The sequence below is a fragment of the Dreissena polymorpha genome, chromosome 14, assembly GCF_020536995.1.
Source record: "Dreissena polymorpha isolate Duluth1 chromosome 14, UMN_Dpol_1.0, whole genome shotgun sequence".
Classification (NCBI taxonomy): domain Eukaryota; kingdom Metazoa; phylum Mollusca; class Bivalvia; order Myida; family Dreissenidae; genus Dreissena; species Dreissena polymorpha.
This window is the reverse complement of record NC_068368.1, coordinates 48,985,020-49,057,108: the sequence shown is the minus strand read 5'-3', so window position 1 is coordinate 49,057,108 and position 72,089 is coordinate 48,985,020. Positions and strand designations below refer to the sequence as shown.

General features: G+C 36.2%; 2 long non-coding RNA genes across 2 annotated transcripts; one reads left to right on the top strand and one right to left on the bottom strand.

Moving 5' to 3' along the window:
* Window positions 1–9,715: 9,715 nt before the first annotated feature.
* On the bottom strand, window positions 9,716–15,935 carry LOC127857546 (uncharacterized). Its single transcript, XR_008038417.1, has 2 exons — window positions 14,828–15,935; window positions 9,716–12,469 (listed from the first exon to the last, which is right to left on the bottom strand). It is a non-coding gene; the product is annotated as an uncharacterized LOC127857546 (long non-coding RNA).
* Window positions 15,936–33,148: 17,213 nt separating this feature from the next.
* LOC127857549 (uncharacterized) lies at window positions 33,149–38,774 on the top strand. Its single transcript, XR_008038421.1, has 3 exons — window positions 33,149–33,259; window positions 33,864–33,959; window positions 38,646–38,774. It is a non-coding gene; the product is annotated as an uncharacterized LOC127857549 (long non-coding RNA).
* The last annotated feature ends 33,315 nt before the right edge of the window (window positions 38,775–72,089 follow it).

The following is a 72,089-nucleotide window of genomic DNA, read 5'->3' as shown; positions in this document are numbered from 1 at the left end:
TTTTGGGGTGGTGGTAACGTAAGTAAGCGGGTTATTGTCCGTGATAACTTCAAAACTTGCACCATATAGATAATCGTGAAATTTCTCGACCACTGCCCATCTTAGTGCTAAAAATTCGAGTTTGTGCGCTGGATAATGTTTTTCAAATAGTTTAAGAGATGTCCTTACCATCCTGATGCTGGTAAAGAACAGCGCCCAAACCTGACCCTGATGCATCTGTGTGCAAAGTAAATGGCAATTCATAGTTTGCATATGCCTAAATGGATAGATTTATCAACGTCTAAACCAAAGCTTCGAACGATTCCTGTTGTTCAGCTTCCCATTTAAATGATGGTTTCTTTGTATCTTTATTGGTTTTCTTATTTTTCGTGGGCTGACCAACAAGCAAATTGTTCAGTGGTCAAGCAATGTGTGCAAGTCTTTTTGATAAATCGTCTGTAGAACCCAACGAAACCCAGAAACTTTTTCACTTCTTTGGCCGTAGTAGGAACTGGCCAGTTGGCGATGGCTTCGATTTTCTTTTGGTCAGCTTGAATACCATCTTCGGAGACCACGTGACCAAGATCTGTTATCTTAGTCTGAAAGAATTGGCACTTCGAAGGTTTGATTTTCAGGTTGTATGATGCTTATCATACTGGACACTGGTCTAGTCGATTTATATGTGAATTTATGCCAGAAGAGAAAATATTGATGTCATCCAAATAAATTAAGCAATCACGAAGGTTTAAATCACCCATACATCGCTCCATCAGTCGTTGAAAAGTCGCCGGGGCCAAATTTTGCAGAGGCTAAATGGAAGCCTGTTGCATTCTAAAAACCCAAGCCCGCCACACTGGAATGCTGTCTTCTCCTTGTCCGACTCCTCTAGCTCTACTTGCCAGTACCCAGATTTTGAATCTAATTTAGAAAGATATCTCGATCCGGATAAAAGATGTAATGTGTCTTCGACTCTCGGTAAGGCGTAACTATCTTTCTTTGTTCGCTCATTTAGACGCCGGAAGTCTATGCAAAACCGTATGCTTCCAACTTCCTTCCTTACTATCACACAGTTGGAAAACCAAATTGATGTTGACTCACGAATTGCACCAGCTTCCAACATATCTTTGAGATGTTTTCTTACCTCATTATAGAGAGCCGGTGGGATTTTTATGTATATTTGAATTGTTCTTCATTCAGAAGTTGTATCTTATGTTTAACGACTTGCGTATGTCCCTTTTTTAAACTGGATTTCGGAAATATAGCATCCCACTTTTCAAACAATTGTGAATTTTAGTCTTTTGTTCTTCTGTTTATTCGGATTCATCAAGGTCTACGTCATATTTCTGTTTAATATGCTAATGCGTGTTTCTGTTTTCTTTTTCAGATGCTGCGACAGGATTTGCAGTTGCATTCAGGAATTGAAATATTGGTGCTACACGCAAGACTTTAACCTCATTTAGCTGTCATAAAGTCTGTTTTGCTTTAATTTTAATAGGCCTAGTTGTCATGTTACATTTACGTACAGGTATCCTTGCTGTCTTGCCAAGTGTGTCGATACGTACAACTCTAGGGCAAATGATGGCGCTATGGCATTGTATGTCTTCTATTGGCTCGGTTACAGCTTCATTCATAATTCCTTGTTTCCTGTAAAAGCCCGTAACAGTTCTACTTTTACAAGGATGCAATGTTATAGGTTTAGTATCGGTAAATATTTCAATATCTGTATTAACAGACATAAATCCAGCTGCCCATACATCATTGATTGTTGAAATTTTAGCAACATATTTCAATTCTCTTAATACATTCTTTCCGAGCAAATCATGGGCCGTACCATGATATTCTTTCACTGGCTTTATAATCAGAATGGTTTGAATTGGCTTATCAGTAAACTCCGTTTCAATATCTGCAAGTATATATCCAGAGTAGGGAATGGTACTGACGTTTTCGCATGTCAATTCAAGACCAAATTCATCCAAAGTGTACAATTTTGGCTTTGGTGACATGCCTTCGTAATATACTTCAGTGATGGTGCTTACTTGTGATCCGCTATCAATCAGTGCTGTAGTTTGTATTCCGTTTAATTTGATTTCATCTAAATTGGCATCACCAATCATGCGTTGTATTAGGTCTTTGTCCATGTTGCAGGGTTTATATATCTGTTCTGGTTGTCACTCCCATCCAACCCCGAGATAAGAGCGTCATCTAGTTTAAAGTTTTCTTATTTGAGTCACTTTTTAGGTAACCTGTCTCTGTGTTACTACCTCTCTGTTCATTTGTTTGATTCCTATGGGAAAATCTATTATTTCGCGGGCGGTATCCACTTCGGCCCCTTAACACTGAGGTGTTTCTCAATCCTCTGTATCACTGGCGTCTGTTGTAAAACCTATTTCCGGTATCTGCTATATTAGGTGGCCTTTGTCTTTCTTCTGAAAAGGTGTCAAGTTTTTCTTCCATTGTCTTTATTCGTTCTTTAAGTCATCCAGCATTTTAAGATAAGGGTCAAATTGTTGTACATGTATTTGTTTCTTTATTTCTGGTTCTTTGTTCACCTTTATTTCTAATTCTTCTCTTCTAACTGTTCTTTTTAATTTTTCAAACGTGATTTAAAATTCAAAAAACAATCGCGTCGTATTTTTCAGTTCTGAGTTTCTTAGATGTTTCCAGAATATTGTTTTGAACATTGTTTCTTTTCTGCATGCCTGGATCACTCCTCTATTTATGGCTTTCTGGATAATGTTTTTTCAAGGCGTATGCCCCAAGCCGAAATGTCTTCGTCTTTATCTTGCTGTGCATTGTAATACTCTTCCATTTGATTCTCTTCACTTTTAATATCTCCTTAATTGCTTTCTAAAGTTCGTAATATTTCTTCACTTGTTGCTGAGGGTCTTTTTGCTGTTAATACTTTTCTAGGTTTTCCACTTATGGCATTTCTTATCGCTTGTCTTTATATTTCCTTTTATAAATGTTCGACATGAGGATACTTTTCATTTCCACTTTCCATTCATTAAATTGATTTTAGTCAGAAGATTTTGGTACATTCGGTTTGATCATAAACATTTTATGATCATCCTTTGCTTCCTCTTTATTGACGTGATGGTAGTGTTTTCTAGCAGTTTCATTATCCAATCGACTTATTATAGTCTCTTTCTTAAACAAACTTTGTTCTAATTCTGATCTCTGCTTTTTAAGAGTTTCTATCCTTTTTCTTTCTTCTGTCAATCTCTCGTTTTCCCTCATTTCTTTTAATTGTGTCTTCATCTTAATAGTATTGACCATTTCCATCTCTCTCAATTTCATATTTTTAATCTGCTCCTCTAAATTCGCTATATCTTCAAGTTTATCATCACATTTGTCGTTGTCGCGAATACTTTATTCGTCATTTTCTCTTGCGTTCTCTCTCTCCCTTTTAATTTTGTCTCCAGAATTTACCTTTTTCAAACAATTCTCTTGCAACGCCCTGTCTTCCAACCACTGAAGTTCCTTCTCTACAGTATCTTTGCTTGCATTTAACCACATACTAAATCTCTCAAATTGTTTACTAATTTGATCTTCTTTGCCAAATTCATCTACTGTTATAAGTGAGTGTCCTATATCTGCTTTCCGCTTGTATGTGTCAAAGTCTCTCTTGTATGCGATTGTTATATTGTCATTTCTGTATTCGTCATACCCACAAGCTCTCATTTCATCATCATTCTCAAGTTCAATATCAATGACAGTTTCACTTATTCGATGCCTTTGTAATTATTACGCTTTCTTTTGTTCCTGTAGTTGTCTTATTTCATCAACTTCTTCTTTCTGCTTAATTATTTCCTCTTCTTTACGTCTCTTTAACTCGTCTTTGTCATGTCTAGCATTTTTTCGTGCTTCAATGAGTTCTGCTCTCTGTCTCTCTAATTAAATTAATTGTAACTGTTTTATTTCAATATCTCTATCCCTCTGTTTTATCATTTCAAGTTCTTTTTCGTTTGCAATCCTAGCAGCTTCATCTCTGAGCATTCCTCTCCTGTGAATTCTCCTTTCCCTATCTATTTTATCACCTTCCATGTTTGAAGAATGACAATTCACAACTGTTCAACTCTATGATTACACAGTTATTTTCATATATGTATTTCACTTCAAATGAGAGTAACACAACTGCCACATAGCGGTAAATAGACACTATATCACATAAAATATCTCATTGTTCATACTGCATACAACGATAAAAATCATACAACACAAACAATGTTCATGAATGATATCTACTCTTCAACGCTCTTCAATTAAGTATTCAATCAAGTAATCAAAATGTAATGACCATATGCAAAACTGCTGTAATTAAGCGAGTTATTTGATAAAAGTATTACATAATTTAAGTAAATGACTCAATACTGCAATACAAATTTAATTGCCTACTTAAATTGAGTAAGTACTTAATGATTTATTTTATTTTCAACAAAATAAAAAATTTAATATGTTAAAGTTTAATTGTAATGATTGACTATTTAAATACTATAAGTGTAGTTATTGTAACAATAAAACACATACAGAATTGTAAACATATATATATATATATATATATATATATATATATATATATATATATATATATATATATATATATATATATATATATATATATATATATATATATATATATATAAGATAATTAAACACATTCTGATTTGCAGCGTCCTATTTACAGTGCGCAATATATTTCCGGTAAATCGACTTGCGTAACGTCGATATCCGGTTCCGATTTAAAGTTTAACTGCAGCGCTGACGCGATATTAATAATAATTTTCAGTTCTGTGCGTTACGAAGTAAAGCACAGAACGTATGTCTAAACATAACGCACCTCACAAAACAGGTATATGTGCGGTTCGTTCATGCGTGTGGTTGTCACGTGAGTGATGGTCACTCAGGTGGACATAGGCGGGAATTTGCACGGGGTGTTCATTGTTTGGTCAGTTCTACGCTAGACTTCGATCAGTAAACGTTTGTTCGTGTACAAATCCTACATCATGTTGTCGACTTTAGCAGAACACAAAGTGTCCATGCTGCAAGATTTGGAACGCATCATAGAAAAGATAAGTGCTAAAAGAAACGTAAATCTGTTAAATCCGTTATACTGAATCTCGAGCATAGTATCGAGTGTTACGAAGTAGTAACAGAGTTGAAACTATATATATTTTAAGTAACAATTTCAGCACTAGAGAAAACCGATCAATTTACAAATAGAAATATTGATGGCACGTGACCAAAAATTCACAGGTCATTAATGGTAGAACACGACAAAAGCTTTCGAACTTATTGTGGAATAAATTGCTTTTCTTTGTGGTGTTGTATACATTCTATATGTATATGTGTACATGTTTTACGAGTCTGATGACGTAATGTTATTTGCAGAAAAATACAAGGTTGAGGCGATGGCATATAAAAAGGCGGAAACATAACGCCACGCGGCGCTCTTGACGGGTCATATCAGAAGCCGGAAGCTTCATCTAACATCGCAAAACAAGGGGCTGAAACTCAATTACCATTGAGACGCACAGGACAATGTTTCGCATGTGGCGAACCGGGTCATCGGAAAGGAGCAGCTGGATGTTCAGCAAACAGCTCGACCAATAAGTTAAGTTAATTATGTATAGAACCCCGTTATCAGAAAATGGGTAGTTTCGTGTTCGTCGGAAAACGTAACGTACAGAAAGTTCCTAAAGTCGAACGTGATCAAAAGGATCCAAGTATAGTTCGCCGGTAAGTTGAAGGAAGGCCTACGCGGTTAAGTAGCAGAAGACTACTGATAGTAAGTACATTTTCGATGTAGTAAATGGCGGTTATAAGTTTATTTTTTCCGTCGGAAAACGGTAACGTACAAAAAGATCTGTCTCAATGTATCAAAATGATCTTAGTATAAAACTGGATCAAAGGATCATAGTATAGAAATTGATGATAGAAGCTCGCCGGTAAAAAGAACGAAAGCCCATGTAGCCAAGCTGTAGCTGGCTACGGATGGTTGTTACATTTTAGATGTAGTAAATTGCGGTTATATGTTTCCTTTTCCGTCGGAAAACGGTAACGTACAGAAAGAGATAAAAGGAGCAATTGATCAAAAGGATCATAGTATAGAAATTTATCAAAAAGAAAAAATTCATAAAAAAAAATTGTTACCGGAAGTATGTCGGTAAGTAGACTGAAAACCCACGTGACATTTATCATGTTGTTAATACGCCCGTTAATACGTTAAAAGTCGTATAAAATAAGAATGGGAGGCCTCGATATATTTAAAATTATTATTTATTTATTTGTTATACTTTCGATATTAGAGGAGCGTATCATGATATTGATACATTCACGAACGGTGTGGTTTGAGCTATCAATAGAATAGCAGGCAGTGTTAGGTTGTTATAAGCTTATATTTGGCACGATAACGGCAGATCATATATTTATTTATTTGTTCTACTTTCGATATTAGAGGAGCGTATCATGATATTGATACATTCACGAACGGTGTGGTTTGAGCTATCAAGAGAATAGCAGGCAGTGTTAGGTTGTTATAAGCTTATATTTGGCACGATAACGGCCGATCATATATTTACTAAAACTCATTAAAACTTAAATGAGGTGTACAAGCATTCTTACGTCAAATTGACTTAAAATAGTTATTTGCTTTTTTGCTTTTTCTACATCACAGTGTAGAATATAAAGAAAAACATTATATGCTAGTGACTAGACGAGTTTGGATGTTAACTGGCTGAAGAAACAGTATTTTGATTCCTTCTCAGAGAGTAGAATGGCTCGGGCATGTGATCGATATGCATAAAATGCAGTTTTTCATAATTAAAAATTGAGTAGCTAGGCTAGAAAAAAGTATTGATTCGATGATCTATCTAATTTATCAAACGAAAGAAAAAGTAGTACCAAAAGATAAATTAATAGCTAGTCTTGTAGGGCAGATAATTTCCTTTCAGAGTGTGATTGTAAATAAAGTTTGGTGATAACAATGCATATATACAATTGCATAAATACCAGAGCTAGTTGGAAAGCTCCTCTTATTGTAACGTTGCAAGCTATTTCCAAACTTAGATTATGGAAAGAAAGCACTAGGCAGTTAAACAACGATGGAAAAGATTTCAAACACAATCAGTTGTTTTTGTGTAATATATTTGCTGATGCAAGTACCACAAGTTATGGTTTAAGGAGGTTTTATAGAAAGTTGTAGCTTTAATGTAGATATAGGCGAAACGACTGTCAAGCTAACGATTTTCATAAAAATAATAAAGCAAATATATTTTAAATTTGTTTTATTCCATTGACGAAGAGAGTAAAGGTATGAACTCGTGGTCTTTGAGACCCGAAAATGAGAAAATTGGAATGTACATGATCTTAATAAAAAGAGCAACCTGTTCCCGGAAGTGAACAGATTATTGACGAAAAGAGAAAAGTTATTCCTGGAAGTGATAACTATATTACACTGTTAAAATCAAGGAGGTACACTGTCAGTGTTTCTATAAACGAAACAGGCATATTGTGATTTAATATGAAGTTAATACATTAAGCCACCGGAAGTTGGTTTTCAAGATAAACCGGATAAGTATTCCGTCGTTCAACTTGACGTAAGTAAAATTTCTTATGATCAAGAAAATGCCTTGCATACGGCTAGAAAAGGTATGTTATTGCTCCCGGAAGTGATCAGAAAGAGTTTGCTATGGTCCCCGGAAGTGGACATAGAGCCCAGTAGATCTCTCCCGGAAGTGAGCAGAAATTGTAGGCTATGGTCCCCGGAAGTGGACATAGAGCCTAGTAGATTGCTCCCGGAAGTGAGCAGAGATGCTCCATGAAGAGAGCAGAGAGTATGCTATGGTCCCCGGATGTTATGTTATATTAAATGTTTTAAATGCTTTGCAAAATTCGTATACCAAAGTGTATTCAGACAATAAAATGTAAAATCTATATTATTAAATGGTAGTCAAAAGAAATAGCTTTAGATTTAAATATGTTGTGTGGATACTGGATTCAATGAAAAGAGGTAGTGGGTGCCTTAGTTCAATATGGGGAAACAATGTAAACTGGTTAGTTCAGAAACTAGGTTGGTATCAATCTGTATCAATAAGATGATATTGGAGAAAGCAAAATGCATCCTTGTTGTTCCAAAAAGGGGCAGTTCGCCTTATTGGCTAATGTTGATTTGTCATACGGACATTTTAGAGATATTGTGAAATATTGCAAAAAGTTTTGTAGAGACTGTATGATTCCAGGTTGTTTTGGTAACACTAGATTATCATCAAATAAGATAGCGTTAAGATGCATATCACAATACCGTTATTGATGTATAGTACATATGTTTGACAGGAAATGTTTTGAGAGGTACTCTGAAGGAGCGATTAGAGGGCTCGGGCTTGCATGGGCTTCGAAGAGATTAGATGGCGGACAGAATGGCTAAAGTAAATACTTAGAACAATCAAGAGCAGACAATACGGTGTAGAAAAGAATTCTTCCTGTGCACATTTCAAATACTGTGAAGAAAATGTAGTCACCATGCCAGCCTTACATATATCAGTAGTAATGTGCATGGCTCAATTGATGGATCGAGGAAATCTAATAACGTTTTTTACATCTGTGTTTTACAGTATTAAATGGATCCATTCTTTAATAGTGTACATGATCCAAAGATAGATTTAACAAACTATTATAAGAAGCTTCAAAGCGTGTGTGTTTCAAACCATCTCACAAGAAAGATGTATCATGTACATGTGCATTCATTAAAGATGATACAAATATTGTGTTTGATATAAGGAGATTCCACTGTTTTCATTGATTGATCATTTTTGGGTTGTGCATGTACATGTATCATGCATATTAACAAATTAAGTGAGTTTCATTGTAATGACCTACAATTGAAATCTGATCACTTTGTTATTATTGTACGCCATTATAATACTGGCATGTATACGAATGGTTCGGATATTATAATTTCAAAATGTACAACTACAACTTCCCATATGGCGTTTTATTAACAAATATGTAATTAGCAAATTGGTCAGATGAATCAAATGATTTTTTGTTCAAACCAGTTTTTGGTTATATATATATGTAATTATTTAGACTAGCTAACGCCGAGGGCGTGTTTTAGAGACGTTTGAAGCGACATGGTCGATGGAAGTCTGATAGGGCTTAAGCTGGGTACATTGATGATTCTCTAGACAAAAAAAAGCTTTTTATCACTAGACAATTGAAATTATAATTGATTTGCGGTTCGAATTTAAAACCTTACTAACCTTTGTTTTTGTTCTATCGCAAGCCTTGCCCAATGCAAAACGGGTTGTGTTTTGCGCTTAGTTGTGTGACGACTTTTCAGTTCTGTGCGTTACGGAGTATAGCACAGAACGTATGTCTAAACATAACGCACCGCACAAAACAGGTATATGTGCGGTTAGTTCATGCGTGTGGTTGCCACGTGAGTGATGGTCACTCAGGTGGACATAGGCGGGAATTTGCACGGGGTGTTCATTGTTTGGTCAGTTCTACGCTAGACTTCGATCAGTAAACTTTTACTTTTTTAAATTCGAACCGCATTAGTAGTAAATTGGCTCAAATGACATGTTATGTTTGTGTAACATAATGTTTAGTTACATGTTAATATTGGTTATTGTAGAGGCCAAGAACTAAACCCAATCTGCCACCTAGCATTACATGGGCAAGCCTATATGAAAACTCCGATGAATAACCCTTTTCACACAGTAAATATAAACTCAACTAAATTTTTACTTTTTATTAAAGGACCTTATAACATAAAAACATAAAAAATGGTTCTGGCATATAATGTCTCGACTCCAAGCAGCAAGGGCCACCTGCGAACATGGCAAGCCCAAATTAACTGCAAATAACTAACTGCACAAATAAATTGTATATGAGTACTGACTCCGGGTGACGGCCATCAGCACTCCCAACAAAATCATATATATTTTCCCCAAAAAACGTGCCAGGTAAAAAGCGTCCATCCGGCACTGATTGCCAAGGAACTGTTAACTTCAAGCGACTGTCGACGAACCCGAGGTGTCCGAACTGCCCCATCGGAAGTGGAGTCGTGACCGACCTGTATCCGACGTTTGGTACTCTGCGTCTACACGGCAAACTGAAAAACGCAACTCAAACCAGCAGAATATGTAATATACTAAAACCAAATCTAGTACGGAAAACAATCAGTTTCCCCTTATGTTATTAAAATTAATGTGGACAGGCAAATAAAACTTAAAATAAATCTATATTTACCCTAAGCCTGACCAAATTTTTAAATATATAACGGACGCAGTAAAGTGTGACAGAACAAAACTGTGTAAAAACAAACTACATGGGTTGGGTGGGAGGGGAGAAAATGTACAACCTTTTGTTTGTGTAGATAACAATGAGAAAGAAATTTTAAATCTGTAAAATTCGCTACTTCGGTTAAAAAACACCAACAATAAGAAAACTGAAAAACCAGCCCAGCAGTGGCCCAACAATAAACAGGTCTATTATTTAGTTATAGACCATATTATTGTAGAGGCCAAGAACTAAACCCAAACTGCCACCTAGCATTACATGGGCAAGCCTATATGAAAACTCCGATGAGTAACCCTTTTCACACAGTAAATATAAACTCAACTAAATTTTTACTTTTTATTAAAGGACCTTATAAAATAAAAACATAAAAAATGGTTCTGGCATATAATGTCTCGACTCCAAGCAGCAAGGGCCACCTGCGAAAATGGCAATCCCAAACTAACTGCAAATAACTAACTGCACAAATAAATTGTATATGAGTGCTGACTCCGGGTGACGGCCATCAGCACTCCCAACAAAATCATATATATTTTCCCCAAAAAATGTGCCAGGTAAAAAGCGTCCATCCGTCACTGATTGCCATATGGCCACCCAACAACGCTGACCCAGCGGCCCAAATGCCCCAACCTCGAAACCAGCTGGGCCAGAGATGACGGGTGGCCACTGCCAAAGAACTTTGGCTGCAGGGCGGATGGACGCATGCTTGGAGTCGGAAGCAGTAAACTGTAAACACAAGGTAAAGATGTGAATAAAAACTAGCAGCAAAAATGCATAAAACCCAGCAGAAAAAAAAAATGCATAAAAACTAGCAGCAAAAAATTGCATAAAAATTAGCAGCAAAAAACTGTCTTTTTTCTTTTTTCATACATATGAGTAAGAAAAATATGCATACAAACTAACTGCAAATATCTATTTTTGGACTCAATAGCAACACCAACATACATAATGTTTGGGATTTAAAATTGTAAGAACCCCCAAATTTGTGCATCTAGAACTTCAGTAATGGATTGGTGTATTATGCTTTATAAATTTTTCAAGCCCTGCAGACATATTAGAAAGAAAAATATCTGTACCCAGAGTTGACAAGTGGACTCCGTCCTTCTCAAACAAATGTTCCTCAAATTTTCCAAAGTCAGAGTTGGCCAAGTAATGCCCTCCACATGCCAAAGCCCTAGATGAACCATGACTATTAAGGCGCTTTCTTGCTTTGTCCATAGCAACTTTATTATCAGAATATCTCCAATTTGACCTTGGAAGCACTGCAGACCATACAATCTTAACACTTGGAAATATAGACAGTATAGTCCTGAATAGCTCGACAATCAATTTTCGAAGGTCCACCAGTGACCGACGACCAAGATCATTACCACCTAAATGTAACACAATATAGTCTGGAGAATTACCCACATTGGCAAGCGAAAGAAATTTTTTCTTTGATTCTGCAAGTGTTAACCCACTGTACCCTTGCCACCAGATGATGTTGGGATCAAGGCAGAGGTTGGCCCCTTCAGGTCGTAATCTTGCTGCTATGAAGGCTTGCTTGATTATTGATGAACCCAGTATCCAGATGGTTTTCCCTAAATACAACTTGGTTTTTGTTAGTCACATGAATCTAACTATATGAACCATACCTTTTTAATGGGGGTTATTTATTAGGCTGGGCATGACAACAGGAACAGGACGAACATATGTTTGGTAGGCATTGGAAGCCCATCTGCCTGCCTGTTTAATGATCTCCACTGAATAGCCTAGTTGGGAAGCTGCAGTTGCTGCTCCAATTCTGAAGGAGTGGGATTTGTAAGACCCATAATTTAGACCCAAAAGAGAGACCGTTTTCTTAAGAATAGCAGAAAATTGGTAACGAGTAATTGGTTGTTTCTTAAAGTGCAAAAACAAGAGACCAGGCCCTTGAGGACGAACATGAAGATACTGGTTAAGACACACAACTGGGCAAAATTCACTGTTTGACCTAGTAATTTTGAGCGCTACCCCTTTGCCCAACTGATCAGTTTTTGAATGCCGGATTGAAAAGATTACCCCATTGTGATCAAATTGTAAATCTTCTATTGCCAACACCGCTGCCTGTAAAATACTATCACCTTTTTTAGGAACAGCTATTTCGCCAACTCTTAGAAAACCGAAAAACGCTAGCATAAAAGCTGCAGTGAACAGTTTTGCTTCGTAGACACTGGAACACACAATATTAAGTTTGCTTACTATCCATTGCAGTAACGAGAGGGTAATTGGAAGCCTATTATCGTGTGTTTTCTTATCTTTTTGCATTCCTTCCACCATTTTTGAAACAATGAACTTTTTGGTAGGGTCAACAACATCAAGCAGCTTGCAATGAAAAGCTATAGAGCTTAAGTATGATTTTGCTGTTTTGTGGGATAGTTTCTGTAGGGATAGCCATGCTACAAATCGAACCACCTGTTCAACTGTAGGCGGCCAGGCATCTGACAAGCCGTATTGCCTTTTAAACTCAGAGAATCTCTCTAACCCAACGATGTATGCCTTTTTTGTATTAGCAGCAAGGGAATTTTCTAGCAATCTATTAGCCTCTTGTTGCAGATCATCAGTAAAAACTCCGGCGGGACTGATTCTGGACTCGCTTGTGCCTCTGGTGCTAACTGTTGTAACCTGTGAAACTGTTTACGAGAAATTGCATCAGCAATGTAATTGGACTTTGATGAAATATGTACTGCTTTAAACACCACCGAGTATTTCATAACTAACAACACAAATGTTCTAACCAGAAACATCAAACGTTTCGACTTGGAAGACTGTTTGTTGATCACTTCTACCAAACCTAAATTATCAATATGAAACTTAATCTTCCTGTCCCTCAAAAAGACCCCCCAGAGCCATATTGCCAACAAAACAGGGACCATCTCTAAATATGTTATATCTGATAAAATAGGTTGGCCTTGCCATTGAACAGGCCATGGGCAATAGGCCCAATTACCTCCAAAATAACAACCACAGCCAAGAGTAGCACCACCTGCACTATCAGTGTAAAGATGAATGACAGAGTTATCCAACCATACTTTATTTGGAATATGTACAACGCCATTAAAATCTTCAATAAATTGAATGCACATCAGGATGTCTTCTCTCATTTCACCATTAACTCTTATCTTATAATAGGACTTTTTTAAGCCACACATAGCATCATAAAATCGGCGCAAGAATGCCCTACTTGCTCTTACTGCTTGACAACAAAAACTCAACTTCCCAGTCAAAGACTGCGATTCTTTTAACGTAAGTCTCTTTTTTACTAGACAATTTTGCAAAAGCTTCAAAAGTTCTTCCACTTTTTTAGCAGGTACTCTAACAGTCATTTGCACAGTATCTAATTCCAGGCCTAAAAATGTCAGTACTGTTGTTGGGCCGACCGACTTTTCCACCGCAACTGGGACTCCCATTTCGGTGCATACTTCCTCGAAAGTAGAAACTAGCATGTTACAATTATTTGACCCTGCTGCACTTCCAAAAATAAAGTCGTCCAAATAATGATCTAAAGTTTGAATCCCAGTTTTGAAACTTACTAGCCAATGTATAAAAGTGGAGAATGATTCGAATAAAGCCGGAGCAATAGATAAACCCATTGGTAAGCATTTGTCAACATAATACTGGTTGTTGAACTGAAGCCCCATCAAGTGAAAGTCCCCTGGGTAAATAGGCATTAAACGAAAAGCCGATTTAATATCTCTTTTTGCCATCATTGCTGACGTACCTAAACTAAATAACATGTCAGCCACTTTGTCAAATGATGTATATTTAACAGAAATGTCTTCCACACTAAAACCATCATTGACACTTGACCCATTGGGATACGACAGGTGTGTAATTAACCGCCAACCCCCGTCTGGCTTCTCTAAAATGCCTAATGGACTTCCTTTTAAATTGGAAATTGGTGGGACTTTGAAAGGACCTGAAATTCTACCTAAGGAAATCTCTTTGTCAAGTTTCTTTTGGACTTCTGAAAAATGCACTTTTGTTGAAACCAAATTATTCGCTGAAGAACCTAGATGTGAACCCTTATAACCCAGCTTAAAACCTTGCTTGAAGCCATTACTGAGCACAGAAGCTACTTTTTTATTTGGATATAACTGAAGATATTTAGAAATCGTAACAACATTGATTGGCGACTTGCCAAGAGACCAAACTGAGGTATTAGTATCTGCTAAACGGGCCCCGGAGCCCCTGAATTGGGCCTCTAGGTCGGAACGTGTAAGCTCTAGGCCTGTACGAGGTCTGGGTGACAGCCCCCCTGACAGACCCTCCTCCCAAGGAACTGGTGTTGCGAGGCTTGAGATGATGCTTTGTTTCATGTTGGGCTTAACCACTAATTCACCCGAATTATTCAAAACCAAATGTTTTCCTAAATCTTCAGGAACTACCGGGGCCTCCAACAAACATGCCAGATCTACATATTGGCCTGATATTATTTTGTCTTTAATTGACTGAGGAACATGATCACCTAAAACAGACTGAAAACTAGGAATCATGCATGGTAAAAAAATATCCTCACTAAAACCATTACCCGATTGAACAGCCGGATCTGGCTGGCTTACTGCAGGCTGCATCTGGTCGCCCAGTTGTTGACTGAGAGGCAGCTGGTCGGGTTGATGGCCGGACTGTTGGTTTGAAGACCATTGGCCGAGTCGATGGCTGGGGGTGAGAGGCAGCTGGACAGGCTGTTGGTTGGGAGGCAGCTGGACAGGCTGTTGGTTGGGAGGCAGCTGATCGGGCATTTAGTTGGAAGGCAGCTGACGGGGTTGTTGGCTGGTGCCAGGTAGGTTTTGGCTGGGATGCTGGTGTAGTTTGACCGACGGACGGCGCCTTTTCCGGTTTCGCGTTTCCATGTGTGCAATAAAATAAACAATAAAGATAATAAGTAAATACCGAAAAAAGCCATATTTGGCTTATAGCTAACCCACTATAATAATTAACAAAACTTTTAGAGATTTATTGCATATGAACTAAAACGTGACTCAACAAACTGTCTTGGTAATTATAAATAAATGCGCCATAAGACCACCTCTTAACTGCAGTAAGTACCGACTATTGCCGCATTGCCACAATTAAGTTCCTTTTACTATTGCTACATAAAAACCAACATTCATTTAAAGTGTTTATGATAAACCTGAACATAGTGCCCGCCCTAATTGAATCTGAAGCAACCCACTCTCCAGAAATTGAATAATAACGCTAAATATATTTTGACATTTTTGTGCTGACCAAAAGTAATATGTTTTGTTTAACACGCCACGGGAATTCCTTTATTTCGATTGAAATTTACCCTCTTACTGCCAGTGAGATATTAGCCTATTTTCAGAAAATAAGTATAACATGGTTATTTCACTGAATACACGAATGCATATCAACTACGTTTTCTCATAAAGCTTGAAATTGTTTTTGCTCTTACTACAATTGCTTAGATCAGACGCCATGTGACCGATCCACTTTTCCCCACCACTGTACAGAAATCCGTAAACTACAGCCCGTAAACTCAGCATACATCATAAATATCACAAGAATTGCTAAGAAACACCTTTTAACTACCGGCTTCTAACTTTATTTTACATATTTAATAAACGTTTACTAGAATAGATTAGAAATAATTAAAGGAGTAAATTTACAACCTTTTGTTTGTGTAGATAACAATGAGAAAGAAATTTTAAATCTGTAAACTTCGCTACTTCGGTTAAAAAACACCAACAATAAGAAAACTGAAAAACCAGCCCATCAGTGGCCCAACAATAAACAGGTCTATTATTTAGTAATAGACCATATTGTTGTCAGGTACAGTTTTCCAGAGTCATTTTACATTGGGCTTCTGATGAATTTTTATCTCTGGTTTTTACCCTGGCCTTGAAAACACTAATTAAGGACACAATACTAGAAGTGATGTATACACATTATAGTTATATTTTGTTATATAATTTATAGATCGAAAATTGTCCTGTCACTGATCGCAAGCCTTGCCCAATGCAAAACGTGTTGTGTTTTGCGCTTAGTTGTGTGAAGACCTTACAGAACTAGTCAATCATTACCCAATCATGACTTTAACACGCGCGCTTTATGCTTACAGCAACGTGCCGATATCGATACACTCGATAAACTTTTCTGTCCACAATATATGTAAATTTTACATGTTTATGCTGTATTTTTTTTACAATATTTCGAAATAAATAAACACACGACCGCGAACGATTCGAATCACCCTACCTTGCAAGGATTTTCTTTCGTCACATTCTTTATTTTACAATGAAACTGATTTAAAACCAATTTCATTGAAAAATAACTTTCAACAACGCGGTCACCTTTACCCCATTCCAATACAATGTTTAAAAGCACGGGTAAATCGAGTTAACTGTAAATAAATAAGGTTGGGGGGTTAACTAATACTGCTAGTGCCTAAAAGTACCTACTGGGTTTTTAACTAGCTCTTAATATAGTAGTCTGTTTGTATAACTGCTAAATTCACATAGCAATCTATTGTTTAAAGGATCAGTAGTCGATGTGTAGAAGTGTTTTGCTTAAATGTATGGGCGAAGGTTGAAGTTCATGCAACTTAAATGTAAGTTTTGTGATTCCTAAATGTTTTTTTACCAAAAAATATATTTGGAATATAACAATGGTCTTAACAATTATTATTGAAAATACAATAAAAAACAAAACGCTCACCACACCACCGTAGAAATGAATGGTCAACTATGAAACACAATGTTCACATACTGTCACAAATACACTTAATGTCAAAACTCTCGTCTTGTGGTGTAACGGTCGGCATTTTTCCTTATATGGCGTTAGTAAAGCCTTGTTAACACTCTAGAGGCCACATTTATTTTCCGATCTTCATTAAACTTGGTCAGAAGATTCCCTTCCTGAAAAAGTGTGTAAAATGCGCATTTAATGCGCATTAAATGCGCATTTAATGCGCATAAAACGCAGCGGTATTGGCACCGTATTATTCACTTTACCAAGTGCATTTTTCTGTGCAAAAAAGTGTGTTTTTTCTGCATTTTTCTCTCAAAAAATACACTTTTCAAGTGTATTAATGCGCTTAAGTGTATTTTAAAGTGTATTTAAGTGTACTAAAGTGCACTAATACGCTTCAGTTTTATTTGTTCCCCAGAAACTGCACTTCAAGTGTATTTAAGTGCATTTTAACTGCGTTAATTAAGTGCATTAATACACTCAAGTGTATTTTTTTATACTAAAAAAATACGCTCAAGCGTATTTTTGAGTGTATTAGTGCACTTAAAATACACTCAAGTGTATTTTATTTAAAAAAAATACGCTCGAGCGTATTTTTAAGCGTATTAGTGCACTTAAAATACACTCAAGTGTATTTTATAAAAAAAATACGCTCAAGTGTATTTTTAAGCGTATTAATGCACTTAAAATACACTCAAGTGTATTTTATAAAAAAATACGCTCGAGTGTATTTTTAAGCGTATTAGTGCACTAAAAATACACTCAAGTGTATTTTATAAAAAATACGCTCAAGTGTATTTTTAAGCGTATAAGTGCACTTAAAATTCAGTCAAGTGTATCTTTTTAAAACGAGTATTTTTAAGATAGATAAAGATACACTTAAGTGTATCTTTGAATAATGAGTATTTTAAAGATACATTCATTTGAATATGAAAGTGACCAGTTTAAATATGAACTGAAACAAGTACAGCAAATAAACTTTGTAAATAAACATATTTATTAACATTAAATAACATATCTACATTCAACGAAATCACAGCATACAATCAGGCATTTTTAACAGCATGTTTCCCTGTCCCCATACTTTCTTCGTTAATTTCTTCAATATTGCAAAAGTTATGACCAATGCTTAAGTTTTCAGACGGATAGACAGACAGACGGACAGTTCCTCTGCTATATGAGACCCTACCGGGAGCACAAAAATAAGTTAATTTTGTTGCAACAGGTGCAAATCTATATAACAAAGTGAAAACAATGGTTAAATAATCATTTTAACAGCACATTTTATTTACAAAAACTTCAGTCTACTTGTGCATCAGCCGCAGACGCCTTAAACAACCTCTCATCTTTTCTTCAACATCCACTAGAGGCTTGTCAAAGGTTTTGGCTATGACATCTGAAAAAAAATAATTGACTATTCATTTTAAAAACATGCCAAAAAAAACAAAATCTGTTCTTAAATAGAAAATAGAAAAAGAGGTTAAATATTTGCATATTAAGGAAGTCAACACAAATGAGTTTAGAACTGATTGTCCTGGAGACAGTGACTAGAGACACGGACAAAGTTTTTCAATCCTGTCTTCATGAATTAAAAAACAACAACATTGTTAACTGTCACTTGGATAATAAAAACTCCCCCTTTTCACAAATGATGTAATATAATGATCATTTATGCGACTGTAAACAGTAAGTGATCTGAAAAATATTTTAGGTTGTGTATTGAATTTCTATAAGGGTAACTGGTACTTCACATTTTTATGATGAAGAAAAAGTACCAATGATTGCTTTTCTCTCAGCAGCGGGGAGGCTTGGTCTTGGTGACCCCGTTGTAGTTGTTGCTCCCTTCATGGAGCAAGTCACAAGCTGGTGGGGAGTGAATAGTCGGCACATGGCCTGTGCGATGGCCTTCACCTCCCTGGTTTAATGCTGGATTTCAGCTTTAATGATACTCTGGAACCAAAAAAACAAAAGGAGTTTTGACAAAATATTTACAATTGGTAATTTTCCAAAGCTTGTAATTTACTTACATCACATTTCAAACTTTAAAAATATTTGTCACATTGGTCAGAATTGTGACGCTTTTAAAATGCAATAACCTGTATAGTTTTACCTCTCAACAAATCCAGCTTTCTTGTTCAAGGACAGGGCCAGGTTTGCCCACTTCAGTTCCCTTCAAGTTGGCCAGCTCGAGCAGGGTAAAAGCCTGGTTTAAAAGTCCATACATCAGGTAGTATGATAACCCCTTTTGCTCTTGGGGCAAGAGTTTAACCTTCAATATTAAAATAGGAGGGAAAGAAATATGTTCAGTAGTAACCAGAAATATCTATAAATAACAATAAAGATGACAAGAATCATAAAACACAACCACAACAATTCACTGTACACAACATTTACACTTTGTCATGTGTATGTTTATCTATATTTGCTTCAAATTGTGTTGTTTTTCCTTTAAATTGCAATACATTAACTTATCAATTTACATTTCCCAGTGACAATACATAAATATAATAATGATCATAATTAATTCAATAAACTAAATAAAAAAAGGATGAAGAAATGACAATACAAACCTGTTAAAACTGTTCTTCAGTATTCCAAAAAAAAACAGTTGAACCTCTTTTCCAACAAACTTATTGTTGATTTCCATCTTGTAGTAAAAAACACATTGTTTTCATCACACAAAACTTCATGCTGACAGTATTAAATACCTTTTACAGAACAATTATAAGTCTCAATGTTAATTTAATTAAGCTCAATATTCAATTGCTGAAACCAGCTTGTTTTTCAAAAGTTGTTGTTTTCAAATAATTTCCTGTGCAAAAATTTGAACCAATCAAAAGTCTTATACCTCAATCCAGCCTTATGTCTGGGCAACCCCTATCAGTAGTAGCCTTATCTGCCCCTAGATAATCAGTACCCTGTTTAACTCTGAATGCCTGACAGATTGTTATCTGTTTATTGTTAGTGGTGAGAAAAGTGGTGTTTTTAGGTATAGTCTTGTTATTTTGTTGACTGTTTATGTAACACAGGTCATGTTTGGCATCTTATTATTTTATTGCAAATTAAGAAAATGGATATGTTGGTATCATATGAAACTGAATGTGAATGGCAACAGTTGAAAATATTGCTTTTAAACATATTTGTATTTGACAGAACATTTACACTTATTTTAATTTATTGGAAAGTGTTATTTATTGACTTAATTCATAATTGTTATTTAACCAGAATTTTTTTAATATTGATTAGAATAGACAGACAGATACAAAATAGATAGATAGGTAATTATTACATTTTTATTTTAATGATTTCTCACATCATAGTGATATATTGCGTATAACATGTTTTGAATAAACTTAATAAAAACACTTACGGGGTTGTTTAATTTTATGAGCAGACAATTTCAACAATAAGACCATTAATATAATGTGAAGATAAGAAAGAATTCAGTACAAGCCTGCTATTAAAGACATTGCTGTCCTTTAACTTCAGTTATTTCCTATAGTGTTCTGATTAAGTCAAAGGATTAAAAATACCCAGAATATTAGAGTTATACTTATTTTTAAGAAGATACACTTGTACAGAAAGCGTATTTTTTGACAAATAAGAAGATACACTCAAATGCAAAAAAATGCACTTCTTGCATAAAAAGATACGCTTTGTCTAAAAAAGATACACTTGTTTTAAAAAAGATACACTTCTTAGATAAAAAAGTACAGAAAAATACGCTTGAAGAAAATGAAGATACAGAAAAAATGCACTTTAGTGCACTTACTAATGAAAAAGGTGCAGAATTAATACACTTTTAGTAAAAAGCGCAGAAAAAATACACTTTTTTAAGCGTATTTTGGTAAAAAGCGTATTTTATTTTGGGAAGGGTTTGTCCCAATGACATCTTGAATGAGTTTCAAAATGGTTTTGGTTGCTTTACAAACATGGCCACCAGAGGGCAGGGCATTTTTCCTTTCATGGCTATACATGGCTTTAGTGAAACATTATTAATACTCTAGAGGCCACATTTATTGTCCGATCTTCAATAAACTTGGTCAGAAGACTCATCCTAACAATACCTTGGACGATTTAAAAAATGATGCCGGTTGGTTGAAAAACATGGGCGCGAGGGGGCTGGGCATTTTTCCTTATATGGCTATAGTTAAACCTTGTTAACACTCTAGAAGTCACATTTATGGTCCAATCTTCATTTAAATTGGTAAGAACATTTGTTCTTATGATAGCTCGTCTGAGTTTGAAAATGATCCCGGTCCTAAAACAAATATGGCACCAAGGGGGCAGGGCTGTTTTCATTATATGGCTTCAAAAAAAAACTTGTTAATACCCTAGAAGTAACATGTATGGTCCAATCTTCATGTTAATTGGTCTGAACAATTGTTCCTATGATAGCCCGGCTGAGTTCGAAAGTCGTTCCAGTCCTTTAAAAAAAACATGGCTTCCAGGGTCGGGGGAATTTTCCTTATATGACTATTTTAAAACCTTGTTAACACTCTGGGAGTAATATATATAGTCCAATCTTCATAGAACTTTGTCAGAATATTTTCCCCAATGATATATGAGCTGAGTTCGAAAATGGATGCGGTCCGTTGAAAAACATGCCTTCCAGGGGAGCGGGTAAGTTTTCCTTTTATGTCAATAGTAGGGATGGCATCGAATACCTATAACGGTATTCAAATATTCGCATATCCATTCAATCGAATATTCGCATATAACGGTTTGAAAGTTTAAATGTCTATGCTATGTATGTTATAACCGTTTGCTTATTACTCGGTTACAAGGCTGTTTTGTTTGTTAATGTTGCTATCGAATAATCATATAGATGTCGGCTAGTACTATGGCCGATCCTCTAATCGGGCACAAATACAAACAATCATGTAATAGAATTTTATTTTATTTTGAAATTTTATAATGACGATAACATTTTAAAAAATTTATAAAAAGGAACATTTGAATAAGTCATGGAAAATACATCACAAAGCCTTTCAGTGATTCTCAGAATTTAAATTTAATCATTTATCACAGCGTTAAACAATCGCTCCATATTTTTAGCTCACCTCAGCACTATGTGCTCATGTCGAGCTTTTGTGATCATCTTTTGTCCGTTGTGTGAAGTGCGTCGTGCGTCGTCAAAATTTGCCTTATTAACACTCTAGAGGCCACATTTATTGTCCAATCTTCATGAAATTTGGTACGAAGCTTAGTCTAAATAATATCTTGGATGACTTTTTAAATGGTTGATTTTATTTTATTTGGTAAACATATGAACATTACATAGTTACTACATAATGCAGACAATATAAAATATATTATCACAGCAATATACATAGCAAACCATGGAATGCACACACAATACCAAGGATAACACAAAAAAGAGAAAAATGATTTTCACTTATTTCCATTGTGGTCCTTGTTATTGGTGGCAGTAACCATGAAACAGTCATGTATTAGATTTTAATAATGTATATGTATCAAATATGTACTGTTTAATAAAGTATATTACTGATTAAGAATGAATAAATATAATCACATGTTCATTATTATCACAGAAGTTGCATAAGAAAGTTACACACTGCATAGGTAGTTAATAAACACACTTTGTAGCATACTATAAGCTAAAGAATAATTATGAGATCCTTGCATCTTATTGATCATAAGACTTAAAAATGTATCACAGTATTTTAACAGAACATAAAATTCATAATAAAAATTATACTATAAAAAGCTATAAAGACTCTAAAAACTGTTTCTTGATGGCACCCTTGAAATTGTTAGGTTTAGGTACATCCCTGATGTTTTGAGTAAGATTGTTCCATAAACAGATACCATTATATGTAAATGTTTTAGAACCAAAACTTCCTTCTCTTGGTTTGGAAAAACGACCAGAGTCTTCAAATGTAATATTTTCAGCAAAATGATCAGATTCTGGCTGAGCTACCATATTAGACCTAGTACAACGATTATGTACGCCAGACACTGGCTTAAAATTCTCACCCATATACTCTGGTGCAAGGCCATTTTTAATCTTATGTACATGACAAAGTATGATCTGTTCTACTCTTTTTGAAACAGGCAGCCAATCGTAATGTGAAAACTGTTCTTGACCAACATGTGATCTGTTATCCATATTCAGAACAAACCTAATCATCTTGTTTTGTGCAGTTTGAAGCCTATTTTTAAGTGACTGAATAAGACCAGGGTACCAAAAAGAGCAGGCATAGTCAAAGTGGCACTGTATAAGAGACATGACAAGGAGTTTTCTGGTGTGCAATGTTAAGAACTTACTATTTCTGTATAAGAACTTTAACCTTGAGTTTGCCTTTGTAATAATTGATCTAGCAATGGTTTTACCAGACAGGAACTGGTCCAATACAGCACCTAGGTACTTAACAGAACTTGATGGAGTAATTGACACATCATTGCAAGAGACATTTTACTGAGAATTTGACCTTAGTTTGGGCTTTGAGCCAAACAATATTTTGTTGGTTGCGTTTGCTTGAAAAACATGGCTGCCAAGGGGCGGGGCATTTTTCTTTATATAGGTATATATGGCTATAGTTAAATCTTGTTAACACTATAGAGGCCACATTTATTGCCTTATCTTCATGAAACCTGGTAAGAAGATTCATTCCAATAATATCTTGGACAAGTTTAAAAATGATGCCGGTTGGTTGAAAAACATGGCCGCCAGGGGGCGGGGCATTTCCCTTATATGGCTATAGTAAAACCTTGTTAACACTCTAGCGGCCACATTTATTTTTCGATCTTCTTACAACTTGGTCTGAAGATTTTTCCCAATGATATCTTGGATGAGTGATGAGTATGAAAATGGTTTCGGTTGCTTCAAAAACATACCCACCAGGGGGCGGGGTATTTTTCCTTAAATGGCTATACATGACTTGAGTAAAACATTGTTAACAAACTAGAGGACACATTTATTGTCCAATCTTTATGAAATTTTATCAGAAGATTGGTCTTAATGATATCTCGGATGAGTTTAAAAATGGTTGTGTTTGCTTGAAAAACATGGCTGCCAAGGGGCGGGGCATTTTCCTTATATGGCTATATATGGCTATAGTAAACACCTGTTAACATTATAGGAGCTACATTTATTTCCGATCTTCATTAAACTTTGCCAGAATATTCATTCTAACAATATCTTGGAAGAGTTCAAAAATGATGCCGGTTGGTTGAAAAACATGGCCGCAAGGGGGCGGGGCATTTTTCGTAATGTGGCGTTAGTAAAACCTTTTTAACACTCTAGAGGCCACATTTATTTTCCGATGTTCATGCAACTTGGTCAGAAGATTTGTCCCAATGAAAACACAATGATTTTGGTTGCTTTAAAAACATGGCCACCAGGGGTGGGGCATTTTTCTTTATATGGCTATATATGGCTTTAGTAAAACATTATTAATACTCTAGAGGCCACATTTATTGTCCAATCTTCATGAAATTTGGTCAGAAGATTTGTCTCAATGATGATGGCGGGGCATTTTTCCGTATATGGCTATATATGGCTATAGTAAAATCTTGTTAATACTCTAGAGGCCACATTTGTTGTCCGATCTTCATAAAACTTAATCAGAAGATTCATCCCAATAATATCTTGGACGAGTTAAAAAAATGATGCCGGTTGGTTGAAAAACATGGCCGCCAGGGAACGGGGCATTTTTCCTTATATTGCTTCAGTAAAACATTGTTTACACTCTAGAGGCCACCAGGGGCGGGGGATTTTTCCTAATATGGCTATACATTGCTTGACTAAAACCTTATTAACACTCTAGAGGCCATATTCATTGTCCGATCGTCATGAAACTTGGTCAGACGATTTGTCCTAATGATATCTTGAATTAGTTCGAAAATGGTTCCGATTGGTGGAAAAAAATTGGCCACCAGGGTCGTGGCATTTTTCTTATATGGCTTCATGAATCTTCATGAATTTTGTCAGAATTTATGTTTAAATGATATCTTGGATGTGTATGAAAATGGTTTTGGTCTGTAGAAAACGTGGCTGCCAGGGTGTTCACTAGTCATGAAAGTTGGTAAGAACATTTTGTTCTTATGACATCTTGGGCTGCACAGAACAGGTCAGTTCCTTCAAAGCTCAGCTGCACGATTTTGGGGGCCTTTCAGGCCTTCTTTTTTTAATTATTGTTTTTCTTTTGATTAACCATTTTTTGTTCAATCGCACATTTATATCATTTGTAAAATTTGAGTAATTCACACATTGTAATGGCTGTTTAAACTGTGATCACAGAAGATTATTTGCCAGTCATTTGAAAAACAGAACAGCTGCCTTAATTTAAGGTAATTATTGGCACCTAATTGAAAAACATTAGTTGATTTTTGAGCGTGTATATATCAATTGCGCAATCGATGATGATAAGGTCCACGTTATCAGTTTCACACGAAGATCATCACATCAAACATATTAATTCCGATTGATTTCGGAAGGCAATACATTAGCGGCTCGCAGGTAATTAAATAATAGGAAAAATGCGTTTGAAACAGTAAACTTGCGAATATTCGAATGCCAATTCTATTATTCGAATACTGACCGTTCAATCGAATATTCGTATATTCGAATAATTTTGCCATACCTTGTCTATAGTGAAACATTGTTTACACTGTAGAAGTAAGATTTATTGTACAATCTTCATGAAACTTGGTCAGAATATTTGTATCTATTATATCTCAGCTGAGTTCGAAAATGGTTCCGGTCCGTTAAAAAATGTGTATGCCAGGGGGCGGGACAGTTTTCCTTATATGGCTATATTGTGAAACCTTGTGAAACACTCTAGAAGTCACATTTTAAGTCCAATCTTCATGAAACATGGTCAGATTATTTGCCCCAATAATATCTCAGCTGAGTTCTAAAATGGGTCTGGTCTGTTGAAAAACATGGCCGCCAGGGGGCGCGGCAGTTTTCCTTATATGGTTTTGTAAAATCTTGTTAACATTCTAGAAGTCACATTTATATTCCAATCTACATGAAACTTGGTAAGAACATTTGCTCTAATAATTGCTCAGCTCAGTTTGAACATAGTTGCAGTCTGTTGATTAATATGGCCGCCTGGGGGTTGGGCAGTTTTCCTTTTTTGGCTATAGCAAAAACCTTGTTAACACTCTAGAATTCATATTTATAGTCCAATGTTCATGAAAGATTTTCAGAACATTTGTTCTTATGATATCTCGGCCGATTTCCAAAATGGTTCCGGTTTGTTGGAAGACATTGACCGTCAGGGGGCTGGGCAGTTTTCATTGTATTTAATTTAATAATTATATATATCACATATACAATTAATTCCAGCTACAAACCAGGACCTAAAGAAAAAACGTTTATTTCCTATCAAAATATTTGGATTATAAAAAGGTGGATAGTACATTGAATCTTCTGTGTTTATTTCTAATTTACCACAATAAAGTGAGAAGCTTTTTAAAACATCGGATTAGAAATTCTGTTAGCTATATTTAAAGCATAATGATAACTGCAACTGCAATGAAAGAGTTTATATGTATCAAAATAGAGTTTTGAGATTTCTATCCAATTTCCTCAAAGGGATTGAATTTTGTGAAACTTAGTTAGTTTCAATGCTGGAATAAAAGCATCCAAATTGATCATTTTTAATCCTCCTTCACTATACTCCTTTACTATTGTTGAAAACTTTATTTTACTATGCCCTTTCCAAATGAAGCTCATAATAGAAGATTTTATTAAATTTTAAATGGTATCATGTGGGTTAGGCAATGATATGAACAAGTAATTGAATAATGAAACAATAAGTGTTTTTAGAATTGCAATCTTTTCAATTGGTGTTTAAATTCTTCTTCCAGTTTTTCAGAATATTTTCCTTTTTGACAATGTTGTCATCATAATTGATTTTTACCATTTTTGACAGGTCAACGTGGAAATTTATTACTAACATTCTAAAGCTGTGTTGCATCCGATTTAGTTTCCATTTAGTTTTTTTATGGTGTAACAACTATTTTTGTTTTTTCCAACCCATACGACATTTGTTTAATCAAAATTTACCTTAAGACCTGAGATATTTGAAAAGCCTGTATTACAGTAAGAGTTTCATTTAAGGATTGTTTTCATTTAAGGATTGTTTTCATTTAAGTAATAAATACTGCCTCTGGTATTGTAACCAGGTTTTTCTAAGATTTGACTTGTGACCTAGTTTTTTTCATGCACGCGATACAGATTCAAAATCTGCTTAGATATTTTAAGATCAACATTCTGACCAAGTTTCATGAAAAAATGTGGCCCCCAGAAAGGTTTTGTGGTAATAATTATTGTTGCACAACAAAGATGCTGGGCATAAAGACTGGTAACAAACAGGTGAGCTATAAATAAAACATACAATTCCCTATTTAAATTGAATTCTTCTCATATGCTTAATAAAAAGTCTTTGTCAAGAAACCAAATTATCAAATGGTATTTCTATCTATTAAACACATTTGTTCAGAATGTTTATATTGACAATATTAAGGGCATTTTTAAATCTTGGACAAGTGGGATCAAAAGCTATGTCATTCGGTCTTTTACCCTTGAACTAAGCAGAACGCTTTGGGGCCATCATAGCCCTCTTGTTTATTGTTGACAGAGCATTCCAATGCACACACTGAACAAGCTGGCAGATACAGGTGCAGTTCGAGGCCCTCTGAAGCCCACAGAAACTCACAAAGTGATGTTCCGAACACCAGTAAGTGAACTCGATTGGTCATTTTCGGCTCGGGTACTTCTTACATGTACCCCGGTTACTCTTAAGTATACTAACATATACCCCGGGTACGGTAAATATACTTTAACGTACCGGGAATTTCAACGCTAAATCGGTCGTTGTCGGCTATTTTTTTTAATTTATTATCGTCACATTTATGTCAAATTTTATGTTAAATGGCCTCTATATTATCGAAACTCATACTCAAAAGCATGTTGATGCATTTTCTTTAAAGAGAAGTTTGTTTCAGGTAAACAATATTGTTTAAGGTAATCGGTAGCGCTTTTAATGACATCGGATTTTGGGCGGGAATAAAACTCGGGTACCGTCTAATATCGACAGGGTACGTTTAAGTATATTTACCGTACCCGGGGTACATGTAAGTATACTTAAGAGTACCCGGGGTACATGTAAGTAGTACCCGAGCCGACAATGACCAGTCGAGCGGAAGTGGATTAAACCCACACATGTTGTTGTAACAAAGATGATGTTCCAAACATGTATACACAGTGTATGGGTCCCAACCTTAGGATGGTGCTAAAATTCAACGAAATGATAGTAAAACACTTGAAAATTGCTTAAAATCACATAATAAACACAAATATAATGCTTGAATTCACCAAATGCATTTCTTGACAGCCATATGTTGCTTCAATCCACAATTTTATGTGCACAACACTGATTTGCTTTTATCTCACAAAGTGATGTTCCAAAAAACTAAAAGTTGCTTATTTTTCGAAATAGGATTTTCACACAATTGGTGGGTATTAAATGAATAAAGTTATTTAAAAACATCCTTAATTGCCGGAATTTATAAAATCATTGTCCACACGGCCCTAGATTTATGTCCGTGGGAACAGCCTTTTACAGTATAAAGGTACATTTATTTTGGTGAACCAATTGTTAATTGTGACTGTGTAACTTAAGAAGTTTCTTTATGCAATCAACTGCACATTATTGGTATTTGCTTTTGGAAACGGGAATGGCTTCACTTTTAATAAATTAATACAATCCTTTCAACTCTAATGCCATGACACTGCACATAATTCAGTAGTTTTTTTCTCTTTTGGTTATAATTAGGAATTGGAATCGTATCAAAAACGGTATTTGGATAAACGCATCCAGTATCCGAATATATTCGGATATCCGTATACTTTTATTGGTAAACTACAAAAGACTGCCGTCAACATCACTAACAACATCACAACACTTTGAATACGATATTAAGCACGTTTAACACACAACTGAACAAAACAATGCCTTAATATGATGAATTTATTAAAATCATTTTAAGTTTACAAAAAATATCAAAGTCGTAAAAGATATTTGTTAAAATACTCGTAAAACTGATACAAACTCAAGCAAGCTAGATATTTTACATTATATATACCTTTTGCACAGGTTAAGAAATTCGCACAGATAGCAAGCAGAACTCAATTCAATTGATTGTTTATGCAACAGTGAAGAAAGACACATCTTTATTGATATTGTGTTTTATTACAGAAAGAGATTGGTATTGACCACTTGAAAAACAAATTAATGTACAGAGCACATGTCTGATAACTGTTGCACCTGTTAAATGAAGCCCAGTAGCTATTTGTCGTCAGTTGTCGGTCAAATTAAATGGACCATAAAACAAAACACGAACGTGCAAGTGAACAATTAGCCAACAAGGATATTATCGCCATAATGATGAGGGTACTGTCATGGGAACCTGTTGAGTAGCTACCAATTTACGGATGTATGATAGTCTGTCAACGATGTCTGGTGAACAGATTAAGGTCGAAATATACGTTAAGCAAGATAACGTGCATAAGATAATGTTTAATATCGTTTATTTATAGCATTCGGGTCCCCTTTTTCTATCCGGATACTTGACCAGTATTTGGATATCTAGTTATCCGGATATTCGTCACCATCCCTAGTTGTTACTTATTATTGAAGTGTATTTTAGATTGTTTGCAATCAACTGTACCTCATTGCTGTTCCATGTTTCTACATGAGCCTCGTTATGGAAAAACCTGGCTTTATGCAGTCCGCAGAGCTAATCAAGGACAACAATTTTAGCTTTTATACAATTTCATTAAAGAGAAGGTCTCTTTTTTTATGAAAATCAAGTGTAGGCAGAAAGTTTCATCTCTGATTAGCATGTGCAGACTGGACATGCTAATCTGAGACGACACTTTACGCACATGCATTAAACCCAGTTTTTCCAAGCAACAAGGCTCATATTGTTTTTAGTTTACCTATGACCCGAACAGCACTTATCCACCCAAGGTCTGGCCGAACTTCCTGGATAAGTGGGACAAACATCATGTGAGGATGCCCTGTTCCAACATGAATGAATATCTTGTCAATAACAAGGTCAGCTGCAGAATTAGAATCATTTACACTGCATTTTACATTTATATTGGTTGGCATACAATATCACGGTTAAAAACAATGGTTCTTTAGGGTACAGAATTTTTCGATTCCTCTTTTTAAATTTGAAAACATTAGTTATTTAATCGGTGAGTTGCGATGTGTTTGTAACATCTGTCTGGGTCAATCTGGTGGAGGACGCAACTACTTGAGGTGGGCTCAGTTTAACGCATGTTAATTAATTAGTCCAGCTTTTTGACAAAAACAAACTGTACAAATTAATACAGTCAAAACCCGATGGCTCAAACTCGCTTTTCTCGAATTTTTAGTTGGATCGAACTATCATCGAAGCACCGAATTTTTATCGCTATATATACATATAAATTTCTGTCGGATGTCTCGAACAAAAAATATATCCTAAAGATATCTCAGCCGAGTTAAAATAAATGTCTGGGTAAAAAGCAAGGTAAGAAGCCACATGTATTATAAAATCATCAAACAAGCTGCCTTGGACCGTGTATTTGTTTTCATGAGATATGACATATAATGGTGTTTTCATGTTTCATTTATAATTGCATATGTATTGCATTGATTTAGAACATTAATTAGTCCCCTACCGGAGAGGGACGTATGGTTTGCGCTCTGTGTGTCTGTCAGTCTGTCTGCATCCTGCGATAACTTTAACAGTTCTACATATTTTTTCATGAAACTCGACAAATAGACAGACTGCAATATGGAGATTCTGCACATCATTTCATTTTGTTCCTACGTCAATAATTCTGTTTGCTATGCCAACAAATAAACTAGAAATATTGCTGAAAAATGGTGGATCCTGCGTAGGTAGGGGGCTTTTATTGCTTGGCTTGGCAATAGTCTTGTTGTTTTTTAGCTCTACTGGCCATAGGCCAGAAGAGCTTATGGGATGGCATGGTGTCTGTTTGTGGTTGTGTGTGTGTGTGTGTGTGTGTGTGTGTGTGTGTGTGTGTGTGTGTGTGTGTGTGTGTGTGTGTGTGTGTGTGTGTGTGTGTGTTTGCGTGCGTGCGTGCGTGCGTGCGTGCGTGCGAGCGTGCGAGCGTGCGTGCGTGCGTGCGTGCGTGCGTGCGTGCGTGCGTGTGTGTGTGTGTGTGTGTTGTGTGTGTTGTGTGTGTGTGTGTGTGTGTGTGTGTGTGTGTGTGCGTGCGTGCGTGCGTGCGTGCGTGCGTGCGTGCGTGCTCGCGTGCGTGCGTGCATGCGTGTGTGTTAGACTTTCTCTTGTTTATCCGATAAAGTCCACAGTTTTCATCTGATTCTTTTTAAACTTTCTCAGTGTCTTTATATTAATGAGGACTCAAACCCTATTGAAAATGGGTTACATCAGAGTAAAAACTCCAGAATTATCTCCCCTTGAATTTGAGAAAATTGTGAAATAAGGCTTGTTTATCCGATAAAGTCCACATTTTTCATCCGATTCTTTTCAAACTTGCTCAGTGTCTTTATATTAATGAGGACTCGAACCCTTTTAAAATGGGTTACATCAGAGTAAAAGTCCAGATTTCAGAATTATCTCCCCTTGAATTTGAGAAAATTGTGAAATTAGGCTTGTTTATCCGATAAAGTCCACAGTTTTCATCCGATTATTTTTAAACTTGCGCAGTGTCTTTATATTAATGAGGACTCGAACCCTATTGAAAATGGGTTACATCAGATTAAAAAGTTCAGAATTATCTCTCCTTGAATTTGAGAAAATTGTGAAATAAGGCTTGTTTACGCAATAAAGTCCTCAGTTTCATCCAATCATTTCCCAACTTGCACAGTGTCTTTATCTGAATGATGAGTCAAACCCTATTGAAAATGAGCAATATTGAAGTATTAAGTCCAGAATTATCTACCCTTGTATTTGAGAAAAAAATTGAAAATATTTAACATTTTGCCATAACTTTTGCAATATTGAAGATAGCAACTTCATATTTGGCATGCATGTGTATCTCATGGAGCTTCACATTTTGAGTGGTGAAAGGTCAAGGTCATCCTTCAAGGTCAAAGATTTAAAAAAAGCCGTGCAGAAGGGGACATAGTGTTCCCGACAAACACATTGCTTGTTTGTTTACATATAAAGTTCTATCCTTTCGAAACTTCACCGGATGTTTTATATCATCAAAGGCCAGAACCCCATTGAGAGTGAAGACAATTTGTCCAACTTATTGTTGAAAAGGAGCCATTTGAAGTTTCAAATTTTACGTTTCTTCTTGTTTATGCGATAAATTAACCATTTTGGGTCTGTTTTTTTAAAACTTACTCAGATTGTTCATACTATCAAGGGCTTGAGCCCTATTGATTCCAGCCAGTAGAGCGATTCAGGCCCTCATGGGCCTCTTGTTTTAATTTATCTAAAGGCATGTCTCTTATTTGCATATTTGCAGTTTAATGTACTAACTGGATTTTTGTAATAAAGTATTTTTTTTATTATATGCTTTCCTTTGTTTCATTGAGAAATATGTGCGATCTTTGACTCATTATTCACAGTTAAATTGTTAAAGGAGGGCATTAATTTTGACAATGTAACACAATAACTCGATAAAATTATCCAGTTTATCCCTTTTATAGTGTAAACAAAGGGTTTAAATCTTTAAATAAAAAGAAAATTAATAGATTTTGGTGAATTGTTGATTTTAATCAGCTCGTAAAAATATAAATTTCTCTGATCACTGGTGAATTAGAATCAATAATCTACCAAAACCACCCAATATCCTCTCTTTAAATATTGTTTGCGTTTCTAGATAGTAAAACGCTGGAATTTAGTTCAAAGAGTGCTCATTGATGAAATTAAAAGTCCACAGGATTTTGCTGTAAGTAAACTCTTATTCAGTTTTAATTAATAAATTAGTAGTTTCGTTAAATTCTCTTTATAATGCTTTTATTTAGAATGTAATTATATTTAGAACTAACTTAGTGAAAGATTGAAAGAAGCATGTCCATTTCAAAATAAATAGTTTTACTAACTTACTCAAGATTATTTACATTCTTATGAGTAGCAAAATGAGGACTGTAGGTTATTCATGGAGTATATGTAAGTAAACAATGATTGTTTTGTTGTTGTTTTACAGGAAAAGGTCTTGGAATATAATGACCAGTATTATGAAAAGTGGGATTTCAAAACATTCATTTCGTTTTTTGATGTGGTAAGTTTAAATGTTGATCCTGACAGTGGGTTGTGAGTTTCATGTGTTCATGTTTGTACATAAAATATTTAGTGGTAGTTAAGTTTTGAAGTATAATTTATACATGCTATTTTGTTAAAGTGGCATGTTTCTGTGTTGTATTCAATTTTAGTGATTAGTTGATTAGTTAAACAAATTTATTATGTCAGTAGTTTTATGCCAACTGTCTAATTTTTTTTTAAACGCTAAACATGAAGTTTTTCCGAACTTCATAAATTCATTCCAAGTCTATACTTATTCTCCAACCTGATCATGTACTCTAATTGGCATCATAAACATCCAGATAAATGCGGTGTTCACATTTTTCTTTTGTTATAAAATGAGCCTTCCTCTGGTAAACAAGGGCTTAATGCATGTTCGAAAAGTGTTTCCCCAGATAAGCCTGTGCAGGTCGCAGAATTATGGAAGACTCTTCTTAACAAAAATCCAGTCTAGGTGGAAAGTGTCATCCCTGCTTAGCCTGTGTCAACTGCGCAGGCTTATCTGGGATAACACTTAACGCACATGCATTAAGCCCCGTTTTCCCAGAAAGAGGCTCGAATGTTTAAATTTCTGTTAACCCCAGGCTTCAAAGGAGGAAAAGCAGCATTTCTTCTCAAGTGAGGGAGCACTTAGAAAGATGGCCAATCTGGCTCTGATGCTGCCACATTTGTGCCCAACAGTATGTATGACATATATTATCTCATAATAACAGGGCTATATTTGTCTGAACAATGCTGACACATGTTGTCACACAGTATAATAAGTAGATCTGAAACTTAAAATTTTGTGTCCGAATTAAGTATCCCTGTTTTAAATACAATCACTGTTTAATGTTCTAAGAAATAAGCCAACATAGATATAAAAACTGTGATTACAATTCAGTTTAACCATTAGGTAGCTGAAACATGTGAAAACACCTTTAAAGACATGTTGGTTCATACCATAAAAACCTTTATTTCATTTTAATTTCATTAATTGACATTGGATCAAATCCATTTGACTTTATTAGGCAATGCACTTTTTCATACATGCTTGCGCCTTGCTCTGAAAAAAATGTGGCTTAATGCACATGCCTAAAGTTCCAGATTAGCCTATGTAATCCTCACAGGCTAATAAGGAACAACATTTACCGCTTTTATTGTTTTTCTTTGGATTAAACGAATTATGTTCTTAGTGAAAATTAGTTTATGCGGAGAGTGTCATCCCTGATTAAGTGATAAGCTTCTGCAAACTGCTAAGGGTGATCTTGGACAACACGTTACGCACATGCATTAAATCCTGTTTTCCCAGAGTGTGGCTCATACAAACCCAGCCTTGTACTAAGAACACCTCTTTAATAGCTTGATGGAAGATTAAAAAAAAATATTTCTGAATAACCTTAATTAAAATATTATAGAAAATAAAGGAAATTTGTCTGCCATAAGTTTTGGTAGAATTTTGCCATTGTCTTTTTTTTTATGCCCCAACATAGTGTCCGTCCATACATACGTCTGTACGAACCAAGTCCCAAAGCTTGTGTTTTAAACTAATCAATAACTTATTGGTGGATAGTGCGAAAGCTTTCGCAGTGTAACCACCTTTATGTTTAGATGATCGTAAAGAGCAGAATTATGGCTCTTTGTGTGTTTGTGTGTTTTCTTAGCTCACCTGAGCACAATGTGCTCATGGTGAGCTTTTGTGATCGCGTTTTCTCCGTCGTCCGTTGTGCGTCGTGCGTCATCCGTCGTGCGTTTTGCGGCGTCAACATTTGCCTTGTTATTATTATTATTATTATTATTATTTTTTTTTTTTTTATTATTATTATTATTATTATTATTATTATTATTATACCGGATTTATATAGCGCCCTTTTCATGCAAGAGTGCACGTCCAAAGGCGCTTTACATAAGAACATTTGACGATTCGCAGTTACGAATACATTTTGCAACACTGTTTCAAAAGAAATCGATCAAAACTACTCAATTATACTATAAAACTACTCTTTTATACTATAAGTTTTACGTAAAAACATGCACAGTAACCCTAGATTAGAAAGATCAACAAGACACTATAAAACTACCCTATGTGTATAGCTATAAGACAATTAATGAAGCAATAAAATCTAAAACTTAAACAATAAGTACTCCGTAAAACAAAAAACAAAAAAACATGCACAGTAACCATAGATTAGAAAGATCGGCAAGACAAACCAGAGACAAAACAGAGACAGAAACGAAGGTAGATCACGAGTCCACAAACCCCAAAGGAATAATTATGCTTCCTTTAAAAGGGTAAAATCAAGTTCATGTTGATTGAGACAAGGGTTACGTCAGGATACCAGTGCCACGAGTCCACAAACCCTCAAAGGAATAATTATGCTTCCTTTGAAAGGGTTAATTCAAGTTCATGATGATTGAGATTTTATATAATGACTTTAATAAACCACTGCTTATATTGCATTAGATTGGAGGAAGTTTTCAGTGCCTTTTTGAATGAATTCAGTGTTAAAGAACCTCGAATGTTTGATGGAAGTGAGTTCCAGAGTTTGGGAGCAGCGTACATGAAACTTCGCTCCCCGTATGATACGGATTTAATCTTCGATGGAATCACTAATGAAGTCGCTTCGTTCTTTGATCTCAAGTTTCGCCTTGGTTCGTAGACTTCAAGTAGGTTTTTCAGATATACAGGCGATTTCCATTTAAGGCTTTGAACGCATTGGTTAGTATTTTGAAGTGGATTCTTTTTTCTACTGGGAGCCAGTGTATTTCTTTTAGGATCGGTGTTACTATAGCGGGATGTTCTTGTGATAACACGCGCCGCAGTGTTTTGAACATTTTGTAGTTTCTTGATAGCTGATGTTTGTGTTCCATACAGCAGTACATTGCAATAGTCTAGCCGAGACGTGACAAGTAAATTGACCAAGGATTTTGTGGCATTTCGTGTAAGATATTTCCTGATGTGACCTAACATCACATGTGTTAACACTCTAGAAGCCCCATTTATTGTCCAATCTTTATAAAATTTTATCAGAATATTGGTTTCAATAATATCTTGGATGAGTTCGAAAATGGTTACGTTTGCTTGAAAAACATGGCTGCCAAGGGGCGGGGCATTTTTCCTTATATGGCTATATATGGCTATAGTAAAATCTTGTTAACGCTCTAGAGGTCACATTTATTGTCCGCTCTTCATGAAACCTGGTCAGAAGATTCATCCTAAAAATATGTTGGACGAGTTCAAAAATGATGCCGGTTGGTTGAAAAACATGGCCGCCAGAGGGCGGGGTATTTTTCCTTATATGGTTATAGTAAAACCTTGTTAACACTCTAGTGGCCACATTTATTTTCCGATCTTCATGAAAATTGGTAAGAAGATTGGTTCTTATGATATCTTGGACGAGTTTGAAAATGATTTCTATTGCTTGAAAAACATGGCCCGAAGGCGGGGCATTTTTCCTAATATGGCTATATATTGCTTTTGTAAAACCTTTTTAGCACTCTAGAGGCCACATTTATTGTCCAACCTTATTGAAACTTGGTCAGAATATGTTTCCCAATAATATGCTGGACGAGTTCGAAAATGGTTGCGTTTGCTTGAAAAACATGGCTGCAAAGAGGCGGGGCATTTTCACTTATATGGCTATAGTTAAATCTTGTTAACACTATAGGGGCCACATTTATTATCCGATCTTCAAAATAATTGGTCAGAAGATTCATCCTAACAATATTATGAAAGAGTTCAAAAATGATGCCGGTTGATTGAAAAACATGGCCGCAAGGGGGCGGGGCATTTTGTCTTATATGGCTATAGTAAAACCTTCTTTAACACTTTAGAGGCCACACTTATTTTCCGATCTTCATGACACTTTATCAGAAGATTTGTCCCAATCATATCTTGGATGAGTTCCAAAATAGTTTTGGTTGCGTTAAAAACATGGTCACAAAGGGGCAGGGCATTTTTCCTTATATGGCTATATATGGCTTTAGTAAAACCTTGTTAACACTATAGAGGCCACATTTATTCATGACAGTTGGTCAGAAGATTGGTCTCAATGATATCTTGGATGAGTTTGAAAATGGTTACGTTGGCTTGAAAAACATGGCTGCCAAGGGGCGGGGCATTTTCACTTATATGGCTATATATGGCTACAGTAAAATCTTGTGAACACTCTAGAGGCCACCTTTATTGTCCGATCTTCATGAAACTTGGTCAGAAGATGTATCCCAATAATATCTTGGAGGAGTTGAAAAATGATGCCGATTGGTTAAACATATGGCCGCCAGGGGGCTGGGCATTTTTTCTTATATATCGCTATAGTAAAACCTTGTTAACACTCTAGAGGCCACATTTATTTTCTGATCTTCATGAAACTAGGTCAGAAGGTTTGTGCCAATGATATCTTGGATGAGTTCGAAAATGGTTTCGGTTGTTTTAAAAACCTGGCCACCAGGGAGCAGGGCATTGTTCCTAATATGGCTATACATGTATATTGCTTTTAGTAAAACCTAATTAACACTTTAGAGGCCACATTTATTGTCCGATCATTATGAAACTTGGCCAGACGATTTGTTCCAATGATATATTGGATGAGTTTGAAAATGGTTCTGGTTGGTGGAAAACATGGCCGCCAAGGGGCGTGGCATTTTTCCTTATATAGCTATAGTAAAACATTGTTAACACTCTAGAAGCCATAATTATTGTCCGATTATCATGAAACATTGTCAGAAGATTTGTCCTAATGATATCTTGGACAATTTCGAAAATGGTTCTAGTTTCTTGAACAATATAGCCACCAGGGTGCTGGGCATTTTTCCTTATATGGCTTCATGATTCTTCATGACACTTTGTCAGAATATTTGTTTAAATTATATCTTGGATGTGTATGAAAATGGTTCTCGTCTGTAGAAAAACTGGCTGCGAGGGTGTTCACTGGTCATGAAAGTTGGTAAGAACATTTTGTTCTTATGACATTTTGAGCTGCATAGAACAGGTCAGTTCCTTTGAATCTCAGGTGACTTTGGGCCTTTCAGGCCCTCTTGTCTTCTATATAATATATAACCTGAAGCTTTTGTTTCCAATATTTTTTAATGGGTGAATCTCGCTCAAACATTCACAGTTTGATGACCTTTTTGTGTAAGTATATATACAGAGAGTTTTTTTGTATTGAAGCAACTGACTTGTGGATTTTTCTGTGTCACATCTACTTAAGGTGTTGTGTTTTTACTTGTTCATAATTAACCTTGATGAATTCACATTAATTGCCATATTGTATTATCTCTCTCTTGTAGCAGTGGCAGAACAATCAACAAATAAGGTCGCTAGCAGAATTTTCTCATGTTTACTTGCATGCTGTTTTATTTCTTTACAGCCCATTCCATTGTTAAAGAAAGACACCAACATGAGTGTGACCTTAAGTCAGCAGCAGATTGGTTGCCTCCTGGCCAATGCGTTCTTCTGCACGTTTCCACGCCGCAACTTCAGCAAAAGATCGTCAGAGTTAACCATCCAACCATCAACTTTAACACGTATGGATTCACTGACAAGAAGTTAAATAAAATCCTTATTTGAGAAAAGGACATGTTTGCAGTAAATATTGTTGTTTTGTTAAGAAGTTGTTATGTTTACTACTTTGCAACTATATTGTAAAAATAAAACATACATATGTGTTCATGAAATACCTTTTGTACCATTTATGGATCAATAAGGAATTAAATTTGGTTGTGAGTAAAATAATATTTTGGTCATTGTATTTCTTGCAAGTATGTTGATTGTTTCAGACTGTTATGTGGCCTACCATCAGCTGTGAGTTGAGATGCATTCTTCATTATTTCTACCGATGTTTTAAAAGAAGTAAGTGTAAGATCCTTTTTTCTCAATCACTTGTTGAATTACCATAAACAATCGCTTTGCACTTAAACAAGTTAACTGTGATAAGTTATATAAGGAATGTATTAGTTACCACCTGGCCAACTTTCTTAAAATCAGCTTTACTTAATATAAATAAGTAAATTGCTGGATGTAACAAGTGGTGACATGGTTGCTATTTGCATGCTTTGACATTAGATGATAAACGAATTGCATTACATTTTATGGAATAAGAACTAATAGTACTGTAAATTATTTAATTGTGCTACACATGGACACGTTTGGTATCAAATTATCAAAGCAAAGAGATCAGAAAAATTTTAATAAGATATTTTTCAATATTATTTATTGTGATCACCAAGATAATGTGTTTTCCAAAGAAAATCTTTCTGATGTAGTAAATTTGGGTTTAGATGAGTCGTTTTGTCTGTTAAATATGTATGTTCATATAACTGTTGTTACTAGACTTTACAAAGACCATCTCTGCCTTTCACCTGAAAGATTCCATTAATCTATGATGTCCAAAAAATTATATTGCTTAAATAACTGTCAACACAATTTCAATAAGCTGACATCGTAATACTCTATGACCTTTCAGTGCCACTGGGAACGGTGACTTTCACCAGACAATGTGTCAAGGACCTGCCGAAATGGGGAGAGGAGAAAACAACCCTGCGAGGGCGTCACGTCTCCTCTAAGGATACCACTGAGGATGATGGGAAGGGATTGCTGCAGGTGAGGGGCAGAACTAGGTTTGGTAAAATCTGAACATCTGGAGTTCTTTCATATCTGTGTACAGAATAATTATATTTGCTTGACCATTGAATAAAGTTCAAGTTAGTTCTCTGTTGCGATGTAATAGGTGAAATTAAATTATTCGTTGTTCATAAGTTATCTTTTTTATAAAGTATGTTGTTAACACAATATTATAAATTAGACACAACAGTTACCTGCCTTAAAGTCAATCAGCTTCATTCAAAATTATTTCATATTCTTCCCCTTTACAAATTGTAATGCTAGGCCTTTAACACTATTATTTACAAATCATATTACAATGTATAAGAAATACTAGAATATGTATTGCATTTTTTTTACAAAATAAGTTTGGAAAAAAAGTGTATACATATATGGAAGAGATAAGTTCATTTTAATAGCATAAATACGTTACCTGTCATTTAATAGCTACTACCTTTCCAAGGTGGGTTTATTTAAAGTTATGCCTAAAGGCTGAGTGCATTCAAGCGTGCACGTGACATTCTCTTTAACAATAATACACTGCGAGAACGTTAATCATTTGCATTATGTGCAAATAATGAAATTAATGTGCCGTGTATATGTTTAGACACGTTTGAGTATTTGTCTAACAACTTATTATCGGTGTTTTTCCGTTTATGGTATTAAACTTTTGTTTAAATTATAACACATACGCGTAACATGTGTTCATGTAGGAAATGGTGTATTCAAGCGTGCACGTAACGTTCTCTTTTAGAATAATATACTGAGAGAATGTCAATCATTTGCATTATGTGCAATAATGATTTTAATGTGCCGTATAGCAATCTGGTAGATGACCAGTTAATTGTTTCATATGTATTATTCTTGTCTTTTATGTACTGGCTACACGAAGGTCGCAGATAAAAAGAAAATAGGACCTTCCACAGCCGGAAGAATTGAGACGATCCTGTTCCTGTGTGGCTTCGCCACCCTGCACCGTGCAAGATGTTGACCACGTGGCTTTGGCCATGCGTCGGTCGACGTCAGACCATTTTGCTTCCGCCATACTTCGGTCTTTGCACGGTACCAGGCAAGACAACGTGGCTTTTGCCATACGTCGGTCGTCGTCAGACTATATGGCTCCCGCTATACGTCGGTCTTTGCCCGTTGACGTCGACCACATGGCTTCGGCCATGCGTCGTTCGACGTCAGACCATATGGATCCCGCCATACTTCGGTCTTTGTACGATACCGGGTAAGACGACGACCATGTGGCTCTTGCCATACGTCGGTCGACGTCAGACTATGTGGCTCCCGCCATACGTCGGTCATTGCCCGGAGATGTCGACCACATGGCTTCGACCATGAGTCGGTCGACGTAGGACCATATGGCTCCCGCCATGCTTCGGTCTTTGCCTGGTAATAAGCATGACGACGACCACGTGGCCTAGGCGATTTGTCGGTCGACTGAAGACCATATGGCTCGTGCCATACGTAGGTCTATGCTCAGTGACGTCGATCACGTGGCTTCGGCCGGTTCCATTTGTACCGGGCAAGACGTCGATCACATGGCTTCGGCTATGCGTCGGTCGACTGAAGACTGTATGGCTCCCGTCATACTTCGGTCTTTACCTGGTAACGGGTAAGACGTCGACCGCGTTGGCTTCGGCCATACGTCGTTCAACTTAAGACCATATGGCTCCCACAACTCGTCGGTCTTTGCCAGGTGACGTCGACCACGCGACTTCGGCCATGCTTCGGTCGACGTCAGTCCATAGAAGAACGGGTACCGGGCAAAACGTCGACCACATGGTTTAGGCAATGCGTCGTTTGACTGAAGACCATATGGCTCCCACCATACTTCGGTCTTTGTCCGGTACCGGGAAAGACGTCGACCACCTGGCTTCGGCCATAAGTCGGTCGACTGAAGACCTTATGGCTCCCTCCATACGTCGGTCTTTGCCCGGTGAAGTCGACGAAGCAACTTCGGCCATGCGTCGGTCGACGTCAGACAATATGGATTCCGCCATACTTCGGTCTTTACCCGGTAACGTCACCAGTTATAGTATGACCGGTCCGGTCATTGGTCATTGACCGGTCCAGACCGGCACCAGTCACTGGGGCCCGGTCCGGTGCCCGGTACCGGCCACTGGGTGTTGCCTGGTGACGTCACCGGTCATATTATGACCGGTCCGGTCACCAATCATTACCGGTCCGGTCCGAGTACCGGTCATTGACCGGTCCGGTCCGAGTACCGGTCATTGACCGGTCCAGTTCGGTCATCAGTCACCGGGTGTAACCCGGTGACGTCACTGGTCATTTTATGACCGGTCCGGTCACCGGTCATTGACCGGTCCGGTCCGGGAACCGGGCAGGACATCAACCATGTGGCTTCAGCCATGTGTCGGTCGAATTCAGACCATATGGCTCCCGCCATACTTCGGTCTTTTCCCGGTACCGGGCAAGTCGTCGACCACGTGGCTCCAACCATACGTAGGTCGATATCAGACCATGTGGCTCCCGCCTTGCATAGATCTTTGCCTGGTGACGTCGACCGCGTTGTTTTGACCATGCGTCGTTCGACGTCAGACCATATGGCTCCCACCATACTTCGGTCTTCACCCGGTTAAGTCACCGGTCGTATTATGACCGGTCCGTCCACCGGACACCGGTCATTGAACGGTTCGGGCACCGGTTACCGGTCATCGAATCCAAATACTATATGGATTCGGCAGGCTCCAAGTCACTTTGTTCCTTTTATATACTGATACTCTACCGGAGAACGCCGGTTTCCAAAGTCAACTCCGCTGACTTGGTCTCTGGTCGACCTTCCTCCATAGCTATTCTGGTGCTGGATAATGAACCACTGATGCAAGAAGCTTATGAAATACCTCCGTCTGGTATTCCGTTTTCTGACTCAGCCGGCTACATGCAGATCACTGGTTTTGCAGATGGTTCGGCTGAAGCGGGCTCGGAGTCTAACTTTGAAGCCGAACATTACTATTTGGCCTCTATTAATCAGGTCTATAAATTATGTTCGAGACCCTAGGTGATGACTTTTTACCCCGCCCTTCCCTGTCGGCAACAGGCTCTGCAGTGACCGTCACATGTCGTCTTTCTATCGGAATTGGAATCTTGAAAGGATTTTTAAATAAAGGGCAAACCCAAACCGATCAGAAATCTTTGAAGCCTTCAAACGGCAAAGACGGACTTCCCTAAGGTCACCCCTAGGGATTTCATCTTTCTACTACCACACCTCCGATGCCGAGGTACCAGGTGCAGCCATACGTCTGCACTTCGCAAATCGATGGCTTATAAAAACAGGCGGTAGAAAGAGTTCACGACCCTTTTTCTCCAGGATTTAACAGTCACCTTTTCATGGTCCAAGATAAGCGGCTACTGTAGACCGGTCATAGTCTTAAAATGTTCACAACTTGTCTAGTCTATCGACTTTCTAGTCTGGTCGGAATGGGGAAAATTCGGCTTTATCGTGATTTTTTTTCCCCATCCATCCTCGACCATGAGGCTTCGGACACCGGTCGGTCTTTTACCGATCCAGTCACCGGTCTTTCTGCTGGGACGTCTTTTCATACGTCCTCTTCAACACTATCTCTCAGCTTGTTGGAATTTATCTCAGGGCAATCCGCTTACACAGATTCTCATCCTTCCGTCCTTAGTTCTCCACATTGAGTGGTGACTAGACTAGGAGACTATCTTTGCAGGAGTACCGCTTCTTCCACCGCAACCTTCCTTACATCTCATACTGATGCGAGCAGGGAAGGATGGGGGCGCTCACCTGGAACCACTCAGCATGATAATCTCAGGTATGTGGTCTTCTCAGGAGTATCACCTGTACATCAAATATCTCGAAAAGCTAGCAGTCCTTCTAGCTGTTTCTCTTTTCCAATACATCTTTGCGACTCCTATGGGATGGTGTCAACTGACAACACATCAGTCGTGGTTTACATCCAGACACAAGGGTGAACACATTATCACTCCCTGTATCTGGAAACCAAGAACATACTCGTGCTTTGCAAGAACCTCAACATTTCTCTCTCGTCCAAACACATACCAGGTCGTCTAAACGCCCTGTCGGACGGTTTTTCTTGCAAACACCAGTTCCTTCTGCCAGATTGGACATTTCATCATAAAGTGGCCAACCAGATTTTGCTCACGTTCGGTCATGCACTGGTCGACCTGTTTGCGACCAGAGACAACCACAGATTTCCTCTGTGAGTCCAGTTCTCACGTTCTGTTATCCACTGGTCGACCTGTCTGTGACCAGAGATAACCACAGACTTCCTCTGTACGTGAGTCCAGTTTTCGATCCAGCAGCGTTGGCGATTGTCGCGCTTTCGTCCGCTTGAGACAAACTGGACGCTTACGCCTATATCTCACCCAATCTTTTCCTCTATCTTGAAATATCAAGGTGAGCTCTTTCCAGATCCTCCAGGTCGCCCCTTGGTGGCCCATGATATTCTGGTTCAACAACCTTCTCCGTCTCCTGTACGATTTTTTTAGGAAACTTGCTCACAGGTCAGATTTCCTATTTCAGAGAGACATATTTCATAAGCTCTAGACATGTTCCACTACACGTCTAGCCATTATTTGGTAATCCCTACAGAAGAATGTTTTTCTGTTAGGGCTTCAACCCTCGTTGCCTCTCTAGGAGAAAGTCCACCAGAACAGTCTACGATACTCTCTGATAGCTTTTCTCTGACTGGTGTATTCGTGGGCATATTGATCCCCTCAATCACTCTGCATGACGCATAAAGGATTTTCTCATCTATCTCTTTGATGGTGAGAAACTTTCTCTTTCCTCCATCAAAGGATACAGACTATGTTTTCGCATACCTTGGCTTTTCGTAAGTCATCACAAGCCATGGAACTTCAACGCTTTGTTTCTCGTTCTTTTACCCCTTAATGGGATTTGGTTTGCGTTCTTTTCTCGCTTACTAGGCTCCCTATGAACCCCTTCATCAGGCCTCATAACAGTTCCTTAAAACTGGAAGACCGTTTTTCTTCTTACTATGACTTCAGCCTAACGGAGAAGTGAAATGTATCCCATTTCTTTCCAAAGTACTCGAGAAGGTAGCATTGTCACAAATAACCAATCATGTCGAGATCCACAGTCTTCTACCCCAGTATCTAAGTGCTTACAGGAGATATCACGGAGTTGAAACGGCGATGCTAAAGATGTACGGTGATATTCTTGAATCAGTGGATCTGAATCTCGTGACACTTGTAGTGATGATTGCTCTTAGCGCTGCATTTGACACGATAGACATTCCTTCAGCTCTTCAGCTGATGCAAGATGACTTCGGCATTACCAACACTGCACTCAGGTGCATTGAATCCTACCTTACTGACAGAACCATAAGGGTCAAGATTGGCAATGCTTCGTCTGACACCATGCCACTACACTGTGGCGTCCCACGGGGCTCTTGCGCCGGCCCGGTTATCTTCACAATGCATATCGCTGGACTAAACAGGTTTGTTCAAAACTATTCAGCTGTCCTTTACGGTTATGCTGATGACCATAAAGTTGCCTTTAAAATCAAAGCTGGAAATCAACAAAGTGAATTTAACATCATTAATCAACTGAATGTCTGTCTTGAAAATATCATTAACTGGATGACTAAATACAAGCTCAAAATGAACAATGCAAAAACTGAAATTATAGCTTATGGGACAAAACAACAATTAGAAAAAGTTGAACATTACTAGTGTTATTGTTGGTGGTTGTGAGGTGAAGTGTGTGGACAATGTTCGCGACCTTGGGGTGCATATGTCAAGAACCTTAAATTTTGATCTGCACATTCGAAAGAAATGCCAAGTGGCCTATAGCCAGTAAAAAAAACTTGCAGTGTATCCGGAAACATTTGACACAAAAATCCACTGAAATTCTTATTCATTCCCATCTTGATTTCTGTAATGGACTCTTTGCTGACCTTCCGGCATATCAGCTTAACAAATTACAAAGAATTCAAAACAATGCTGCCAGGTTAGTAACCTGTGCAAAATATGAAGTACGTAGTTCCGACTTGATAAAACGATTACATTGGCTGCCCGTGCAGGCAAGAATAATGTTCAAGGTGCTTGTCATTGTTTTCCGGGTCGTTAAGAGCACTGCGCCAATTTACCTCCGATCGATGTTCACACATGCACTAGGAAGCTACCGCTTGCGATAATCAGTAGGCATCCAGTTCCATGTACCAAGGCATAGAACAAAGATAGCCGACAGGTCACTTGCAGTGGTAGGACCGAAATGGTGGAATGTACTTCCCGGACATTTGAAATCGGCTGACTCGGAAACAACATTTAAGAGCAAGCTAAAAACTTACCTATTTGAGCGATTCCACAATACTTAGATACATTCATGTAACCTGCAAGCTCACTAGATGATATCTCAATTTGTGTATATAGGACGTTTTGTGAAGCGCAATAGAATATTTATAGTTTTTGCGCTATACAAGTGTATTTGTATTTGTATTAAATGTATGCTCTTTCTGTCGAAGACTACCATCTTCATTTTGATCCAATGGCTTCGTCACTTTGTTGTGTCAGCCAGGATTCCTTGCTTAATATCAACTCCCCTATATGGCTTCTAAACACTTCAAGGTCCCAAGTAATTCTAGAACTTGTGGACATGAAGATGAAGATAGACTTCTTTGTCCAGTCAGGGCTTTGAAGTTCTACCTCTGCAGAGTAAGTCCTTTCGAGGTTCTCGCAAGAGACTCTTCATTCCTTAAAAGGGGGGGGCGATGTGTCTGCGGCTTCTATTTCTCGTTGGGTAGCCTTGCCTAAGAAAGGCTTACTCTTCTCTCTCATTTAGGAATTCATCCCTATTTAAGAGCAGACCGCATGAATAACGAGTTATGTCAGCTTCGTGGATGTATATTTATCACACCCCACTCTCTGGCGTGCTCTGAGATTACTTCTGAAAGGATCCGACCACCTTCTCCACCTTTTAGCTTCTTTCTTTGGAGTGCCAACAAGACCACTTGTATTTGTTCCCCTTGTGGTTTCACAAACGGTAGTATCTTCTATTACATGGACATTCGTACTCTTATTTGAGAAGTAAGGTCAATACCGTACTAACGAAGATTAGGTGATAACCCTATGGGTTTTGCTGTCTTTAGCTGAAACCCTGGATATGGGTTCTGCTGTGAAGGGATTGGGGAGCTATACGCGAACCTTCCCGCCGCAGCTGCAAATTCAGCTATTAGATAGCAGGTAACGTATTTATCCCATTAAAACATTTTTTTCAAGAACATTCATTTTAATTATTAAATTCTTACCTGCTATCGATGAGTCCCACCGACCACCCCGCTCTTAGACTTATATTTTGGATATGTATTGGAACAAGATTGATATGGTGACGCCGTTTCCGCTTTATCTAGGTTGCGTTACACTATGTTCTGACCTAGTCTAATTTCGGTATAAAGGTGGCCGGCTCCCAGCTCCAGATTTTCCGGATGAATAAACCCACCTTTGAAAGGTAGTAGCTATTAGATAAAAGGTAAGTATTTAATTATTTGAATGAATTTAACTTCAAACATTTCTTTTAAATTAATAATACGCTGTTATATTTTGCATAATAATATTAGTTCACTAAGGATTATTAATGTAAATATGTTGCAATATATTTGGGTACTTGTAAAAGAAATAAGGAAAGTGTTCAATGACAAATTTAATCATAAAAAAACTTACTATGTTCATGCCTGGTACAATAAGAGTAAAGTTAACTAGCAAGCTGTGAGTATTAAACCGGTTTATCTGCATATGAATTTGTCCCTTGGAAAACAGGGCTTAATATAGGTTCCGTAAGTGTAATCTAAGAATAGCCTATGAAGTCAGCACAGCATAATAAGGAACTTGTATTGCATATTTCAGGTTGATTTTGCGAATATGTTTTTGGGAGGAGGGGGGCTCGGAAATGGGTGTGTACAGGAGGAGATACGCTTTCTCATCTGCCCTGAGATGATCGTGTCCATACTGTTCACTGAGTGCCTTGACAAGAACGAGTGTCTCATCATGACAGGTAGCCTATTTTAACTCTTACCAGATTTTATATCATAGCCAGGGATATGATTTCTCCTCCTTTCAGCTTATTTCTTTAACTTTCAATGTCAAATTAATATTCCAATATAGTTATTATGCATCCATGTAGAAATTAAGAGTTTAATTGATCAATGAAAATGAGTAAAAGTCTTTTAATCCACTGAAAGTTGTTTTTTTTTAAGAATCCGGATAGTGCCATCTATAATCTCGCTCTTCTTTCATCAAGGGCGACACACAACACATGAAGCGATACACGATATTTTGCGCGACAGTCACGGCGACGAACAATATTTTGCGCGACAGTCGCGCGACGCACGATATTTTGCGCGATACACGAAGCGACGTGCGAGAATGAACCACGAAATATCGCCCTTCTGTAGGTAGCCCAAAAAAAGATATATCGTGTTTAATATATCGTGCGTCGCCGCGACTTTCGCGCAAAATATCGTGCGTAACCGCGACTCTCGAGCAAAATATCATGTATTACTTCGTGTGTCGTGACTCGCGTTCAAATGCCGACGCACAAAACACGAAGCGACGCACGATATTTTATTATTCAAATATCGCCCATATGATCCGAATCTCGTGTATCGCGGTCTTATTTAAGACCGCGACACACGACGCACGAAGCGATACTCGATATTTTGCGCGACTTTTGGGGCGACACGCGATATTTGTACTGTTCAAATATCGCTGTAATAATATCGCCTGTCGACTGTCGCGTTTTCAAAAAATCAGGGGAGACAAAAATTTGATATTTTTACGTCATCAAGAATGTGCATCATGTCGTATATATATATTTTTTTGTATATAATATTATTTTATAATAATATTTATGTCTGATCAGCAAATAAAATGTATATTATTGATATAGCAAGCTACGCTTCTTATACTTCAATCTGGCCATAAATAAATATTTAATATTACATAAATATTTTATATATGCGTATATTTGATGATAGAAAAATATCTTGGAATAACGATTTTGAATATCACACTGAGTTCCCTAGGTTGAGTTATAAGTTGTTCGATTCTACGGTTCAACGTGCATGACGTACTTTATGTTTAAAACATATTAGACATGCACAAAAGTAACAGTGTGGACTTTATCTGAATATAATTATATAATAGTAATTTATATTATAACTGGAACCCTGTTCAGCAATATGAAACAAACGTTTTGCGCCCTTCAAAAGCGTTTTTGTTAGCCAATATAACTATTATAAAATTGTTGTTTGCACTGTATGCAGTTTTATTTATGCCGGTAATTTATTTGATAAAGCATTATAAAAGGTATTTAAAAGATAAAACAATACCAGCAACAAAAATACCGTCTAATTAATGTATAAATAGACTGGACATTAATGTTGCTCGTCAAAAATCTGGATAACCTATAAATGATGATTACACATGCACTGAAAAGAACTCTTCTGGTTCATATTGATGTCTTACTTGAAGTTAAACATTATCTACATTCTGCGATCCTATTGGATGTGATACAGATTTAAATGATACATTATCTTAAAATTGATAGAAATTTAACTCCATTGTTCAAATTTCTGAATAGTTTTAAACATATATACTTGTCAATATATATCACAATAATTATGAAAATTAATTGATTTGTACTTGTTTAACTAATGCTAGAACACTCTTTTATAAGTGTGTCGAGGGCAGCACTATTGATAATAAATTGTTAAAATTTACTGTAACACCGTTTAAAAAACGCGAGAGTCGACAGACGATATTATCTCAGCGATATTTGAACAGTAAAAATATCGCGTGACGCCCAAAATGTCGCGCAAAATATCGAGTATCGCTTCGTGGGTCGTGTGTCGCGGTCTGCAATTAGACCGCGATACACGAGATTCTGATAATACGGGTGATATTTGAATGATAAAATATCGTGCGTCGCCGCGACTATCGCGCAAAATATCGTGCAGCTCTTCGTGTTTCGTGCGTCGCACTCTGAACGCGAGACACGACACACAAAGCAATACACGATATTATGCGCACGATATTTTGCGCGACAGTCGCGGCGACGCACGATATTTTCGCGACAATCGCGGCAACGCACGATATTTTGCGCGACAATCCCGGCGACGCACGATATTTTGCGCGATAGTCGCGGCGACGCATACTATTGTGCGCAACAATCGCGGCGACGCACGATATTTTTCGCGACAGTCGCGGCGACGCACGATATATTTAACACGATATATCGCCTTTAGGGCTTCCTACACAAGGGCGATATTTCGTGGTTCATTCTCGCGCGTCGTTTCTTGTATCGATGTCGCGAAAAATATCGTGCGCCTCCGCGACTGCCGCGCAAATTATCGTGTATCGCTTCGTGTGTCGTGTGTCGCTCTTGATGAAAGAAATGCGAGATAATAGATGGATATATCCGGATTCCGTAGTTTTTAAATCCAACCCCTGCTAGTGTTTCATACATTTTCTGTAATTTGTCAGCAACATTTAGCTTTCATTACTCTTTAGAATCCACACTTTTGCTCAAACTATATGAAGCTTGGTAATAATTGATAATGCTGTGTTAGTATAAAAGAAGATGGCGGGACTGTGTTCTTGATTATGATTATATGTTGTTATAATTGATGATGATGATGATGATGATGATGATGATGATGATGATGATGATTTTTGGACAGTATTGATTATTCTACAGACTTCGGCCCTGTTTTAGCTTATCTCGTGTCACTTTCATGGATTTGTACAACCGGATTAAGGTAATAAAACCTGAGGGCAATAGACCATTACATTGGCGTAATTGGGTAAATAACCATGTATACTGGTAACAAAAATGGATTCAACCAACAGTATTTAAAACAGCGTCGTCCTATACAGGAAGAAGAATGTTTTTTGTTTTTACTTTTTTGTTCTATATCATTTCAGGCAAGAGCTTGCAAAGCTGTGAAGTTGTATTTATTTTTTTAAGCAGAAAAAGAAGAGCTTATCACAAAAAAAGTATTCTACATTGATTTTTTGCTATTATTGTAAAATAAATCAAATTTACAATCTCCTTCATTGTTGTCTCTAAATTCTCGGACACCTGTTATTTTTGAATATTTTTTATATCTTAATTTTCTGACAAGAAAAACACATACATTATTTGTAAATGTCGGAAAATTTAGATTAAGTATGGTATATTTTGTTGTTATTGATGATGGTGATGGTGATGATTATATAATGTTGTTAATGATGATGGTTTTGGTGATGATTATATGTTGATGTTAATGGTGATGGTGATAGTTATATGTTGATGGTGATAGTAATATGTTGTTGTTTTCGATCATGTTAATGGTGATGGTAAGATGTTGTTGTTATTGGTGATGGTGATGATTATGTATTGTTGTTATTGATGGTGATGGAGGTGATGATGATGATGATGATGATGATGATGATGATGATGATGATGATGATGATGATGATGATGATGATGATGATGATGATGATGATGATGATGATGATGATGATGATGATGATGATGATGATGATGATGATGATGATGATGATGATGATGATGATGATGATGATTATGATTATGATGATGATTATGATGATAATCATGATGATGATGATCTGATGATGATGATGCTGGTGGTTATGGTGATGATTAAAGTTGTTGATATTGATGATGATGATGGTGATCGTCATGATTATATGTTGTTTTTATTGATGACGATGAGGATGCTACCGCCACTGTACTTTGACTTCGATTATGATTATCGTGACGATAATCGTGATCATGATGATTAAAAAAACACCTTTCTGATGCTGCTGCTGCTATTGATAATGTCTTTTCTATTTCAGGCTGTGAGAGGTTCAGTGACTATACAGGCTACTCCGACTAGTTTGAATGGAAGGAAGACTTTACAGATGTTACACCAAGGTATCTTGCAAATTAGCTGCACTCGGGGAAAATGGAGCTGTATGCATGTGAAGCTGCACATGCTTTTCAGGAATGACAATTTGCTTTGATTATATTTAACTTTTAATGGAAGTTTCTTCTTAGCGAAAATCAAGTTTAGGCAGAATGTGTTGTCCCTGATTAGTCGTTGCAGACTGCACATGCTAATCTAGGAAGACACTTCACGTACATGCATTAAGCCCTGTTTTCCAAGATAGACTCAAATCTATTATTTTTTTGCTTCATTTACTTCTTTGAATTTATTTGGCAGGAAATATATACTGGTACACGGTCATGTTTACTAAATTCCTCATTACTTTGGTTGTTTAGCTTTGAATTTTCTGCAGCATATCCGTATGATATTTAGATATGTTTTTGCTAGCCAAAGATTTATTTTTCAAGAGTGTTTACAATTTTTGGACATATTCACTTCACTCTGACAATTCCTTTACTGTTTCACAGTCACGTCTGTGTGCATGTTTGTTCCCTTCAGAGATACCTGGGGAAGGAAACAATGTGAGGTGGTTTACATGACCACAAGTCACACTTCAAAATGGGGTCGGTCATTCGGGAACCTAACAAGGTTAGTTATCTAATTTGTTTGTGGTAAAGATTGTAATTATACCATTGAATATAGTATATAATTTGTTGAGTTCCATGTACTTAAATGAAAAAACCTATCATGCAGCTGTTTTACTTCAACATTCATTTCTCCAATTTTAAAAGTAGGGATGCAACAGGTTACAAAAACATTAAACGGTAAACATATTGTTGAAACGAGTTATTAACCGCATCTGTATAAAATCCTGTATACAATGAACTTTAATAATTTTGTTTATGAATGTGTTTTTTTTTGCTCACCTGACCTCAACATGCTCATGGTGAGCTTTTGTGATCACCATGTGTCCGTCGTGCGTCGTCCGTCGTCAACATTTTGCCTTGTTAACACTATAGAGGCCACATTTATTGTCTGATCTTCATGAAACTTGGACAGATGATTCGTCCCAATGCTATCCTGGTGGAGTTTGAAACTGGGTCGAGTGAAGTTAAAATCTACTCACTAGGTCAAATTAATGATAAATCTTGTTAACACTCTAGAAGTCACATTTATTGTCCTTCATGTAACTTTGTCAGAACATTTTTCCCAATAATATCTCAGCTGAGTTCGAAAATGGTTCCGGTCAATTGAAAAACATGGCAGCCAGGGGGCGGGGCAGTTTTTTTTATATAGCTATAGTAAAACCTTGTTAACACTGTAGAAGTCTTATTTTAGTCCAATCTTCATGAAACTTGCTCAGAATATTTGTTCTCATGATATCTCGGTTGTGTTCTAAAATAGTTCGTTGAAAAACATGACAGCCAGGGGATGGAACAGTTTTCTTTATATGGCTATAGTAAAACCTTGTAAACACTTTAGGAGTCACATTTATAGTCCAAAACATGGCCGCCAGACGAGTGGAAATTTTGTCTCAATTATAGCTCGGTTGACTTTAAAAATGGTTCCGGTATGTTGAAAAACATGGCCACCCGGGGGCGGGGAAGTTTTCCTGATATGGCTATTGCAAAAGCTTGTTGACACTCTAGAAGTCACAATTAAAGTCCAATTTTCATGGAACATTTGTTCTTATGATAGCTTAGCTGAGTTCGAAAATGGTGTCGGTCCGTTAAAAATCATGGCCACCTGGGGCGGGGTAGTTTTCCTTATAGGCTAAACTAAAACCGTGTTAACTTTCTAGTAGTCTCATTTATAGTCCAATCTTCATGCAACTTGGCCAAAACATTTGATTTTCATAGCTCGGTTGAGTTTTAAAATGGTTCAGGTCCGTTGAAATACATGGCCACCAGGGGGCGGAGCAGTTTCCCCTATATGGCTATAGTAAAACCTTGTTAACACTCTAGAAGTTGCATTTATAGTCCAATTCATGATAATGATGATGGTGATGATGATGATGATGATGATAATGATGAAAAACCAATAAAACAACAAGATTTGGTACATATGAATCTTATTTGACCTTTCATTCACTTATCATACTCTCTATATAAAGCTCGTTAATACCTTGCCTGGATTGTTGCAGGACAATAGTGTTGATTAATGCCTTCTTTAGTAGCCTTGTGGTTATTGTATAACACTCCCTGAAAATTTGCCCCCCCCCCCAATTAACTGGGCACTTCCATCATAGACATTTGTCTTTATGTCAGATGAACACCAGTTATAAGATAGATTACAACTTAAAACGTTTTAGGCCTACAGTTTGCAGTCAGTCAGTAGTTTATGTGTAATTATCAAAGATTTGTGATTTTAACAGTTGTTATTGTTGTTTCAATTGGAAATATCATTGCACGGTGAGTCTGAAAATTGTTCCAGTTGTTAATAAACACTAATGTAAAAAATGTGAACAATTTGGTAGTAATAAACAACAATTAATCACATCTTTTAAGAGCAACAAAAAACTGTTTGGTTAAAAAGATAAGTTGTTTTGGCAGTTGTTCTTGCAAAAACAATGTATTTATGCTACAGATGTTTTGTACATTTAAATAGCAAATAATTTTACATTTGCTTTGATATGATCATTTTTTCAATGTCTTGTGTGTGTTTGCTTCTATATTTGCACACATTTGTAACTATGAGACAGATCAAGCGATGTTTGTACATTTAAAGAAGATCAATTTTGAATTTCTAGTACATATATTCTCATACTCATTTACTTCTTTATAATTGACTTTGATATATGATAACAATTCAACCTATTGTATTTAATTATGCAAAAACTATTTCATAAACACTCAATGTATTAAAAAAATGCAGTTGTTTTCGGTATCTAAAGCTGTTCTTGCAAAAACAGGTTGTAACTAGTCATCCCCAATAACATCAAAAGAAGTTGAGATGCTTATCTCATTATCTCAAAGCTGGACAACAATTTGTGGAAAAATGTAATTCCATTTTCTTTTGCTAATGCTCGTTATTAAATTACAGTCCTATTATTACTTTTATCCAAAATATGGCTTTGTCACATCGGGGATCACATGTCTACTTAAAAAAACATAAACACACACACACACTAAACTACTCATCATGCATATATGTTAATATCTGCGAAAACAACAAACCTTTTCTTTTCAAAAAACAAGATGAACAACCCTTTCTAAACATTAATACTACTCATGTGGATGACCCGGGCCATCTCTTGTAATTCGAAATGTTATTGCAAGGTGAGTCTGAAAATAGTTCCAGTTTGTTTAAAAGCAAGGTCCTGAGGTGGGTGGCAGATTTCTTTTTATTACTATACTGAAACATTGTGAACTCTCTATAAGTCACATTTTAGTTCAATCTTAATGAAACATGCTGAGAACATATGTTCCTATAATATCTGGATTTAGTTTGAAAATGGTTCCGGTGCTTTGAAGAGCAAGGGTGTCAGGGGCGAGCAAATATTTTCTTGTGAACCTTATGATAATATTTATATTTCATGAAGAACTTTTACTATTTTGAACTCCACTTTCCCAGAATAGTTTAGTTCCTTCAGGTCTCAGGTGAGCGCCTTAAGGCACATGGCCCTCTTGTTTCTACAAATTTTCTGGCACCTTAATTTTTGGTCTTTAAATTCCCGGACAACTGTATTTTTTAGCTCACCAGAGCACAATGTGCTCATGGTGAGCTTTTGTGATTGCCTTTTGTCCGTCGTGCGGCATCAACATTTGCCTTGTTAATACTTGTTGTCCAATCATAATTAAATTTGGTGAGACGATTGGTCTAAATTATATCTTGGATGTGTTCGAAAATTGTTACGTTTGCTTGAAAAACAAGGCTACTAAGGGGCGGGGAATTTTTCCTTATATGGCTATAATAAATATTGTCAACACTCTTGAGGCCACATTTATTTTTCCAATCATCATGAAACTTGGTCAGAAGAATTGTCCCAATGATATCTTTGACAAGTTTGAAAATGGTTCCGGTTGATTATAAATATGGCCACAAGGGGGCGGGCATTTTTCCTTAAATGGCTATATATGGCTCTAGTATAACCCTGTTAATACTCTAGAGGCCACATTTATTGTCCGATCTTCATGAAACGTGGGCAGAAGATTTGTCCCAATGATATCTTGGATGAGTTTGAAAATGGTTTCGGTTGGTTGAAAAACATTGCAACCAACGGGGCGGGGAATTTTTCCTTATATAGCTAAAGTAAAACCTTGTTAACACTCTAGAGGCCTCATTTATTGTCCAATTATCATGAAACTTTATCTGAAGATTTGTCCTAACGATATATCGGACAAGTTTGAAAATGGTTCCGGTTGCTTTAAAAACATGGCCACCAGGGGGCGGGGCGTTTTTCCTTATATGGCTATATATGGCTTTTGTAAAACCTTGTTAACACTCTAGAGGCCACATTTATTGTTCGATCTTCATGAAACTATGTCAGAAGATTCATTTTTATTATATATTGGACGCGTTTGAACATGGTTTAGGTTGGTTAAAACACATGGCCACCAGGGAGCGGGCATGTTTCCTTATATATCTACAGTAAAACCTTGTTTACACTCTAGTTAAATATTCTCTATGTTAAATTTATTTCGCAGAAAATTACTTAAGGGAGAAAAAACTGTTCATAGCTTGATTTTTTTTACTTCCAATCATGAATGCACACTTAGTTACTCCAACTGACCCTTATCAGCTGCCTGAGCACAAATCAATACACATCTCTTAGTGAACCTTGTTGTTCTATTCTAGATCAGCAACGTGATACCTTGTTGTGCTATTTCTTTTATGTGTGGCACCATATATAAGAGAAAATATAATTTTTTAGGCTAACAGTTTATTGATGAGGTCTAAACAAATTTGTGTGATTATCAAAGATTTATGTTATAAAACGGATTTATTGATTTTTTAATGGCAAGGTAAGTCTGAAAATAGTTCATGTTGGTTTAAAAACAAGGCTCTCAGGGGGTTGATAGTTGTTGTTTTTATGTCTACAGTTGTTTATAATGAAACATTGTGAATACCTTTAGTCACATTTTAGTTCAATCTGAATGACACTTGCTGAGTACAAATGTTGTTATCATATCTTTATTAAGTTTACTCAATTGGTTTTAATTATATCATCTTCAAACATGGTGGCAATATGTATGAGCATACAATTTTTTGCTCATGGTGAACTTTTGCTATCACCTTTTGTCAAAAGATCAGTTTCACAATACTACCATTGTTGCTATTTTTAGATTTCACGTGACGCGTCGAATTTCAGAAAGAGGTCGAACGTGTAACTTTCTTTAGCGGAGAATATCGATGATTTAACATTCGGAAGTTTCATGAGCACTGACACTGGTTACAATAACACATGTATACAGGCATGTGTTTAGTAAATACACGAATAAGTAATAATACTTTAAACATTAAACATTCTTACATCTAAATAATGATTCAGCGACATATTATTTAGTACCGATATTGTATCGTTATAAATTGTATTTCATCTTTATAAAAATACGAGTTACCCATGACCATCAAAGTAAATGTGGTCTGAAGACTCAGCATCGATAATAAAACAAAACAAAGATATGCAATTGTCGTCTAATTTAATACATAGCATAATATAACTCTAATTCTCAAAGGTCTGGGTGTGTTGATGTATGATATATTTCATGAACGATCGAACCTGTAAGAGATATGTTGAATAACTAAAAGACAAAGCACTATAAAAGGCGAAGTGTATGACATTATTTTAATGATATGTTAATCTTGTTTTTATTTAAAAAAAAGATTTAACAGTGAATGACAATATTGACAAGTGAAAAAAATGGACGTGGTGCAGACTGAACTGTTTATGCATGCATCTTTATGCGTGATTATAAGTGACAAATATACATAATAAATCTCTCTTCGTATTTTTCGGAAGCATTATTTAACCTTGTTGTGGTCAACGATAATGTTTGTTTTAATACTATTGTTTCGGGCATTAATGTAAAACATTAGAGACTATGCCCTACTTGATGATGGAGTTTTCTTTAACCGGTACGCGCTAAATACTAGTACGTTAAATGTTAAGCATTACAATTTAAACAAAAATTAAAACGTATAGTTATAAAGTGCTTGAACAGGTATCCGGACTTTCGATCCCACGGACAATCGTTCTTACACTAGTTTTGACAAAGCAGACATTCATTCCTACGTTGCATTGACTTCAATGTCATTCGTTTCAACATTTTTTTTGAAAACCCGGACAATCGTTCGAACATTATTTTGACATTCGGAATATTCGTTCCTACACAATTCTCACGACACGGGCATTCGCTTCTTCTTATTTTTTACATTCGGACATTGGTTCCTACAATTATAGCAATACCTTAAATGTGAAAACAATTTGTACATGTATATAGTAAAGGGCCATTCCTTCAAATTCAATTCCAACGTGCAACTTTTAACAAACGAACGCGGTCAGCCTGTTTTATGCTTCGAGTGTCACTCGGACGCCAAGAAACACACGTTTAAGTCTACAATACGGTGACCATGCAGTTAAAGTCTCCCCGATTTCCGCATGGTTTCGCAGATATCAATTTTAGTCCATATACTAGTATTTGAATAATATTTAACGTTATCATACTAATGCTCACGAAATCTTTTTAAAACTGAATACAATTTATGAAAAAAAAAGAAAAATAGCGCACTATTTTAATAATGACACTGTGGTGTGTAGCCTCGAAGCGGAAGACACGTGTTTTGAAAACCGGAGAAGAAAATTACCAATTTATAGCGTTTATAAGTGTCTCCCCATATAAATTTAAGCTTTTTTTGATAAACTTTTGCCCATATTTTACTTATGTGTAACTTGTGTCTAGAGAAATTGACAATGAAGAGCTTGTTCCACCAACTTAGCGGGCGGCCACCAGGAAACAACAATCCAAGATGGCGGCCATTGTAAAAACTTCGCTTACAATTGTATTTTTAACTTTTATGATTAGAAACATAAGTAACAACGACGAACCACATAGGCATTTGAACACATTCCTTTTTGTGAGCCATTCTCTACCAGCCTCAACTCCTACATTGATAAACTGTTTCTCCCCATATCTTAGAAATAAAAAGACCTGCAGACCCATCAAACCAAACTTCATGGGAAATTCTCCATTCAAGCTACTCATGCTCTCCATTATCCTTTCCGGTGACATAGAGCTTAACCCCGGACCAAGAAATGGAACCTGTAACACCCCGGAAGGTACTCGTAGCAACCCGGCAAATACTTTTCCATGTTGATTTTGCGAACAACCAGTGACTTGGGAACATTGTCGGGCAATAGCATGTGATGACTGTAGTATCTGGTACCACTCACATTGTATAGAAAGTAGTACAAATGACATAAGTTTGTTACAGCATTCAAATGTATCGTGGCTCTGTGTTAAATGTCATACGATTAATGTAGATAGTTTTACATACCATTCCTTTGAACTTGAAATATCAAACTCATTTAGTATTCTCAGCCATGTATCATCAATACCGTCAGTGGACTCGTCATTCAGCCCTACAGCATTTAGTAGCCCAAGACAACGCAGATTGTTATCGTCAACATCAACAGAACATGGGTCAGTTAACACTACTCACCAACACCTAAGCAAACGTAACAACTTGAGACTGCTTATTACAAACTGTCAAAGTATAAGAAACAAAAGAACACAAATGGCGAAATCAGTAGTATACTTCAAACCAGACATCATCATTGGCTGTGAATCATGGTTGTCAGACGATATTACAAACTCTGAAATATTCCCTGAAAATTACCAGACAAATGTCCATCGTTAAGACAGAAATCAAAATGGATCCAATCGTTCATAACAACTCAAGACAATTATCAAACGTGGTCTATCGATGATAGTAACACTGAGTGCGAAATAATTTGGACTGAAATTCAAACAGAAGTGAAAAATGTTGTAGTGGGCTCCTACTATCGACCACCAAGCGCAGATATCAGTGCCTTAGAGCACCTAAATGACTCGATATGTAAAATTAAACAAAAATGTAAAGACAAAATAATCATTTTGGTTGGAGATTTCAACCTACCACACATTGATTGGAATTCATTGGCGGTAAAGTCTGGATGTAACCAAGCTAACCAACACCAATATCTCTTAGACATTGCAGAAGAACATAGTCTTGAACAAGTACAAATGAACTTAACAAGAAATGATCATATTCTCGACCTTTGCTTTATTTCCCACCCAAGTCTAGTTAAATCATGTGACACAGCGTCTGGTATCTCAGACCATGAAACAGTGATCATAGATTGCGACATCAAACCAAAGTATAACAAGCCTAAAAGAAGGAAAATCTACAATTATAAGAAAGCAAACTGGAGTATTATACAAACAAACATGGCTGAATTATCTTCCCAAGTGTGTAATATGTCATCACCAGAAGAATGCTGGAACACTTTAAAAAATGGTATTAACAGTGCACTTGATAAAAACGTACCATCAAAACAAACACAGGCATCAGAAGACTGGGACCAATTTAAACTTTATAAAAGTAAACTACAAAAAGAAATAAGGAATGCACACTGGTCTTACGTGAATGAATCCCTATCAAAGTCGATGGAAGACGGGAACAATAAGTCTTTTTGGAAATATATAAAATCAAAACGAACAGACAATGTGGGTGTATCAGCACTAAAAAGTAATGGAAAATTATATCAGGACAGTCAATCAAAGGCTGAAATTCTAAACAACCAATTCAAATCAGTATTTACCAAGGAAGACCCAAAAGAAAGAAACCCTGAGTTAAGTGAACCTTGTTACCCTGAAATAACAGAATTAAATATAACAATTCCTGGTGTAGAAAAACTTCTAAAAGCATTGAATGTAAATAAAGCTAGTGGACCGGACAGTATTCCGAATAAAGTACTCCGCCATTGCTCAGAGGAACTTGCACCTGCAGTAACCCATATCTTCCAGTTAAGCCTATCTACAGGCATCTTACCAACAGACTGGAGAAACGCAAACGTCACACCTATATTCAAAAAGGGCAATCGTCATGAAGCTAGTAATTACCGCCCAGTATCATTAACAAGCGTCTGCTGTTAAACTTTAGAACACATTTTGTGTCGACACATCTTAAATCATCTAGAGCGATAGGACATACTAACGTCACTTCAACACGGATTTCGTAGTGGACATTCCTGTGAAAGCCAGTTAATACTTACTATGGATGATATTATGAAAATGTATGACAAAAAGAAACAAATAGACATGGTTATATTAGATTTTAGTAAGGCGTTTGATACAGTACCACATCGGAAACTACTATACAAACTTGAAAATTGTGGAATAAAGGGTAACATCTTTAAATGGATCCAATCGTTCTTAATGGAAAGAAGCCAAAAAGTTATTTATTGTTGAAGGTGAATCCTCTTCTTCATGCACAGTAGACTCAGTAGTGCCCCAGGGTACAGTGCTTGGTCCTCTACTATTTTTGTGCCACATCAATGACCTTCCAAAAAGTGTAACATCACAAGTACGTCTATTCGCCGACGATTGTCTTCTGTATCGACCAATAAACTCTTTTGAAGATCATATCAACTTACAAAAGAACTTACATTCACTTGAAATATGGTCAAAAAACTGGGGAATGAGGTTTAACGAAACAAAGTGTTATCTCATGTCAATGCATAGACAGCGTGTACCATCAACATTTAACTATTCTCTGAACAACCATTTCTTTGAAAAAGTTGAAGATAATCCATATCTAGGAGTCCAGATCAGTGAAAACTTAAAGTGGTCAACACATGTTAATAAAGTCTGTAACAGGGCAAGCTGTATTCTTGGATTCATCAGGAGAAACTTAAGACACAGCAACAAAAACTTCAAAGAGCAGGCATACATATCACTAGTACGCTCAATATTGGACTATGCAAGCATTGTGTGGGATCCATATCTTCAAAAAGACATTGACTAACTGGAAGGAGTACAACGGCGTGCAGCACGTTTTGTCTGTAACAACTACAAAAGCAAGAGCAGCGTAACAGAAATGCTCAAAGAACTGAAATGGAAACCATTGAAGGACCGACGTAGAGACCAACGATTGGTCTTCTTCCACAAGATCATCTACGACCTGGTGGCCGTCCCCGCTGACCATCTCCTAGAAGTCAACAAACGCCCACAACGTAACCATTATTCTAAATCCATCAAACTGACAACAAGTAACACTGACATTTATAAAAACTCTTTTATTCCGCGTACTATTCGGGACTGGAACTCTTTACCAGACAGTGTAGTGACTTGTACAAAAAGTGATCAATTCAAAAGTGTTCTCATCAAATCGTGCTATTAACATTTTAACATCAAAGGGCACACACCACACCCTCGATAAGTTTTGCTCATAAGTGAGCTAGTTTCGAGTACCATACAGATACAGATACAGATTAATGATACCGTTTACAAATTGCCCAGAGTGTAATATTCATTTGGATAAAATGTGATAATAATGACCATGCCAGCAATAAAGTAAGAATAAGTGTCCGGGTTGTCAAAATAATGTAGGAATAATTGTCCGGATTGTCAAAATCACGAACGACCGATTTTCCGTGTTGTCAAAACATCTTAGGAACGAAGGTCAATCTGTGTCAAAATTACGGTAGGAACGAATGTCCGTCATTCACTTAAATATTATGATTAAAATGGCTAATGTATATACTGTATTTAGTTTCTGACAATATGTTTGGACAAATTACTTTCAATTAGAGTATTTTGGCGTTTAATTAGTCCCAAAAATGACTACGAAATACTTCTACCAGGAGAAGACAAGTAGGTAGCATACATTTTGTTTATTGACCAGACATCTAATACGCGTTCTTTATGACACCTTTTTGTTATTTAGTATTTGATGGCACAGTATCTGATCACAACGAGATAATGGTTCTGTGCTGAATATAATGGCAATAAAACCACAGATCTATCAATAAACAAGATTATTGGTCGATCTTTGATTAAGGTAGTGCAACCACAGGTGGGTAGCGTGTGGCTATGATATTAATTAGTGAAAACATCATTTTGAATGATAAATAAACATATTATAACGAAAAATTATCTTTTCTGAAAAAAAATATTTCACTGTCAAATATATATATATAACAAGGTATGCAACTCAAAATCAGCCCAAAACGGGGTGCATAGCTTTGAACAGCCATATCTTCATCAATTGTGCAGCGATTTTCACGATCTCGGTCTTATTCAACGCAGAAATGAATTTCCTTTCTGGAAATGTATATGTCTTGCAATATTTTTACAAATGCTGGGTCAACTTTTAAGAAATAACACGATACACAACTCGCATGACCCAGTTGACAGTGATCATGCTGTCTTAAAGACTGAAATCTTCACGGAGTAAAGGGCAACTTCCCTACAAAGTTCATCTAGTTCGATACCATAATTCAATCAAACGTATGAAAAAACATTATAACCGTTCTTGTCGTTACATTCTGCATCAAGACTAACTGTCCAGCGCCGTTTGAAACCTTTGTTTACATACATTTCAACTAACTGACATTTTAAACATACGAGTGATTTCATTGGTCCAATGCGGAGGTGTGTCTTTACAACTGGAGATTTCATTCATAAAGAATGCATGATCACTGTCAACTGGGTCATGCGTGTTGTGACACAGCCAGTGGGAGAAAAGCTGTGGGTCATTAGATCTTTTAAAGACAAATTCACAAATTGGAGCAACTTTTTAAGTGCTGCCACATCTGCCATAGCATCGTGTGCAATTGTGCATTGTATGTTTCACCAAGCAATCGTAAAACTAAATCAACTTGCTTCAAGGACTGCTATGGATATAATTTTCTGAATATTGATAGAGAATCGATAAAAGCGCAGTTATACAAAATAAATTGCACTTACATTTACCAAGATTGAAACAAAAATTGTTAAATCAAAACGACGACCATTATGAACAACTAAGCACACATTTCGGAACTGTTCAAGCCAATCTATAATTCTTTCGACAGCCACTCATATTGACACTGGCTGCACAACTTATCTAATGAATGTCATTGTCCCGACACTGGCTGCACAACTTATCCAATGAATGTCATTGTCCCATCACTCAATGAAATGCCTGTAACTTGTAAAGCCTCTTGACTTATTGGAACAGTTGGCCTGACGTATGTTGCGAACTGACTACCAGACTGTCCACCGATGCATATGAGTAACCTGCAGGAGTTCCCTTCCTTCAACTGGAAACATAGTTGACATTGCAATCTAGTAAAATATTGACATGCAATATCACATTTAGACTGCAACTTAGCATAATATATTGGAATTTTATTAGGTTAATAATCATACTGCTGATCTACCAGCCATAAAATGTGTGAAATGCTGATCTACCAGCCATGAAATTTGTTTTAATATAGAAGAACAAAACCATGATGTTTTAAGAAGATTATTGTTATTTTTGACATATTATTTTGGCTATTATTCTAGGATTGGGAAAATTTTCAGCTAATTTGGCGAAAATACTTGTATTTTGAATTGGGAATGGGTCAGACATTCTGACCCACAGGATTTGTATAAAAAGGCCTGCCAAACGTTGCCTAACTTACACTTGTAAGATTGGCGATCAACATAGATAATTGGTTTTACAACCCACAAAGAACATTTTGTATGGGTGATTTTTGCATACACGGATTGAGCTTGTAGTTTTGAAGGACCTTACATAATAAATAAGATTTTTTTCATTATTTTTATCACTCAATTGTCTTGTATTATATTATTTTATCATCTAAAATCATATCCTGTACTAAATATGCAAACATTGTTTACAAAAAATGCTACAAATATGAGTTTATTGAATTTATTTATCCCCAGGGGTAATTTAATTTAGAAGAAAATTCAAATTATGGGTCATCATACAGAAAAAATCACGAAAGAAATTGCATGGAAAGCCACCCTAAAACTTTGTAATAAGACCACGTATGATATGAAGTTTATGAAAATAATACTTTTAATGGGTTTTGGAATATTGCCCATTACAGTTATATTACCTTAAACACCGTGATAAAAATGCTCAAACGAAGAGTGTCAAACTGTGTGCAAACAATTGAATGAAAGAACTTTAATCAACAACATTTATTTAATGCATAATTACTTAAAATGGGAGTTATATATTACTGCTTATTGTCATCTTGTGTTGACAATATTATTTCGTAATCAAATGTTTTAAAGAGTGAGTGATTGAAATCAGATGATGCGTTGCGTGACACTATTATCAATTATAAATACACACACGTTCAGCCTCGTTCTGGAATTCTGCGAGACACGTTACTTCGCCCTCTTATCAATTTTGGATGATTGTGAAAAGGGTCTATTGTTTGTCTTCCGTCGTGTGTCTTGAATATTTGCCTTTTTAACACTGTAGAGGCCGCATTTATTGTCGGATCTTCATGAAACTTTGTCAAAAGATTTGTCCCAATGATATCTTGAACGAGTTCAAAAATGGTTCAGGTCTGTTGAAAAACATGTACTCCATGGCCATTTGTTGTTCATTCTTCATGAAACTTGGTTAGAACATTCGTTCCATTGATATATATGGCTGCAAAGAACAGGTCATTTCTTTTTATCTCAGGTGAGCGACTTTGCGCCTTTCATCCTAATACGGCTCTATGGCTATAGTAAAACCATGTTAACACTCTAGAGGCCACATTTATTGTCTGATCTTCATGAAAATTGGTCACAAGAATTATCCAAAAATATCTTGGACGAGTTAAAAAATTGTTCCAGTTGGTTGAAAAACATGGCCACCAAAGGGCGGGGCATTTTTCCTGGTTATGGCTATTGTAAAAACTTGTTAACACTCTGGAAGTCATATTTTTAGTCTTATCTTCATAAACCTTGGTCAGAATAATTGTTTAAAATCATTTAACAAGAGGGCCATGACGGCCCTGAGTCGCTCACCTGACTAACCGAATACAATCCCTACGCAGATTTCACCAAGATAAACATTCTGATCAAATTTTATAAAGATTGGATGAAAACTGTGACCTCTATTGCCTACACAAGGCTTTTCTATTATTTGACCTAGTGACCTAGTTTTTGACCCCAGATGACCCAAATACAATCCCAACCCAGATGTCTTCAAGACAAACATTCTGACCAAATTTCATGAAGATTGGATGAAAACTGTGACCTCTATTTTCTACACAAGGTTTTTCTATTATTTGACCTAGTGACCTAGTTTTTTACCAAAGATGACCCAAATACAATCCTAACCCAGATTTCATCAAGATAAACATTCTGACCAAATTTCATAAAGATTGGATGAAAACTGCGACCTCTTTTATCTATATAAGGTTTTTCTATTATTTGACCTGGTGACCTAGTTTTTGACCTAGTGACATAGTTTTTGACCCCAGATTACCCAAATACAATCCCAACCCAGTTTTTATCAAGATAAACATTCTGACCAAATTTCATAAAGATTGGATGAAAACTGTGACCTCTACTGTCTACACAAACAAATTGTTGACGGTTTTTCTATTATTTGACCTAGTGACCTAGTTTTTGACCTCAGATGACCCAAATACAATCCCAAACCAGATTTCATCAAGATAAACAATCTGATTAAATTTCATAAAGATTGGATGAAAACTGCGACCTCTATTTTCTATGCAAGGTTTTTCTATTATTTGGCCTAGTTTTTGACATAGTGACCTAGTTTTTGACCCCAGATGACCCAAATACAATCCCAACCCAGATTCCATCAAGATAAACATTCTGACCAAATTTCATAAAGATTGGATGAAAACTGCGACCTCTATTGTCTACACAAAGCTTTTCCATAATTTGACCTAGTTTTTTACTTAGTGACCTAGTTTTTTACCTCAGATGACCCAAATACAATCCCAACCCAGATTTCATCAAGATAAACATTCTAACCAAATTTGATAAAGATTGGATGAAAAGTGCGACTTCTATAGTCTACACAAAGTTTTTCAATTATTTGACCTAGTTTTTGACCTAGTGACCTAGTTTTTGACTCCATATGACCCAAATACAATCCCAATTCAGATTTCATCAAGATAAAAATTCTGACCAAATTTCATAAAGATTGGATGAAAACTGTGACCTCTACTGTCTACACAAGCAAATTGTTGACGGACGCTTACACGCACACACGCACGCACGCACATTCGGACACCGGACATCACACGGGCACATAAGCTCATCATGTCACTTCGTGACAGGTGAGCTAAAATGCACTTTAAAATATACATGTATAAATATAAGCTGTCTGTTCCGTTACTTTCAAATACAAATACTTTCCAATGATGATTTATGAAACTGCTTGTTAAAGATATTGTTAATAAAATATTTTGTGAAAAATATTCACAATTTAAATTTTTCATACATTTGTGATATATATTGATTATATACCCGTTAACTCATAGTGTTTCTTCCAGGACCCAAATGTAAAAAGTATGTCACCGCAGGCAGACATAAGATTTTTGAACAGGGTTAGTATACCATCTTGCTTTTAAAATATGCTACTGAAATATTGCCTGTCTATGTTTAAGTACATGTCTGTATGAACTTTTTTCTCTCATATTCTCCCATGTAATCAAACTTACAATTCAAATTGTGTCTAATAGGATCTGAATTGCATCAAAGTTTTTTTTAACTCGGCCTGATTCTTCACTATAATTTATGCTTTAATCAACAATAAACTGGAATATATGTTACATAAATACCTTGTTAAATGTGTTTCATAAATACCTTGAAGAATATATTATATGTATGTCAATCAATGTCTGCATTTCTATCATCACACTTGTGAACGTCATGGAATAATTTTCATTTCATTATACAGAAATAAACAGCAATGAGAGGCGGTTTCTGATCCTCAACAGTCAGATCCCCAAGTTCTATAAACACTATTATACAATCAGAACGCAATTGTTATGTATTAGGGGCTGCAAAATACATTGACATAAATGAAAATCTATATCAGGGAATGTGTTTTACACACAAAAAACAGATGGCTGTCTTCAAAGCTAAGGTCAAACGTAAAGAAGCTCCTTATTAATAACATACTATTTATGTATGTCCTGTTTGTAAAATGTTCGTGCATTGATGGATTTTGAAATAAATTGCCGAACGTTCTTACCTAAATGGGACTTGGTTTCACGCATAAACCATTTCCCCACATTTAAGAACAATGTCATACGCATGCTGAAAAAGAGAAATCTCTTGAGCAAATAGTATGTGTTGACCAAGCTCTAATTTCTTCATTCAGTAATGGATGTTAAAACTACTTTGCAATAATATAAATGTATTCTATGGGGATTATTTTAGACGAATAAAATGGTTATTTCATGGAAAAGTCAATTTTCAAAGAAAACAATTTTATTGTCAAAATACCTGCAATGTAGATAGAATTTCATAATAACTCCAGAGAATTGTGGAACCATATCAGGCCAGGTGTTGAGCACAAAAACCTGCTAGCTAAGTAAAAATTAATAGATTCGCTAACAAAGTAAAAGTCAATTTGTGTTGTAATTTATTTACAATCTTATACCTATGAATGCCATAAACAAAGTTAATCAATTACATCAGATAATTATAATGACAATGTTATTGGCGTCGCACTGAAGTGCGGCGACTAGTATGTAATACGTTTTTTTTTCGCTTATGGGAGGAGAAGTTATTTTACGGATCAATGTATATATTTTTGTTGTCAGAATATCTTGCATAGTTGTGATTTATTTTTGTGTAAATTAGTGTAAATAAGTACTGCATTTGTGCCTATTACATTAACTACAACATTTATTGCCAATAATGCAAAGCTAATTCTTTTAATTAATAACTGATCACAAGGACTGGGCAATAATAAAAGATCACAGGGACTGGGCAATTACGCAAACCGGTGAAACTTTCTGGTTTTGTTTAAAAACAAAACATAATCAAAATATATTTATTTTGTGTTCTTTTCCTAACAATAGCGCAGACTCGAGTTTTGGTTAACGCGTATTTTCTTCAATTTTACAAGACGACAGCGATTGCACGGTTTATTGCTTTATTGATAACCGTAACAATACAGTCACTTATTAATATCTTAGTTAGTAGGTGATTTTTCAAGCGATCCGTAGTGTAGTGGTTACACGCTCGCTTCACATTTGAAAGGTCCAAGGTTCGAGCCCCAGTAGAATCAAATTATTTTATTTGTGTTCTATGTTTATTTTTTGTTTTGATGTAGACATTTTAGCTTAAATAAATATGCTGTTTTATTGTAACCATTTTTTGTTTTTATCATGCCCATGAAATATATGTGTGAGAGGGTGGGGGGGGGTCGTAAACATATTAAATCTTTTACAGTGTTTTCATATCAATGAATACTCAACCCCTATCGTAAATGAGCAACGTAAGAATAAGTTCAGAATCATCGCCCCTTGAAGTTGAGAAAAATATGAAATTACGCTTACAAGATGAAGCAGATTTGTTAAAACCAACACAGTTCTGTTCCATTAATGAAAACTGCACATGTATACCAGTAAAAAAAAGGAAACCAATGTAAATAAAATGAACTATGAAACATTTGGGGATTACAACACAACATCATAGATAATGGTTATTTTGGGGTTATAACACAACATCATAGATAATGGTTATTTGGGGGTTATAACACAAAATCATAGATAATGGTTATACCAGTATCTTTTTCTATTTGTTTAAAACAATCGGCCAATATATTAATATTTACAGTAGAAAAAAAAATCGTTCTATGTAACTTCATTGAGTGCCTTTTACACTGAAATTACCGACGCCCTTTGATGCTTTGCATCAATACTTATCTTGTTTGTTATGTAAATGTTGGAATTCAAAGTCAGTGGTAAAATGTATGTACATTTCTTCTTGGATACTCCTCTATTTGCATCGCAAGTCCATATTTATCATTTTAGGCAATTTATATTACACATAATTATATGGTTCTATTTCAAAGCAATTTGTAAGGTATTAATGACATGGTTCTAATTTAGTCCCTTTATGTAAAAAAAATGATAGAAAGTGATATAAGAAAAAAAATCAACTTAAGTTTGACAATATTTGCATGTATTGTCTGTTTCTGTTTTTCTCAACTTGAAAACGAATTATTAAACATGTGTCTGATATTAATGATATTTGAAATTTAGGCATTACATACTATATGTAAAATTCACGATTAAGTCTCAATAAAATTACCAGTATACTTAATGAATTTCGAATTTTAATACATAAAAATGGTCAAATATTCTGCATACACTCATCAAACGTAGAACAATTCTCTTGAAGTCTTGTTCTGAAAAAAAAATGGTAAATCTATTATATATTATAACTATATCTGACGGTGTCATGATATTTAGTACCAGAACATGTATATGAACCACAACAATGTTTTGGATTCTTCAGGCTTTTAAGCATGTGCAATATTGGATGAAACATAAAGTTTCTGTCACACAAAAACAGACGTTTACTCGTAACGGATGACTGATATATTTTTAGGGTACCCTACTTACATTATAAAAGACAAAATAAAACACACAAAAACTATATATCTAAAACAAAATAACCACACCATTTGTGAGGGCAATGTGCTAAAAGACAGTTAACATGTTACTGTCACACAAAATGATAAAAGTACAAAAAATATTCATTTATTTATTTTTCTACAAATAATCCATTGGTTTTTGAAGGGAGGACTTAAGTAGCCAGCGGGCCGCAAGTCAATTTTGACTTATTCTTGCTTGACAAGGGATATAACCGAATCATGAATGATTTATTATAGCTTATTATCCATGATATCCATGACTGTATGATTGTACACAATGTATGCAAATTTTATCAATATAAAAAAAAGTTTTTGTTTCAAAACAACAAACCAAAATGTTGATATCTTATGTGAATGAATACGTAGCTCAATTTCAAGTTGAGTAATAGCTCAACCACCGAGTTTACCATAGCTGTTAGCGGTCTTGGAAGATTGTCATACCTAGTATTGATACACGGCAGTTGTGATTGTAGCAATTACATTTGCATGGACTTTGAAGTTGTTAATACTGGTGATATTTGTAACTATATATATCAATTGACACATTTTTACAACTGAGTATACAATAGAAAACATTACCAGAACTTTTGTTAGCAATCCATGTTAAGGAATTTATTTCCTTGGTAGTGCATTCCAGTATTTTACATTTTCTGCCAGCTTACCTATTTATTTAAAGTGGCAACTTGTAATTTTTGGCAGCCATTTGTTTTATTGAATTTTTGGAAATTTCCTTTCCACGAAGTCACTTTGAGAATCCAGTTGTTGAAAACAAGATGTATCAAATCAAAATAAATCCATTTGTAATATTTTGTAATTTTAATCATTTTTCTAAATAAGGCGCCATGTTGTCGTATTGTTATTATGTTTGATAAATATAGTCATGTATCGAGCCATTTTTTGGTCATTATTTTTGGTCGGTCACGTGACCAGCCAATTTTGGTAATTGGTTGCCAGGATTATGGTCATTAAAGGGATCTTTTCACGCTTTGGTAAATTGACAAAATTGAAAAAAGTTGTTTCAGATTCGCAAATTTTCGTTTTAGTTATGATATTTGTGAGGAAACCGTAATACTGAACATTTACCATGGTCTTATATAGCCATTATATGCATCTTTTGACGATTTTAAAATCTAAAAATTATAAAGCGTTGCAACGCGAAACGATTAAATAATTTGGAGAGTTCTGTTTTTGTCGTTAAATTTTGTGAAACTACGAAGATTGCTTATATAACGTATAAAATACGTCAAGTATGTATACTCGGCGGAATAGCTCAGTAGGCTAGAGCGTTTTTACTTCAGGATTCTGGCAGGACTCCAGGGGTCACAAGTTCGAAACCTCGTCCGGGCAATGTTTTTTTCCTTTATTTAATTTTATTCTTGATTTTTTACTGGAGCTTTTACGATCCAATGTTTACATTTATCGATATAAAGCATTTAATTAATAAGTTAAAAAATGCCAAAATCTGTGAAAAGGCCCCTTTAATAATCAAAATCCATGTCACTGACAAATTTGGTCACTATAAGATGTAAAACATAAAGTAAAACTAAGTCAGTCCAGTTTAAGTCAATATCTAGGGTAGACGCATTTCGTTCATAATAAATAATTCATTTTTAGTAAATAGCTGTAAGTCATTTTTCACATTGATTGTATATTTTGTATCCAGTTGTATAAACTAAGTATAGGTAAAGTTAACGCTT